We start from the raw sequence: 72,089 nt of genomic DNA on the forward strand, positions 1-72,089 counted from the left end.
ATTGTCTTGGGGCATAAAATTTCTGAAAGAGGTATTGAAGTTGACAAAGCTAAAGTTGACGCTATTGAAAAGATGTCGTGTCCCAAGGACATTAAAGGTATAAGAAGCTTCCTCGGTCATGCCGGTTTTTATAGGAGGCTCATTAAGGACTTCTCAAAAATTTCTCGGCCTCTGACTAATCTATTACAAAAAGATATTCCTTTTGTCTTTGATGATGATTGCGTAGAAGCATTTGAAATACTTAAGAAAGCATTGATTTCTGCACCTATTGTTCAGGCACCTGATTGGAATTTACCATTTGAAATTATGTGTGATGCTAGTGATTATGCTGTAGGTGCTGTTCTAGGGAAAAGAGTTGATAATAAATTAAATGTAATTCAATATGCTAGTAAAACTCTAGACAATGCCCAGAGAAATTATGCTACTACTGAAAAGGAATTCTTAGCAGGTGTATTTGCTTGTGATAAGTTTGGACCTTATATAGTTGATTCTAAAGTAACTATTCACATTGATCATGCATGATTGGGGGTAGGTGGGTTGTTAACGTTTTGTCATTGTTCCAGATTGCAACTTCTCCTAACCAGTTTTTTCTTTTTGACAAAGATGGTCCATCTGAAATTGTTTCTTCACTTGATCTAATCTTGCTAATGGAGTTTTTCGACCCGATCTAAAAATTAAAAATATTTTGCAATACTTGCCTCCGATGTTCATCTCAGCATGTTTTTTATTTTTTGAATCCACCTCAGCATGTTCTTGAGAAACAATTGGCACCTCTATTTTCCCGATTGAAGCTCTACTTAACTTATTTTTATTTCTTGCTGATCCGAGCTGCACACTGGTGTTGTGAAAAATATAAATCTTCAGTAATATATGCATACTTAGCTCCGATTTCCACTCGCTTGACCATATACATGAATAAAATTTTATTTGTTCAACATATACCTTCTTATTTAAAAGAACACTCTCTGGATTTCTCATCTAAAAGAAAGAGGACTACTGTGAGTAGCTCACTGAAGTTAGTCAATTCCACATGAGAAATTAAGAACATAATTCCTTGTTAGTTCACCATACTCATGATCATGAATCATGCTGCTGTTGATGGTATTAGGGGACATGATCATCATGCTGCTTTATTTACCATAACAAATAAATGGTGTTTTTTTCCATCAAAATAACATAAATAGATGGTGCTTTGCTGCATGCTTTTGCATCTGTTACCAAGTTCAAGAAGCATATGTATATAATTGATTTGAAGTTAAAGAAGCATATGTTCGGATGGAGTAGTTTGTTTCTGCTCTATAGATTGTTTTTGCTATTTCCCTCGTCATCTCTATTTCTTTGTGACGGCCTTAGGTATTAGAGTAGTTCAGCTAGCATATGCATTACAATTTTCTTATTGTACTATCTATTAATCTTATGTCCTGTATTGCAGACTTGCATCATGAAGGCTGCACAGTTTGGACCTTGGTCAGATCTTCCTACCGAACTCCTGGGCCTTGTCCTAAAGCGCCTCGATTCCCTAGCTGACCGTGTTCGTCTGAGAGCAGTCTGTCAACCATGGCGCTCTAATAGTATGTTGCAGAATCTCCCCCTCCCATTCCCTTGGCTCACCCTCACCGATGGAACCTTCCTCGGCATCCCTGGCAGTGAGGTTCACCGCATGCCTCTACCAGATGGTGCTCGTTGGCACGGCTCCATTGATAACAGGCTATTCCTCATGAGCTGTGATGGTGCGTGTTCATTGCTGAACCCTTTTTCCAAGAGCACACTGGAGCTTCCTAATCTTGCCAGTGTTTGGCAGCGCGAGATAGATAACCATGCTGAATATACTGATGATGCAGTTTCCTATAAGTTACTGGCGCCCTCGCCGCTGGAATCATCACCCAAGTCCCTTGCTGCTGCGTTGATCATCGGCAATTGTTATTCTGTTGATCTTTGTGTCGTTCAACCACCTGCCACCACTTACTCATTCAGAGGTATACGTACTGCACTGGGGGAGCCACCAACATTAGTGGACCTTGCATTCTTGGATGGAAGGCTGTACGTGGTATCTGGATTTTTCAAGCTTTTCGTCGTTGATTTTGGTGAGAACCTTGGTACTTATCCAAAGATGAAATGCGTAATTGACTCTGGTGGTGATTGTGGAACGCCTCAATACCTGTCTAAGAAGGTGCTTTATGGACTCAGCCAGTATTTAGTGGAATGTGGTGGTAGGCTGCTGATGGTGCAAAGATTTACACACTCACAGGGTTTTAGGAATTCTCACACTGTTGGATTTAATGTCCTTGAGGCAGACTTGCGCACTAACCCGGGTCAGTGGAGAACGGTGAGTGATTTGGGTGGCCATGCCCTCTTTCTTGGTAAGCAAAGCTCGAAGTCCCTGCCTGCTGGAGAATGCAGTGGATCCCAGGAGGACTGCATCTACTTCATCTGCGATTATCCTTGTCCAGAGCTTCTGCAGAACCTCTTCGCGACGCTGGCATATACAACGTGAGAAGTGGGATGATAATGCCATTGCATTCAAGGAATCCTGCAGTACCGCAACGCCAAGCTGGTCAGTGGGGCCTGACCTGGTTTTTTCCTTCTGAAGCTATATGATCAACCCAGAAGGATTGTTTTAGTCTTTTGTGGTCAACCAACATGCCTGGGTTCTGCTTATCTTTATCTTACTAATATGTTATTGTGTGGACATAATTAGTATATGATGGTGTGCACTTTTAAGTCACTTGGTGACAATAGTGGGTTCATGTAATCGAATGCTTAATCGTTGTGGAAACTTGATGTTTTATCTGTGTGGCTATGCTTTTAACAGACTTGGGAGTTAATGATAGCTCTGCACGTATATGTTTCTGCCATGTAGATAATTGCTACTTCCTACAGGTGGTGATTTTTTTCTCCAAAAAGTGGATAGGCCCGGCCTCTCCATTATCATGATGCACACAGCTGTAATTTATTGACGCGTACAAGTTTTACAAAGAAGCCTCAGTAGCAATAAAAAATAAAAAGACAGGTGGTTAGTTATGGACTGCCTGTTTAGAGAATTTCAAAAGCAGAGTGGTGTAGCGTAGCATAAAGGTACATGAGCATTTCATCAGTTTTCAGCGAGTGTAATTGTTCCTTTTCAGCAAGGTCGTGTAAGGAATTCCTATATGCCCTTTTGGTTATCTACTTCCCCCTTTTCATTTGTCCAAATGTGTACTTTATGCTACATAAAATTTATGCACTGGATTGTATTAACTGATTGTGATCTTGTAGAATTTTAACCAAATATATGTCACATCAAAATTATGGCCATAAACTGTCCCACCTCAGTTTTAACAGAGGTGAGGCTGAACTCTGACCACTTCTCAACTCCTGGTCTTACCTAACAGAATCATGCGCTGCGTGTTAAGTATATAATTTCATGTATATGTACACTTGTGTTTTCTGTTGTAACAACCATTGTAACAACCCTAGTCTCTAGGATCGCTAGCCCATGACCTGGCCTGCGTGCCACCCTTCACGGGAGCTCGTTGGGGCTAGACTATATGTAACTGTAATTCCTCTTGATGATAATACAACAGCGAGTACAGTGAGGCAATCATCTTCTATCTCTGCGAAGAGGTGGTCTCACAACAGTGCCGCTGTTTGCAAATCACCAGCGATGCTGCGACTGGTGTTGTGGAGTGTCGTTGTGTGCTGCAGTCGCGACGTGCTATGAGAGTGTCCCATAAAATCACGACTGAAGCCTCTAAGTCACCTACTGCTGCAAGGGATTAGGACCCGTGCTTGCTGAGAGGTGACCGGATGCACCAGGAAGTGTCACTGGTGCAGGGCCGGTGCCACAAGAAGAGGCGGGCTCGCAGCAGTGCCGCTGTTTACAAATATGTGGTCTCACAGCAGTGCCACTACGACCTGTGTTGTGGAACATCACCGGGTGTTGCGGTCATGTCGTGTGCAGTGGTGACCTATAGTGCTGCCATGGCACCGACTGCAATGCCAACAAAGTTGTGTGGCCTCGGCTTCAACACTGCCGATGCTGCAATGTCATCGACTGGCACCATTGGCAAATAGATGATGCTGGTTATGGTGTATGATATGGGTTAACAACCAACGATGCAGCGTGGCGCTGCTGCTACGGTCCAGCGACATCGTTGGGTTGCTGCTACATAGAGAACTACAACTAACATCGAGACTTGGGCAGGTCTTTTCTGGCATGATACGTGGTCCGAAGGTGAGGCACATCCCATAGCACATCATGACCCGAGATATGGTGGGCCGGGCTAAGAAATCTATAATACTTAAATAGTTCATCCCCACTATCCCATTTCTTTTGACATGCAGCCTATCCACCTCATTACCCATGTCCCACCACATGCCTCACATGACATGGCAAGCCACATCATCCACTTACATCTTTTTTTAAAAGAAAAATCCAGTCCTCGGACTATGGCGTTGCAAGCCTGTAAACTATCGTCTTCTGCAATTACTCGCCCAACAATTGATTTATGTTGCTTGCTTCATCTTCTACACAAAGTCTCCTGCCTCTTTATCTTCTCCACATAGTCCGATGGATTTATGTTCCCCTTCATATTCTCCCCAAGCATGGTTTTTTTAGTGCTTGATGGCCTACGGGCGGTGATTGTCACCGACCACTGCACCAGAACTTGAACCTCATCGCCCTCTTTGCCTCCAAGACGTTTCCCGAGGCGCCGCGGCCCGCATCATGCGCTGATCCGCCTCCCCAAGGATCTCTTCTCAGAACCCACCCGGCTCATCTTCACAGACACCTCCTTCGTGTCCTGATTTCCCAAACTCGCTGGCCTTGGCCTTTCTTCAGTTTTATTGTGTTTTGATGTATGGATTTCGTTACATCTTCGCATCTGTATTTTGCAGGCCCGGGCGCATGATAGAGGTGATTACAGGGTGCCCGGCCACGGCGGCGGACGCAGTCGTGCTAACGTATGCCTGCGACAGGGTTAGGACGATGGAACAGATTAGCTCCTTCTGGCTTTCCCAAGCTCCGGTGATCCGGTTGATGCTGCCTGACAGCCTTCCACGTTCAAGTTGGTGACGCTAGATAGACTGAATTTGTAATCATTGATGATTTTGTTTGTGTCTTGAACAGGTGAGCAGGTGAAGGCGCTGATGGAGTGATGGTCATGGTAGGGACGTAGGCTGCAAGTTTGACACAAGGACGAACGGATGCCTCCATGTCAGATGAACTCTGTGGCCAATTTGTGTCACCTTTTTTGGCGTCTCCAGAACCCCACGTCTCCTGCCCGCCGTGTCATGAAAAAGTCCCTAATACTTAAACAGTGCCAAGGACTTCGCATGTGAGCAGGTAGCTACCGTCTTAATCCACCCAATTAACCTCACCGTGTCATTTGGTTTCACTTCCTGCATGGTTAGTATCTGTACATACAAGTGGTGCTGGACCGGACGAATTTGGAGTCCCCTTCTCCTACTGTACCTACCTCAAACATTGCGTTGACATGTTGGGATTTATCCTCTAGCCATATTAGGTTATTCCTTATTGGCTCATTTCTAAATCCTCCTCTACCATTTTGCTACTTCACCCCGAGGTAATCATACAACTAAAACAACTACACTTATTTTGGATTAGAGGGAGTACCTTCTACCATACCATATGTAACTTTTTCATTGGATATTTGTATTATTTGCATATGTGACAATGCATGTTTGTTCGTTGGTCTTCTGGGATGAGGTCAAATTGTGTTAATTATCTGTATTCCTACAGGAGAACAACCAAGCGTAGATGCTTATGTTACATGGACGGCTGGACTTGCATGCTTAAATTTGACTAGAATTAGAAGGAATCTTCGGACAATGAAAAACTCAAGACGTCAGTTAGCTGCTCACTTGCATCTTTCTTTAATAACTGTTCACTTCTAAGCGAAAGAATAAATTTTGGCAGAAACTCATATGCCTCCCATGATGACCATATCTCCATATTTTCTTTCCAGTGGTTACGACTTGGTTACATAAATGTTAACATTTTCATATAGTTGAATAAATGCCTTTTTAAAGTCCATGTCAACCAACCAAGTGTATTATAATTATTTCAATGGTTTTACAAGCTAACCTGAATAGATAGTGCTAAACCTTTGTAAGTTTTTACCAAAAAATTATCTTTTCAACATAAATATCAAAAAATCACTTAAATGTAGAAGACAAAAAGTTCCGCAGCAACGCGCGGGGCATCATCTAGTTAAGTAAACGGACGGTATGACCCGATAAGAGATAGTGCGCTGGCCTGCATCACAGGCCACAACCCACAACACACAGACCCACATATCTCCCCCCCCCCCTCTCTCCCTCTCCCCCTTGGGACTGTCTATGTTTCGCTTGCTGCGAGATGCCGGGAGCTCGCTTCTGATGATCTTGTACTGGCCGGCCCATTAGTTGTTACGAAACCTTAATTAGTTCGTCCATTTTTATTCTTTCTTTTGTTTCTATTTTTTTAAGTTTTTCAAAAAGCGCTGAGCGAGCATTCAAAACTGAGAGAAGAGTTTTATTTACTAAAGATTCACCCCATTATGATGGAATTCTCTCATCATAAGTATGACAGGTTGATCTTTATCTTAACGTGCTCTGGGGGGCTTGGTATGCCAAGATGTTGTTCTATAGAACATCTTTAGAGAACACACATATATAAGTTAGAATGTTAAATATGAGAGTTGGGTGCTCTGTAGTAAACTGATGAAGAGGCACTGGAATATGTCATATAAGCTCCTACCCATGGAAAAGTCATTAGACAGACTAGTATCGATCAAGGCTTTACATGGAACTTGTTTGCACAAAACTTGCAGTTCAAAGCATAGTCCACTATTCAAGTTGTTAATGAGTGTTGTTTGGAGTTCTAGTCAAAAGTTAAAATTAACAGTCTTCACCTAAATACCAGTATAGAAGCAATGTTTTGAAACCACAGGTAAACTCTATATGCCTCTAATTAAGATCTGGCGGGGAATTGTTGGAATTATTTGGCTTTTAGCCCATTTACTATGTCCAATCATTCCTAAAAATCCCATAGGCCTGTATACCGATTCTTGCATGACAATGGGAGTGAGGAAAATTTAGTCCCTTCCCAATTGTAGAGGGTGTATTGGACCAGCATATAAAGTTGCCACCTTCACACACCACTAAGAGATTGAGAAGAGGACATATACATACACACTCCTACCCACCTCGCCATGCAGCGCCTCGCACGCGCGCCGTGTTTCTTGATTGAGATGAGCCAGTCTAGGACCTGTGCCACTTGTGTGTCCTGTCTTCTTTTTGTCACATAGGACAGAAACTCACATAAGAAAGAAACTGAAACACTTTTGCACTCGTGAAAAATGAAACCAAACTGTTGTGGACTGTTCCCCTTGGTATCCCCATTACTATTTCAGTTTCACTTCATCTAGTCTATTAGAAGTCACTCTTATTCCATAGACAAAGTCACTTCCTCTTCTTTGTCCATGCCTCTTGGTTCCCAAGCATTGCGCCGCCTACGGTTTTCCCACCTAGCTCCTCAGCGTACATCGTGAAGTGAGACAGTAGGCCTCCGAAACCCCGTCTCTTGTCCTCCTGTATGGCCGAGGGCGATCAGGTTTTTGGCGAGCGTTCTCATGTGACTGCTGGATTCTACTCCATAATGCGTGCGCACAATGACCTCGACGTCCATGACCTCCTCGGGGACATGGAGACCGGCGCGCCTATCTTCCATGACACTTTATGTGTTCTTATCCTTTCATTTGAGATCGCATGAGCAATTCTCATACTAGATATTGATCTGTTGATGTTACTTTTATCATATACTAGCCAGGTGGCCATCGCAAATGCAAGGGCATGATATTTAGCACGTTCTGAAATGTGAAGTATTTCCTTTTATATTAAGAAAATACTGCCACTATTAGATAAATGTTTGTATTTGTTAAGACATATATTCTGTTAATGATTGAAGGGAAGCTGTCTCAATATTCTGTCAAGACATATATTCTTTAAAGAATATATATGCAAATTTATAATGATTAAAGGGAGGCTGTCTCGGTATTATGTTAATCCATGGAAATCAAATATTCAAACTTGCATGATCATAGATTGGAGATCTCCATGTTCATCTTTCTACCACCGTTGACCTCTATCGGAGGCGGCCTTCCTCATGACTGTGCCTGACACAATTTTTTAACCCTTGTTTTGTAAACCACATGTCATAGTCTGTCTGTTACATGATTGGTTAGCAGTGGTTGTGGCTTCGATGATAGTTCAAATGTGAGACAATATTTACAAACATTAAATAACAACAAATAGAACATGTTGAACTGTCACATAACTATATGCAGACAACGATTATTCTTCCTTCTATGTTCCAACACAATACACTGTATGTTCTCAATTATATAAATCTACCGGGAAATATATGAACATAAGTTAATGTTTAATTATAAACTTATTCTCACTATTGAAAGCAATTGGCATCGTTATAAACACTAAAGTGCGCTATAACTACTTGGTATGACCACTATATTATTTGCTTAATTTAGAACTTTATTAGTTCATAGAATGCAGCCAAACAACTTTAAAGCATACTATTTTGCATATTAGTTCACGGGGCGATGTGAAAAAGAAAAGAGGAAAATATGGAATGGCACGCTGAATTAGGATCAACCATATTAGTTGTATTTTAAGAATTATATAGAAGATCTATATTAAATACATGAATTACCTAGCTGCAGTGGATTTCCTCATCAGTTGCTTTATCCCACTAATTTTGCCAAAAAGGTAACAAAGATGGCAAGTAAGTCACACCTGTACGTTGTAATTTTTAAGTTCTAATCCATTGAACTTCACGACTTTGAAATTCATACCTGTCACGCGTCTAAACTTCCTTGTATCATCCTGGTTGGCGTGGATTGATTCTAGCCACTATACAATGTTTCTAGCATAGCTCATAGGTAAAAAACACTGCAGAAAAATGCTACAATAGTCAATCAGAGCTGTAGAGAATTAGGCAACTCAGGATATATTCATCGGGTGCAATATGCACGTATATATAGGTACATAGGAGAGCCACGTCCTCAACTATACAAGGAAGGAGGAGGGCTTGTTGTACAAGAAATACACCCCCCCCCCCCCCCCCCCCCCGCAGTCGAAGCGGCACCATAGTCGACGCAAATATTGGAGCGAAACTCCTCAAACGACGTAGTAGGGCAAACCCTTGGTCATGATGTCAGCAAATTGTTGGGAAGTCAGAACGTGTAGCACGCGTACGTGACCAAGAGCCTCCTGCTCCCGAACAAAGTGGATATCAATCTCAATGCGCTTGGTGCATCGATGATGAACCTGGTTGGCGGAGAGATAGACCGCAGAGACGTTGCCACAGTAGACAATCATAGCCTTGTCAACCGGAGACAAGAGCTCGTGGAGAAGCTGCCGGAGCCAAGAACACTCTGCAACAACGTTGGCGACGGCACGGTACTCCGCTTCAGCACTGGAGCGGGAAACAATGGGTTGTCTCTTGGACGACCAGGAGATGAGGGATGGACCAAGGAAAACGCAATAGCCAGACGTCGAACGACGTGTGTCGGGGCAGCCGGCCCAGTCAGCAATAGAATAAGCAGTCAAGTCCAGAGAGGTCGAAGCCTGCAAGGACAACCCGAGATCCAGAGTGCCCCGGATATAGCAAAGCATGCATTTGACCGCGGTCCAGTGAGCATCTCGAGGAGCATGCATATGAAGGCACACCTACTGAACGACATACTGAAGCTCTGGGCGAGTGAGAGTGAGGTACCGGAGAGCACCAACAATAGACCGGTAGAACGGAGCATCGGAAGCTGGAGATCCATCAGTGGCAGAGAGCTTAGCCTTCGTATCGACAGGGGTGGCAGCCGTTTTGCAGTTGAGCATCCCGGCACGGTCCAAAAGCTCGTGGGCGTACTTCCGCTGATGAAGAAAGAAGCCATGTTCTCGGCGAATCACCTCGATTCCGAGAAAATAGTGTAGAGGACCCAAGTCCTTAATGGCAAACTCAGCACGAAGACGGTCAGTGAGCTGTCGAAGAAGAGCAGTCGAGCATGCTGTCAAGATGATGTCGTCGACATAGAGCAGTAGGAAAGCAGTAGCATCACCCTGGTGGTAGACAAACATCGACACATCGGAGCGAGTGGAGCGGAAGCCAAGCTGATGAAGAAACATCGCGATGCGCTGGTACCAAGCGCGAGGGGCCTGCTTGAGCCCGTACAAAGACCGAGAGAGCAAGCACACATGATCCGGAGAAGACTCATCAACGAACCCCGTCGGCTGCTGACAGAACACTTGTTCCTCGAGATGACCATGAAGGAAAGCATTCAAAACATCCATCTGGTGCACAGGCCAGGAGCGGGATACCGCTAGCTGAAGAACAGTCCGAATCGTCCCGGGTTTGACAACCGGGGCGAAGGTGTCGGTGAAGTCAACACCTGCTCGTTGACGAAAACCCCGAACGACCCAAAGAGCCTTGTGTTGGTCAAGTGCACCATCTGGATGAAACTTGTGCTTGAATACCCACTTCCCGGTGATGATGTTGGTCCGAGGAGGACGCGGGACAAGCTGCCAAGTATGATTGTGTTGCAATGCGTCAAATTCCTCCTTCATCGCGGCGAACCACATGGGGTCGCGAAGCGCGGCACGAGTGAAGGTTGGCAAGGGTGACGGTGACGAAGAAGTTGTCGAAGCCACGCAGGTGTAGACATCCGTCGGGTAGTGGTTGCTTGGCCGATGGACACCCCGGCGCGTCCGAGTGACGGGGCCAGCGGGTGGGGGCAATACAGAAACCACCGGAGGTGGAACAGCCGGTGATGGAGGAGCCGGCGCCGAGGCCGTCTATGGAGAAACCGGCGACACGCCCGGTGAAGAGGCCGGGGCAAAAGCGGGCGATCCCGGCAAACGAGCCGGCGTGGTAGCCAGCGAGGCCGGCGAGCCCATTGAGACCGGCATGGCCGGCGCATGGACAGGCGAGGCCGGGGCTAAACCCGGCGATGAAGGGGCCGAGGAGGCCGGCTCGGGGGCCGGCGCAGAGCCCGGCGGTGAAGAAGCCGGGGAGGCCGGCTCAGAGGCCGGCGGTGAAGAAGCCGAGCAGGCCGGATCGGAAGCCAGTGAGTCCAGTGAAGCAGTAGGCAGGAGCTGAAGCGCCGCGCGTCCACGGGGCGCCCTACGCCGTGAGGCGAAGCCAGGGCGGACAGGGCCGGCCAGAGAGGGGACGGGTGCCGATGGAGAAGCCTCATGCTGTTCATGTTTAAAAGGAAAACACAACTTGTCGAAATAAACATGCCGAGATGTGATGACACGGTGGGAAACCGGATCATAGCATCTATAGCCTTTGGTGTTAGCCGGGTAACTGAGGAAGACACACAGAAGGGATCGAGGAGCAAGTTTATGAGGGGAAGTGGCAGTAATACTACGATAACAAAGACAACCGAAGATACGAAGACCATCGTCTGAAGGAGGAGACACAAAGAGGAGGTGGTGAGGTGTAAAGTTCCACCGGGTGCGACATGGATGAAGGTTGATGAGGAGGGTGACGGTAGCGAGAGTGTCGGGCCAAAAACGAGGTGGCATGTATGCGTGGAACAGGAGGGTACGGACGCAATCGTTAAAAGTGCGGAGAATGAATTCAGCCCGACCGTTTTGTTGTGAAGTATATGGACATGCAGTAAGACGAAAAATAGTGCCATGTGTAGAGAGAAGATTGCAGATGGTGGTGTTGTCGAACTCTTTCCGGTTGTCAGTTTGCAAAGCTAGAATGGGACGACCGAATTGCGTAGACACGTAAGAGTAGAAGGCGGTAAGGGTGGCAGCAACTTCAGATTTCTTACGTAATGGAAAGGTCCACACAAAGTGAGAGTAGTCATCCAAAATTACAAGATAATAAGAAAAACAAGTGTTACTAGCAACAGGAGAGGTCCAGACATCACTATGGATTAACTCAAAAGGTAACGACGCAACTGTGGATGAAGCACTAAAGGGAAGGCGAACATGTTTGCCCAGACGGCATGCGTGACAAGAGTGCGCATCCGTTTTATTACATGTAAAAGCAAAATCCCTAATAATTTGACGAAGAGCGGTGGAGCTAGGATGACCAAGACGTGCGTGCCAAAGATCAACGCCGGCAGAAAGAGCCACTGGTCCAGCTGGTGTGGATGATGGAGGCTGGACGGAGTATGTATCGCCGAGACTGTCACAGTGGTGACGAACCATCCGGGTGAGGGCGTCCTTAACAGAAAAACCAACTTTGTCAAATTCCATAGTTACAGAGTTATCATGAGAAAGTTTACGGACACAGACTAAGTTTCGAATAAGTTGAGGAGACACAAGAACATTATTGAGATAAAGTGGTCTAGAGTTCGAGGGGAAACTTGTGGAACCAATATGAGTGATAGGAAGACCAGCACCATTACCGACAATGATATGGGAGGAAGTGTAAATAGGAGACGCGGAATAGAGGTTACCCGGGTAAGCGGCCATGTGCGAAGAGGCACCGGTGTTCATAAACCAATCGCCACCGCCGGAATAAGCCCCAGTCGGAGGCTATTGGTGAAGTGCAGCAAGCAGGGCCGGATCATAAGAGACCGCCGCAGGGTAGCCCGAGTGGCCGGTCATGCCACCGCTAGCGGTTGGCCCACCATAGCCAACTGGAGCGGGGGCGTAGTAGGTCGGTGGAGCGACCGGACCAGGCTGCTGGCCGGCGAAGAAAGCCTGATGGTCGGAAGGACTGGGCCTGAGAAAACTTGGAGCGGGGGGGGGGGGGGGGCATGGTGTAGGCGTGCACAAACCCTGTCCAGGGGTTGTGGCCACCCACCCAAGGCGGCATCGGCTGCTGCTGGACAGGCCCGGCGAGCGGCTGTTGTTGCTGTTGCTGTCCTTTGCCACGACCTCGGTGCCTCTGGCATAGCTATTGCTGATGCTGCTGTGGCAAGTGTTGAGGAAGAGCCTCAGGAGCTGCAGGGGCCGAAGTCTGCTGCTGGTAGGGGGCGCCATAGGTGCCATGCGGCGCAGGAGGAGCTGGGGGCCGAGGCGCTTGGAACGGTGCTGGAAAGCTGGGGGCGCGCTCGAAGACGCGGGACCACCGCGTGAGTATCTGGCGGCAAAGGCGGTGTGAACGTCACAGGAGCGAAGATGCTTCAACCGGCGTTCCTCGAGACGAAGATAAGCCACTGCCCGCTCGTATGTAGGGTTCTCCATGAGGGTGAGGTTGGAGGCGGCGTTGCCGAGATCCTCATTGAGGCCGGCGGTGAGGGTGGAATGGAGCAACTCGTCGCCCACCTTGAAGCCTATGTCATTGAGCTCGTTGGAGAGGGTCTTGAGGTGCATGCAGTAGTCGTCGACGGCGTCGCCGTCATCGTCGTCCGCGCCCTCACCGTCGCCTATGCCCCTCGCCCAACGCTGTCGCCGCTCGCCGCCCCGGCCCTACCCCGACGCGCGCCGCCCCGGCCCACCCCCGTCCTCGCCGTCGCCCTGCCCCGCCCCCCTTCGTCGCCGTCACCCCCTGCCCCGAGCGTGCGCCCCCTGCCCTGTCGACGTCATCGCCGTCGCCGTCCTCGCCGTCGACCCCGCGCCCCTCCTCACCTTGGTCCGGCCGGCGCCTTCTTTGTCATTTTTTTTCATATGTATGATGATATATATGCCTTTTTTTTCATATATATGCTTGTTTTTCATATATATGATGATATATATGCTTGTTATCATAATTGTTTTTGTTCATATATATGATGATTTTTTATAGAATATGATGTTTTTTGTTCATAGATGATCATATATATGATGTATGCATGGATGTGGATGAAATATGATGTTTTTTTGTTCATAGAATATGATGTTTTTTTATTCATAGATTTTTTTTTGTTCATGAGGGAGGCGGGGACATCGAGGAAGTTGTACTCTTTAGGGTTAGGGTCGTCGGGGAAGAAGGAAAATAAGGAAAAAGAATAAAATTGGAAGAAGGAAGAAGGAGAACAAGAGGAGAAAAAAATAAGAAGAGGAAGTAGAAGAAAAAAAAGGAGAAGAAGAAGGAATAGAAATTTTTCTATTTTTTCTTCTTCTCCTCTTTTTTTCTTCTATTTTTGCTGCTTCTTCTCCTCTCTTTTTTCTTCTCCTTTTCTTCTTCTTCTTCTTCTTTTTATCGGGAACGAGGGTGTCGACGATCGCCGAGGGGTCGAGGGTCAGTAACTAGCTAGGGTAGAGGGTCGAGGGTTGCCGAGGGTTGGAGGGTCGTCGATGGGACGAGGGTTCGAGAGTCGAGGGTCGTCGAGGGGTTGAGTGGTTGCGTAGTGTTAAAGTATTGAAGAAATCCATGCCTTCATCATTTGCCAGAAGTAACCGGGGCATGTTGGTACGAAGTTCTGCAAAGTTGTTTTGGAATGGAGTCTGGGATAGGATAATCCGCCTTTTGGTATGATAAAGCGAATTATCCTATCTGGGTCTCCATTCCAGAATAACATTGAAGAGCTTCGTACAATCATGCGCCTGTTACTTTCGCCTAATGATGAAGACATGGTTTTGTTGAATACTTTGACACTAGACAAACGTGACATGAGGGGGTCCAGGGTCGGGAACTAGGGTAGACGGTCATGGATCGCCGAGCGGTCGAGGGTTCGAGGGTCGAGGAACGCTGAAGGGTCGAGGGTTCGAGGGTCGACGAACACCGATGGGTCAAGAGTTTGAGAGTTGTCAGGGGCCTAGGGTTCGAGGGTCGAGGAACGCCGAGGCTTCGAGGGTCGAGGGTCGAGGATCGCCGAGGGGTCGAGGATCGAGGAAGGGTCGAGAGGTTGCGTAGCTAGTGTCAAGGTATTGAAGAAATCCATGGCTTCATCATTAGCCAGAAGTAACCGGGGCATGATGGTACGAAGTTTTCCAAAGTTATTTTGGAAGGGAGTCCCGGATAGGATAATTCGTCTTTTTGTACGAATTTCAGCAAAGGCCTTCCAAATAGTGATAGTCGGAAGGCTCTTGCTGAACTTTGTACCAAAAAGCGAATTATCCTATCTAGGACTCCGTTCCAAAATAACTTTAGAGAGCTTCATACCATCATGCGCTTATTACTTTCGCCTAATGATGAAGACATGGTTTTGTTGAATCCTTTGACACTAGAAAAATGTGACATGAGGGGGTCGAGGGTCAGGAAATAGGGTATGTAGAGGGTCGTGGATCGCCGAGCGGTCGAGGGTCGAGGGTGTGGCAATGTGCACAAGTTGAGCCAAACCCTAGAAGCGCTGCTGAGGCCACCCAAATTTACCAAGTTAAAAGAGCATTGTTGTCGAGGCCACCCCGAACCCTTGAAACGTTGCCGAGGCCACCCAAACCCTAGAGAATCATCGAGGCCACTAATATGATTCCTTGTTGTGATTAGCTAGCTTGGTCTACGTTTGCCACTCATATATCCATCTGTCATGTTTGTATAATAATTGCCATGTTGTAATATTTACAGAAACTATGGAGCACGGCCAAGACAAGGCCGCAGAACAGGTGTTGGGGGACATAATCGCAGCTGGAGGTGATGTCACGTGATATCTCAACGAAATCGGTGGTCTGGAAGGAGAGGGTGAAGCAGGCTACGATTATCAAACAATGCAGGAAGAAGGACATGATTATGATGGCTCCAGTTTCCGAATGTCGGCTCAAGAAGGAGACCGTGTTGACAGCTCCAGTGACCGAACAGAGTCCGGCCAGGTATATATATTAATTAAGCCTGTGCTGACTAGCTAATTGATGCATTCATTGTTTTGGTATGTACACATATTAACTCTCGTCTTTCTTATTTTTTCTAGCCCTCCGGATCGAGCACAACTTCGGTAAAAGAAACAAGGCCCGAAGAAAAAGTTGCGCTCGGATGAAAGGTTCACGATCACAGCAATCGCGCGCGATGGCCAACCGATTGAACCCATCTGTACCGAGGAATCATTTGCTACTCAATGCGGGGTTATTGTTAGGGACAAGATCCCGATCAGCATCCTCCAATTGTATAAGCCTAAGAAGGAGGAGCCTGAGGTGTCTTATGTCAACGCTATGCAGAAAGAGATCTTTGGACCGCGCTGAAGGCAAATTTCACCCTACCTCTAGAGGAGGATCCGGAGAAGCCAGTTAAAGAGCCATTGATCAAGTCTGATGCTCTTAAGAAGATGGCAGATCTATTTAGGAGATGGAAGAATGAGCTAAAAACAAGGTTGGTCGACGAAGAAAAGACACCCGAATTCATCGGCCGGTATGAGAAGATCAGAGATCACTGGGACGCATTTCTGGCCCATAAGACATCAGACAAGAGTAAGAAGATGTCAGCGACAAACAAGATAAATGCTGCGAAGATGGAGCATCACCATCGCACGGGGTCAGGTGGCTACCTCAAAGCCCGGCCATTGTGGGCCAAGGCTGAGAATGACCTGCTTGATAAAGGGGTCGAACCAGAGACATTGAACTGGCCAGACCGTTGCTGGACTCGGTTCTTCGGGGTTGGCGGAACCTTGGACCCTGTATCAGGGAAGTGTGTTTGGACGAACGAGCAACTTGGAATACCCGTCATGAAGCTTCAGGACTATATCGCCGCAGCGCAGCAAGGGACGTTCGTTCCAGACAGAGAGAACGACGAGGCCCTCGGGAATCCTGAGCACACTAGACGGACACGAGGCACGCCAGGCTTCGTTCCGTGGAAGGATGGGTTTTCTAACGCAGGCGGTTACAAATGCCAGGAGAGGAGGAGGAAAGTGGAGCATACCCAAATGCAGAAGCTCCACGCAAGGGTACAAGCGCTAGTGGAACGAGAAGCAGTTCACAGCAAGCGACCTGCCAAAGCTACCCCGCCATCTCAGTGGAGAAGCAGCGTGGCTGCCACCGAGCTGCTTCAGCTGGAGCCTGTGTTCATGGCTCCTGCTAGCTACCCCGTCGATGCTACCACGGAGTCTCAACATTGCCACCTTATGACGCAATGGTAGAACTTCAAAGTCAAGGCGGCTGTGAGCTGTATTCGACCTCGTGAACCCGGCGCAACTTTTCACTGCCATCCAATTCCAGAAGGATATGCTAGGGTGACGGCGGACGAAATAACGGAGGGATTTGAGGAGCTCCAGCTTGGCCACCCTACCAGTGAAGGGGAGACTCGGCTGGGTTCTACTCTGAAGACTCCATGCCTATGGTGGAAGGAGCTCATCATCCTTCTGAACTGGACGCCTCCACCTCCTCCTCCTCCTACGGCTTGTCATGGCACTCCTTCTCCTCCTCCGCCTCCTCCTCCGGTGAGTGATCAGGGCACTCTGCCTCCTTCTCCGGCGCATGGCGGCACTCTGCCTCCTTCTCCGCCTATGCCGGCACACCCGAGCAGCCAGCCTCCTCCTTCTCCGTCTCGTCAGCAAGGGCGGAAGAGACCCGCCGCCACTCCGGCTGCTCCGGCTCCGGCAAGGAAAGAAGACAGACGCAGCCCCTCCTCACCTTGGTCCGGCCGGCGCCTTCTTTGTCCTTTTTTTTCATATGTATGATGATATATATGCCTGTTTTTTCATATATATATGCTTGTTTTTTCATATATATGATGATATATATGCTTGTTATCATAATTGTTTTTGTTCATATAGATGATGATTTTTTATAGAATATGATGTTTTTTGTTCATAGATGATCATATATATGATGTATGCATGGATGTGGATGAAATATGATGTTTTTTTTGTTCATAGAATATGATGTTTTTTTATTCAAGATTTTTTTTGTTCATGAGAGAGGCGGGGACATCGAGGAAGTTGTACTCTTTAGGGTTAGGGTCGTCGGGGAAGAAGGAAAATAAGGAAAAAGAATAAAAGTGGAAGAAGGAAGAAGGAGAACAAGAGGAGAAAAAAATAAGAAGAGGAAGTAGAAGAAGAAAAAGGAGAAGAAGAAGGAATAGAAATTTTTCTATTTTTTCGTCTTCTCCTCTTTTTTTCTTCTATTTTTGCTGCTTCTTCTCCTCTCTTTTTTCTTCTCCTTTTCTTCTTCTTCTTCTTCTTTTTATCGGGAACGAGGGTGTCGATGATCGCCGAGGGGTCGAGGGTCAGTAACTAGCTAGGGTAGAGGGTCGAGGGTTGCCGAGGGTTGGAGGGTCGTCGATGGGACGAGGGTTCGAGAGTCGAGGGTCGTCGAGGGGTCGAGCGGTTGCCTAGTGTTAAAGTATTGAAGAAATCCATGCCTTCATCATTTGCCGGAAGTAACCGGGGCATGTTGGTACGAAGTTCTGGAAAGTTGTTTTGGAATGGAGTCTGGGATAGGATAATCCGCCTTTTGGTATGATAAAGCGAATTATCCTATCTGGGTCTCCATTCCAGAATAACATTGAAGAGCTTCGTACAATCCTGCGCTTGTTACTTTCGCCTAATGATGAAGACATGGTTTTGTTGAATACTTTGACACTAGACAAACGTGACATGAGGGGGTCCAGGGTCGGGAACTAGGGTAGATGGTCATGGATCGCCGAGCGGTCGAGGGTTCGAGGGTCGAGGAACGCTGAAGGGTCGAGGGTTCGAGGGTCGAGGAACACCGATGGGTCAAGAGTTTGAGAGTCGTCAGGGGCCTAGGGTTCGAGGGTCGAGGAACGCCGAGGCTTCGAGGGTCGAGGGTCGAGGATCGCCGAGGGGTCGAGGATCGAGGAAGGGTCGAGAGGTTGCGTAGCTAGTGTCAAGGTATTGAAGAAATCCATGGCTTCATCATTAGCCAGAAGTAACCGGGGCATGATGGTACGAAGTTTTCCAAAGTTATTTTGGAAGGGAGTCCCGGATAGGATAATTCGTCTTTTTGTACGAATTTCAGCAAAGGCCTTCCAAATAGTGATAGTCGGAAGGCTCTTGCTGAACTTTGTACCAAAAAGCGAATTATCCTATCTAGGACTCCGTTCCAAAATAACTTTAGAGAGCTTCATACCATCATGCGCTTATTACTTTCGCCTAATGATGAAGACATGGTTTTGTTGAATCCTTTGACACTAGAAAAATGTGACATGAGGGGGTCGAGGGTCGGGAAATAGGGTATGTAGAGGGTCGTGGATCGCCGAGCGGTCGAGGGTCGAGGGTGTGGCAATGTGCACAAGTTGACCCAAACCCTAGAAGCGCTGCTGAGGCCACCCAAATTTACCAAGTTAAAAGAGCATTGTCGTCGAGGCCACCCCGAACCCTTGAAACATTGCCGAGGCCACCCAAACCCTAGAGAATCATCGAGGCCACTAATATGATTCCTTGTTGTGATTAGCTAGCTTGGTCTACGTTTGCCACTAATATATCCATCTGTCATGTTTGTATAATAATTGCCATGTTGTAATATTTACAGAAACTATGGAGCACGGCCAAGACAAGGCCGCAGAACAGGTGTTGGGGGACATAATCGCAGCTGGAGGTGATGTCACGTGATATCTCAACGAAATCGGTGGTCTGGAAGGAGAGGGTGAAGCAGGCTACGATTATCAAACAATGCAAGATGAAGGACATGATTATGATGGCTCCAGTTTCCGAATGCCGGCTCAAGAAGGAGACCGTGTTGACAGCTCCGGTGACCGAATAGAGTCCGGCCAGGTATATATATTAATTAAGCCTGTGCTGACTAGCTAATTGATGCATTCATTGTTTTGGTATGTACACATATTAACTCTCGTCTTTCTTATTTTTTCTAGCCCTCTGGATCGAGAAAAACTTCGGTAAAAGAAACAAGGCCCGAAGAAAAAGTTGCGCTCGGATGAAAGGTTCACGATCACAGCAATCGCGCGCGATGGCCAACCGATTGAACCCATCTGTACCGAGGAATCATTTGCTACTCAATGCGGGGTTATTGTTAGGGACAAGATCCCGATCAGCATCCTCCAATTGTATAAGCCTAAGAAGGAGGAGCCTGTGGTGTCTTATGTCAACGCTATGCAGAAAGAGATCTTTGGACCGCGCTGAAGGCAAATTTCACCCTACCTCTAGAGGAGGATCCGGAGAAGCCAGTTAAAGAGCCATTGATAAAGTCTGATGCTCTTAAGAAGATGGCAGATCTATTCAGGAGATGGAAGAATGAGCTAAAAACAAGGTTTGTCGACGAAGAAAAGACACCCGAATTCATCGGCCGGTATGAGAAGATCAGAGATCACTGGGATGCATTTCTGGCCCATAAGACATTAGACAAGAGTAAGAAGATGTCAGCGACAAACAAGATAAATGCTGCGAAGATGGAGCATCACCATCGCACGGGGTCAGGTGGCTACCTCAAAGCCCGGCCATTGTGGGCCAAGGCTGAGAATGACCTGCTTGATAAAGGGGTCGAACCAGAGACATTGAACTGGCCAAACCGTTGCTGGACTTGGTTCTTCGGGGTTGGCGGAACCTTGGACCCTGTATCAGGGAAGTGTGTTTGGACGAACGAGCAACTTGGAATACCCGTCATGAAGCTTCAGGACTATATCGCCGCAGCACAGCAAGGGACGTTCGTTCCAGACAGAGAGAACGACGAGGCCCTTGGGAATCCTAAGCACACTGGACGGACACGAGGCACGCCAGGCTCCGTTCCGTGGAAGGATGGGTTTTCTGACGCAGGCGGTTACAAATGCCAGGAGAGGAGGAGGAAAGTGGAGCATACCCAAATGCAGAAGCTCCACGCAAGGGTACAAGCACTAGTGGCACGAGAAGCAGTTCACAGCAAGCGACCTGCCAAAGCTACCCCGCCATCTCAGTGGAGAAGCAGTGTGGCTACCACCAAGCTGTTTCAGCTGGAGCCTGTCTTCACGGCTCCTGCTAGCTACCCCGTCGATGCTACCACGGAGTCTCAACATTGCCACCTTATGACGCAATGGTAGAACTTCCAAGTCAAGGCGGCTGTGAGCTCTATTCGACCTCCTGAACCCGGCGCAACTTTTCACTACCGTCCAATTCCAGAAGGATATGCTAGGGTGACGGTGGACGAAATAATGGAGGGATTTGAGGAGCTCCAGCTTGGCCACCCTACCAGTGAAGGGGAGACTCGGCTGGGTTCTACTCTGAAGACTCCATGCCTATGGTGGAAGGAGCTCATCATCCTTCTGAACTGGACGCCTCCACCTCCTCCTCCCACGGCTTGTCATGGCACTCCTTCTCCTCCTCCGCCTCCTCCTCCGGTGGGTGATCAGGGCACTCTGCCTCCTTCTCCGGCGCATGGCGGCACTCTGCCTCCTTCTCCGCCTGCGCCGGCACGCCCGAGCAGCCAGCCTCCTCCTTCTCCATCTCGTCAGCAAGGGCGGAAGAGACCCGCCACCACTCCGGCTGCTCCGGCTCCGGCAAGGAAAGAAGACAGACGCAGCCGCTCCGTCTACTCCGGTGTCTAGCAGTATAGCCAGAGGCGGGAGGAAAACGCGAAGTTACCATACGAGAGGACCGTGGAGGGAAACACAAAGATCGTGGAAGCCGATGTGAGGGACTTCTTTGAAGCGGTGAAAGCAAAGAAACATCCACCTTCGGAGGAGAAGATAGATCTGGTGAAAGCAAAGCGCACTATCGCTGCCCTGAAGAAACCACCATTGTCTCCGCCGAAAAACAACTATGAGCGCATTACTGAAAAGTCATATATCGAAGCGAAGCCATCGGGAAGTACTATCAGTGATCGAAGGCTAGGAGAACGACGAGCTTGGAAAAAAATTGCCCAGCTCGGCGAATAAGCGAACCAATCGTACCCCCCGGTTATACCAATCATGGTGAATACCTGCCCGACGATGCACATTATGATATAATGGAGGTGGACGAACACAAATACCAGTACGGGCAGCCTCTCATCAAAGATGGAAGTCCTCCTCTAACAACGATGATGCGAAGAGTCTGGGGGGAAGGATACTTTGACACTGATAGTTAAAAAGGAGCATGACCTCGTTGGAATTGAACTGTTGACTGTTCCATTTGAGGAGTTCTTCCAGTGGTTTAATCAAAAGGCCCTCGATAAATTAACGGTCACTTGCTACTGTCTGTAAGTACTACTTCTGTCATTAAGTCTCTATATATAGCTCAGCTCTTTCATTGCATGTATATATGATTATCCTCACTATATTATGCAGATTGAAGATCATCAAATGCAGAAAAGCAGAAATCTATGATATTGGGTTCATTAACACAAAACTCATAGATGAATTTACAGTTAAATTTCAAGCCAAAGAAACCGAGGCCAACTTGCTTAAATCGTTGCTAATAAATCAAAACACAGATAAAATACTCTTTCCTTACAACTTCAAGTGAGTGTTACTGTCTTGTGCATATTCGGTTTCCCTAATTAATCGAGGTTATAGTAATGTAATTGATGAGTTATGCATGCATGCACAGCTTCCACTACATTTTCCTGGAGATTAAGCTTGAGCAGGGACTAGTAACCGTCTTAGACTCAAGACGAAAAGATCGCGAGACCTATGCGGACATGACTAACATGCTCAAGAAGTAAGTTCAATCGATCATTATCGCACAATATCGGAACAGTTTGTTCATTTCCTAATATCAAGTAATTGTTTTCTTTGTCTCGCGGGGTTTGGAAACTATTCACCACAGAAGCTCCACGACTGCCGAGGGAGCTACGATTTACATACCCGAAAGTAAGTACCACTAGCTAGCTAGTTTCGTGCATCTCCCGTTGATTCTAGCTACTTTCATCAATGCCATTTATAGTGCTTCATTATCAGTTTGATTGACCTCTATTTCTTGTAAAGTGCTTGTGGCAGGAACAAAGGAATGATTTCTGTGGATACTACGTCTGCGAGTACATCTACAACGTGACTTGCAAAAATAAGCGGGGCTACTCTAAAAGACAATTTGATGTGCGTAAGCAATAATATTCACAATTACATTTTATTACACCATCATTTCTGTTGAGTTTCATTCATATATATGTAGTAACCCCCTTCTTCAAATTAGACATGGCAGATGCGGGATGAACTCCTACCACAAGATCGCATGAACACAATTCAAGAGGAACTGTGGGATTCTTTCTTGACCACGTCATCAATAAAGCCGGAGAATACCATGTGGAAGCTGAGTTCATATATAATTAGGGGATTATATTGTAACAGATCTTAATATTGTATATATGTAGACAGTAGCGTCGGATAGATATACGAAAACTTGTTGTTAGACCAATCTCTCGGAGAAGGAGAGGTCGATCACTTCTCTCTGTATAAGTATGTTCATGATGATCTTCTGTACTTAATGGTTCCCTTCATTTGCTTACTAGCTAGCATGTCGAGTCCCCTCTATACGTATAGTATGTAGCATCGACCAAGCACAGAGATAAGAGAGGACACTTCTCTCTATTAGCTAGCTAACACAATATATGAAACCCCTAAATTAACCCTACAAAACCCCCAAAACCCCCCAACCCCCCCCCCTTCAGAAAAAAAAACAAAAACCCTAGCCTCTGAACTGCTGACGCGTGGAAGCTTATTGGTCCTGGTTGGTGCTACCAACTGGGACAAAAGGCTCCCTTGCCTGGGCAAGCCGCAACGGCCACGTGGAGGCCCATCTGTCCCGGTTGGTGTAAGAACCGGGACTAAATGTGTTGGGCTTTAGTACCGACCCTTTAGTCTCGGTTCCCCAACTGGGACAAATTGGCCTTACAAACCGGGACAAATGGCCCTTTCTCTACTTGTGTTAAGACATCTTCTCCTTTTTGATTCCTGATGCCATAGCCAAAGCCCCCATGCACCCCTTCAAAACCTGTGATAGATGTACTCACGTGGCCATTGAGTTCTCCCTCCTATGAAGAGCTTCTCACCAATCGGTACACTCCTAACCATGTCCTTCAGGCCTTCCCAAAACTCCCTCTTGGTGTTCTCATTGTGGCCTACTTGCAGGGCATACATGTTGATTACATTGAGAACTAAGTCCTGAACTACCAGCTTGACTAGGATAATTCGGTCCCCATGTCTCTTGACGTCTACCACTCCATACTTAAGACTCTTATTGATCAAGATGCCTACGCCATTTCTGTTTGCATCCATCCCCATGTACCACAGCTTGAAGCCGATATCCTCCACCTCCTTCGCCTTCTGTCCCCTCCATTTGAATTCTTGGACGCAAATGATACCAACACCTCTCCTCACCGCTGCATCAACTAGCTCCCGAAGCTTTCCTGTCAGAGAACCTACGTTCCAGCTACCTAAGAGAATCCTCCTAGGCTCAGCTACCTTCCTTACCCTTCACACTCGTCGATTCAAATGCGAAGACCCTTGTTCCTTTTCCACTACATCCAGGCGCCATTGTAGCGCGCCACTAAGGATGCGATGACCCGATCCTCGCTCACTTGCCACCGTATCCAGATCAAGATACGACGCACCACCAGGTGGTGAAGGCCCGACCCTTGCCCATTTGACACCACATCCGTGTTCCGATGTGGCGCACCCCTGAGAGGGTTATACCCCAACAAAAATCTTTTAGGTTTTATCTCCATAAGAGTGGCTGAGTTTTTACATTGGCTCGCCAAGCCTATCACAACCCTCCTTCTTTACTCGGGCTTGAGACTGGCTATGTTGAGACAACATAGGCGAAGTTAATAAGGTTCGCTTGTATACAAAAAAAAATAATAGTTCTATTTGTAGCAGATAATGTCCTAGTCTATTTGGCCAGAGGTGCAATCAGTTGTCTTAATTCTTGTGGCTTGAGTTCAAATATTTGGCTTTATCATGCTGTTATCTGAGCTCTTAAGTCTTCAGTTCACTGACTTTAACTTTTATTTGTCCTAAAAAACTGCATGGAGACCCACCATCACATATGAAAACTTCATTGATGCAAAAAGGAAACAAATTATGGTCAACGCCTACCTCTTCATGTCTGCCATGCAAATCGTGATTCATTAAGCTCCCACAAATGATGATCCATCATGCATGGAAATGGCACCCCACAAAAAAGTAAGAAATAAATAGTCGTCAATGCCCACATATCGTTCGACGCACAAATCATGATTCATTAAAGCCCCCATGGTTCCCGCAATATTATGATCCTATTAAAGCGTCAATGGTCCCACAAACACTCATTGTTTTCTCATATATTGCAATCGCGTCATGGACATTCAATGCGTCCAGATGTGTCCCAATATTTGAAACTATTGCCAATTAAAATTGGCGCTAATCTAATAGTGTCACACTATCTACTGAACAACAAGAGAGGGAAGGAAGGCATTGCAGTAGTGAAAGCGGATATGAGCAAAGCATATGATAGGGTCGAATGAGACTTCCTGAAAGCAATGTTGAGCAAGCTGGGCTTCAGGACTCGGTGAATTGATCTGGTCATGACTTGCGTTTCCATGGTAACGGTACCAGATCAAGGTGAATGGCGTGCTAACCCAACAATTCACTCCCTCCCGGGGACTTAGGCAAGGGGATCCAGCCTCGCCTTACCTCTTTGTCATCTGTGCGGAGGGACTTTCGGCCTTGCTTCATGATGCGGAGGCGACGGGGAAGATAAGTGGGGTCGGGATCTGTCAAGGTGCGCTGGTGCTGTCGCACCTGCTCTTTGCGGACGATTCGGTCTTACTGTTAAAAGCCAAGCAGGAAGAGGCCCAAGATCTGCGCCAAGTTCTAGATCTGTATGAGGATTGCTCAGGGCAGTGCATTAACCTTGAGAAGTCAGCGATCATGTTTAGCCCTAACACTGGAGATGAGGTAAAAACTGCTGTGAAGGAGGCCCTGTAAATTTGAAGCAAGTCCTGGAATGAAAAGTATCTGGGTCTACCAGTTCATATTGGGAAATCAAGGAGAAAAGCTTTTGCATTTGTAAAGGGTGCTATGGCAGGTCGAGTGTATGGTTGGAAGGAAAGACTCATCGCCAAGTCGGGGAAGGAGACGTTGGTCACGTCCATTGCTCAGGCTATCCCCACTTTCGCTATGTCATGCTTCTACTTGAAAAAAAATCCTTTTGTGAGGAGCTTAGTTTGCTGGTAGGGAACTACTGGTGGAGCCAGCAAGATAAGGAACACACTACCCATTGGATCGGTTGGAAAACACTTACCAAGCCGAAAGCTCAGGGGGGGGCTAGGTTTTCGTGATATGCATGGCTTCAATATAGCAATGTTGTCGAGGCAAATTTAGAGGCTCATCCAACACCCAGAATCCCTTTGTGCAAAGGTACTGCAAGCTCGTTACTACCCGAGTGGCCAAATTCTAGAGGCTGTTCCTAGGGAGGGAATCTCTTACTCATGGCGCAACTTACTCCATGGACTACACCTTTTCCGTGAAGGGTACATCTGGAGGATTGGCGATGGTACGCAGGTCAATTTTTTTTCAGACCCATGGATACCGCGATTTTGGTCACGGCGAGTCTTGACTCCAAGAGGGAAAAATCTCCTTGAGCGGGTTTGCAACCTTATTGATCCGACCACGGGGAATTGGGATGTACAGTTAGTGAGGGACACCTTTTGGGCTGATGGTGTCAAACATATTCTCTAGACACCGTTGAGAGAAGGGGTCCAAGACTTCATAGCATGGCAATATGATAACAAAGGTGTTCATTCCGTCAAGAGTGCTTATGAACTCCATGGCCAACTAGAACAGACCAACAGGGATGGAGGTGTGGGAGGAAGTGATTCGAACCCTGGCGCTCTAGATAGAGCTAAGGATGACTCATGGAAGCGTCTTTGGAGGTTGCCATGTCCAAAAAATTCCAAATGTTTATTTGGAGGCTCAAGCATGAATCCCTCGCACTCCGCACAAATGTAGCACGTAAAGGAATCCCTATCACTGAGACAAAGTGCTTGTTCTGTGGCAAGGCTGATGAGGACGGGGCACACCTGTTTATCAACTGTAAATCAGCAAAGGAGGTGTGGAGGGATCTAGCCATGAAGAAGGAACACATTGAATTAGAAAGAATTACGTCTGTCCATGCGATGCTTTATTTTCTCTAGGGGCTAGACATAAAGAAGCGGCTTCATGTGCTCACTTTTGGTGCTTGTGGTGGTCCAATAGAAACAAACGGAGGGAAGGGGAGATGCCTCTTACGGCTGAAGAAGTGGCTCGGCGGACGAGCAGCAATGATCTTGAGTACATGCAGATCTTTGGTAAAACAACAGACAAACTACCTCTGGACAGATGGCAGCCCCCGGCGGAGTCTGGATATAAAATAAATGTCGATGGCTCTTTCGTGCCTGGGCAGCAGCACGCTGGTTGGGGTGTCGCATTGAGATCAATGGAAGGCAGTCTCCTATGTGCTCGGGCAGGGAGAATTGAGAATATCAATGATGCATTTGCTGCTGAAGTTGTAGCTATGTCCCAGGCAATCAGTACCACTGCAGAACTAGGCCTGGTTCGGGTGGAGTTTGAAATAGATTCGCAACTTCTGGCTGAGGCTCTGGACTTGCGCAAGGTGGATTCCTCGGTGTATACGGCTGTTATTGAGGACATGGAATACCAACTGAAGCTTTGGTTCTCTAAATTCGTTATCTCTGTATGTAGCTAGGCGTAGTGCAAACTCTGTTGCTCACGAGCTGGCCAGTCTTGGCCGTATGTGTGTACCTGACCACTATATGGGGTGGGAGTCAGATGTACCTGCTCATGTGGGCGAATGTGTCTTGGGCGATCTGCCCAAACACCGTTAAATAATAAAGCTACGTTGCTTTCATAAAAATAAAATAAAATAGTATTACCTCCATTTTGATCTTGCAACAAAATGGGAATATGTAAACAAGGAAGTGTTAAAATGAGACATACAAATGGTGCATTATGCCCATAATATTTCCGTAAATTGTGATTCAATTAAAACGTCAACGGTCCCCTAAACATTCATTGTTTTCTCATATACGAGGTAAATGTCCGTGAGTTGCCACATACTAATGAAAAATGCTTATACACACTGACATGAGAGGCCAGTGGCAACCTGAATATATCCCTAGTCACTAATAAGCTCCATCTGCAGCCCACACACCATTCACCACTAGAAGGGACACTTGTCATTCTTCTCTTCCTCATCCTCCCCTACAGATTACCTATTCCTAGGCTCTTCGCCAACCCATTTTGTTGGGACCAACCAACACCACATCAACATCAATGTGTTCATCAGCAACGCATCTTCTTCCTCATTCCTCGCCAGCTTTAGTTCTGTTCCTACTTATTTTCTAGAATACTCTCCCTGTTTTTCCTATTCTCCAATATCATGGACCACTTGGACGCTTTAGTTTTTTTCCATCTTATTTCTTGGAACACTCTTCCCTTCTTCAACACCATGAACCACCTGGCCATTTTAGTGTTGTGTTGATATGTTTCCTTCCCCAAGTGCTCCACCTGCTACTCTTCCTCAAACAATTGCTGCTCTTCCTTCTCTTCTCTAGATTTCAAGAATCTATCGGAAAATATGCTAAAGCAACGGGATACATTGAGACGGAAAACGTCGTGCAGGCCCAAGATATTCAAATTACAGTACAAATTGTAGTAATTTAGCATGCAATTGCCCATCCATCATTTGTATATTATTACCCCTTTGCCCTGCTGAGAACATATGAAACTAAATTTCCATTTCCCCTAACTATGATTGAAGCTGTCATCCCTCATAAATCAAAGTGGGGGAACATGTGGGGCAACACTACTCGACAAATACGCCCCAGGAAACAAATCATGTTAAAAAAACTGCAAGTATTACATTCATGTCTCTAGCATATTAAAAAACCAAGTTCTGAAGCAATTCATATAGAGTAGTATACATACATCATGCAGATGACAAGATAAGTATTTTTAAATTTACGACGGTGTTGATTGGAGAGAGGCTGCTAAAGGAATTGAGGGTGGGGTCAATATGCGTGTGTGGGTTCCCAATATTGGGGTTTTAAATCCTTTTATTTGCACACGGGTGAGATTGAACGAGAGGGTGTTTTTAAACCCTTAGGTGGTGTTACGAAGCGAAGCGGAAACGAACACGACATATTGACTATCGTTTAATAGTAGGGATAACAAAGATTTATTAATAGAGGCATCCACCATATTTTATATTTTGTTGAGACTTAATTTGATTTGAGTATGGATAGAAGAAAGCAAGGATATTTTTTATTAATAGTTCATGTTTTGGTAAGATTTGATTTGATTTGGGTATGAGGAGTGGAGGGCCACGAAAGTTTGGATTTCGTTGAGATTTTATCAAGGCTTGATTTGATTGTGTTAATGCATGGCGTTGTTTTGGGAAAGTGCCGATTTGATTGAGTTAATGCATGGCGTTGTTTTGGGAAAGTGCCGATTTGGTTGGATTTTGTTTGGGGAAAGTGTCGATTATGATAGTATTCCAAGCAAAAAATAATAGTTTGGTCATAGAAAAATGAAAGAAAAAAAACAAAAATAACAAAACATAGGGAAAAAAAAGAATGCGCACATGCGTCAAATAGGCCGGCCCAACTTTGATTATAGTTGATGTTTTGGTATGGTTTGATTTGATTGGGTACGAGTAGCGGAATGTAAGAAAAGTTTGGATTTAGTTGAGATTTTGTTAAGATTTGATTTTATCGAGTTAATGCATGCTGTTGTTTTGAGAAAGTGCTGATTTAGTTTGATTTTTTCTAGAGTGCTGATTCTGTAAGTATGCCGACCATAAAATAATCGGCTGATCATAGAAAAAATGAAACCGAAAAAAGGAAACCAAAAATAAAACATAATAAAATGCGCGCACACGCCAAATGGGCCCCGGCCAAATTGGTTGAAGTTTCAGCGGAAGGTGAACTGTATGACGCTCGCAAGCGTCATATCAGATTTGCCGAGTGGTTGGTGGGAGATGAGGCGGCGCTACCAACTCTCCTTCAGGAGTAGAGATGGGCTGACCCAACTTTGATTATAGTTGATGCTTTGGTACGATTTGATTTGATTGAGTATGTGTAGTGTAATGCAAGGAAAGTTTAGATTTAGTTGAGATTTTCTTAAGATTTGATTTGATTGAGTATGGCGTTGTTTTGGGGAAGTGTTGATTTGATATGATTTTTTTGGGGAAAGTGCCGATTCTGATATTATGCTGAGCTGAAAATAATAGGTTGGCATGGAAAAAATAAAACAGAAAGATAGGAAGCTAAAAATGAAACATAGAAAGAAAGGAAATGTAAAAATAGGCGTCAAATGTGTTGGGCTAACATAGCTGGAGCTTCAACGAAAGGTCACCTGTATGACGCTCGCAGGCGTCATATCGGGTTTGCCGAGGGGTTGGTGGGAGGTGAGGAGACTCTACCAACTCTCTCTTTAGGATTAGAGAAAAATAGGCCAGGCCAACTTGGCTGAAGCTACAACGAAAGGTCGCATGTATAACGCCCGCGGGTATCATATCGTGTTTGCCGAGGGGTTGGTGGGAGGTGAGGCGACGCTACCAACTCCCACTTTAGGAGTATAGATTAATGCATGACGTTGTTTTGGAAAGTGCCGATTTGGTTGGATTTTTTAGGAAAGTTTGAATAATATACCGAGTATAAAATAATAGTTTAATCATAGAAAAAGTGAAACGAAAAAGAAGAAACAAAAAAACAAAAAAAAGAAACAAAGAAAACTGAGAAATAAAAACGTGCACACGCGTCAAATGGGATGGGCCAACTTGGCTGGAGCTTCAGTGAAAGGTCACCTGGATGGCTCTCACGCGTCATATCGGGTTTTCCGAGAGGTTGGTGGGAGGTGAAGCGACAGTATCAACTCCCCCTTTAGGAGTAGAGATTGCAATCGCGATATGAACATTCGATGCGTCCAGATCTGTCCCAATATTTGAAACATTAGCCAATTAATATTTGCAGTAATATAATATTCTTACCGTCATTTTAGTTCGCGCCATTTAATCTTGCAATAAAATGATAATACCTAAATAAAGGTGTGTTAAAATGAGACATATACATGGTGCATTAAGCCCACACTATTCCCATAAATCGTGATCCTATTAAAGCGCTAACGGTCCCATAATCACTCATTGCTCCCTCAGATTGCAATCGTGGGATGGTGATTGGACGGCATCCGAGGAGTTTGGATTTGTCCCCATATTTGGAACGTTCATCAATTCACATTGGCGGTAAAATAATAGTATTACTTCATTTTTGGTCTCGCAAGAATTTGGTAACATGTAAATAATAAAGTGTTAATTATTTTATTTTATTTAGAAGTCTTTAAATTGGTCCCTCAAACGTGGCACAATACGAGTAACGGCTTAATAAAGTCGCTCCAGCTGTTGACAATGAATATATAGGGAGCCCGTCCTTTCGTTCCCAAAACAAAACCCCTGCTCACAGAGGACTCTCCATGGCTTCTCCCTTCCCACGCACGGCCAGGGTCCAATCCAAGGCGATACACAAGCCTCTGCTGGCGGCTTCCACTCCTCCCCGTCTCTCGCCGACCAGGGCACTAAGTTCTCAAAGGTACATCTCACTATCTCGAGTTAGGGCTTTTGGTAGATCTGTATTGTCCGACTCTGGTCTAAAAACTGCAAACATGTATGGATACTTGGATCCGATGCGCACTTCTTTGCTGCATGCTTTTGCATCTGTTTACGGGGGCATGATTGGGGGTAGGTGGGTTGTTAACGTTTTGTCATTGTTCCAGATTGCAACTTCGCCTAACCAGTTTTTTCTTTTTGACAAAGATGGTCCATCTGAAATTGTTTCTTCACTTGATCTAATCTTGCTAATGGAGTTTTTCGACCCGATCTAAAAATTAAAAATGTTTTGCAATACTTGCCTCCGATGTTCATCTCAGCATGTTTTTTATTTTTTGAATCCACCTCAGCATGTTCTTGAGAAACAATTGGCACCTCTATTTTCCCGATTGAAACTCTACTTAACTTATTTTTATTTCTTGCTGATCCGAGCTGCATACTGGTGTTGTGAAAAATATAAATCTTCAGTAATATATGCATACTTAGCTCCGATTTCCACTCGCTTGACCATATACATGAATAAAATTTTATTTTTTCAACATATACCTTCTTGTTTAAAAGAACACTCTCTGGATTTCTCATCTAAAAGAAAGAGGACTACTGTGAGTAGCTCACTGAAGTTAGTCAATTCCACATGAGAAATTAAGAACATAATTCCTTGTTAGTTCACCATACTCATGATCATGAATCATGCTGCTGTTGATGGTATTAGGGGACATGATCATCATGCTGCTTTATTTACCATAACAAATAAATGGTGTTTTTTTCCATCAAAATAACATAAATAGATGGTGCTTTGCTGCATGCTTTGGCATCTGTTACCAAGTTCAAGAAGTATATGTATATAATTGATTTGAAGTTAAAGAAGCATATGTTCGGATGGAGTAGTTTGTTTCTGCTCTATAGATTGTTTTTGCTATTTTCCTCGTCATCTCTATTTCTTTGTGACGGCCTTAGGTATTAGAGTAGTTCAGCTAGCATATGCATTACAATTTTCTTATTGTACTATCTATTAATCTTATGTCCTGTATTGCAGACTTGCATCATGAAGGCTGCACAGTTTGGACCTTGGTCAGATCTTCCTACCGAACTCCTGGGCCTTGTCCTAAAGCGCCTCGATTCCCTAGCTGACCGTGTTCGTCTGAGAGCAGTCTGTCAACCATGGCGCTCTAATAGTATGTTGCAGAATCTCCCCCTCCCATTCCCTTGGCTCACCCTCACCGATGGAACCTTCCTCAGCATCCCTGGCAGTGAGGTTCACCGCATGCCTCTACCAGATGGTGCTCGTTGGCACGGCTCCATTGATAACAGGCTATTCCTCATGAGCTGTGATGGTGCGTGTTCATTGCTGAACCCTTTTTCCAAGAGCACACTGGAGCTTCCTAATCTTGCCAGTGTTTGGCAGGGCGAGATAGATAACCATGCTGAATATACTGATGATCCAGTTTCCTATAAGTTACTGGCGCCCTCGCCGCTGGAATCATCACCCAAGTCCCTTGCTGCTGCGATGATCATCGGCAATTGTTATTCTGTTGATCTTTGTGTCGTTCAACCACCTGCCACCACTTACTCATTCAGAGGTATACGTACTGCACTGGGGGAGCCACCAACATTAGTGGACCTTGCTTTCTTGGATGGAAGGCTGTACGTGGTATCTGGATTTTTCAAGCTTTTCGTCGTTGATTTTGGTGAGAACCTTGGTACTTATCCAAAGATGAAATGCGTAATTGACTCTGGTGGTGATTGTGGAACGCCTCAATACCTGTCTAAGAAGGTGCTTTATGGACTCAGCCAGTATTTAGTGGAATGTGGTGGTAGGCTGCTGATGGTGCAAAGATTTACACACTCACAGGGTTTTAGGAATTCTCACACTGTTGGATTTAATGTCCTTGAGGCAGACTTGCGCACTAACCCTGGTCAGTGGAGAACGGTGAGTGATTTGGGTGGCCATGCCCTCTTTCTTGGTAAGCAAAGCTCGAAGTCCCTGCCTGCTGGAGAATGCAGTGGATCCCAGGAGGACTGCATCTACTTCATCTGCGATTATCCTTGTCCAGAGTCTTCTGCAGAACCTCTTCGCGACGCTGGCATATATAACGTGAGAAGTGGGATGATAATGCCATTGCATTCAAGGAATCCTGCAGTACCGCAACGCCAAGCTGGTCAGTGGGGCCTGACCTGGTTTTTTCCTTCTGAAGCTATATGATCAACCCAGAAGGATTTTTTTAGTCTTTTGTGGTCAACCAACATGCCTGGGTTCTGCTCATCTTTATCTTACTAATATGTTATTGTGTGGACTTAATTAGTATATGATGGTGTGCACTTTTAAGTCACTTGGTGACAATAATGGGTTCATGTAATCGAATGCTCAAACCTTTCGTTGTGGAAACTTGATGTTTTATCTGTGTGGCTATGCTTTTAACAGACTTGGGAGTTAATGATAGCTCTGCACGTATATGTTTCTGCCATGTAGATAATTGCTACTTCCTACAGGTGGTGATTTTTTTCTCCAAAAAGTGGATAGGCCCGGCCTCTCCATTATCATGATGCACACAGCTGTAATTTATTGACGCGTACAAGTTTTACAAAGAAGCCTCAGTAGCAATAAAAAATAAAAAGACAGGTGGTTAGTTATGGACTGCCTGTTTAGAGAATTTCAAAAGCAGAGTGGTGTAGCGTAGCATAAAGGTACATGAGCATTTCATCAGTTTTCAGCGAGTGTAATTGTTCCTTTTCAGCAAGGTCGTGTAGGGAATTCCTATATGCCCTTTTGGTTATCTACTTCCCCCTTTTCATTTGTCCAAATGTGTACTTTATGCTACTTAAAATTTATGCACTGGATTGTATTAACTGATTGTGATCTTGTAGAATTTTAACCAAATATATGTCACATCAAAATTATGGCCATAAATTGTCCCACCTCAGTTTAACAGAGGTGAGGCTGAACTCTGACCAATTCTCAACTCCTGGTCTCACCTAACAGAATCATGCGCTGCGTGTTAAGTATATAATTTCATGTATATGTACACTTGTGCATTCTGTTGTAACAACCATTGTAACAACCCTAGTCTCTAGGATCGCTAGCCCATGACCTGGCCTGCGTGCCACCCTTCACGGGAGCTCGTTGGGGCTAGCCTATATGTAACTGTAATTCCTCTTGATGATAATACAACAGCGAGTACAGTGAGGCAATCATCTTCTATCTCTGCGAAGAGGCAGTCTCACAACAGTGCCGCTGTTTGCAAATCACCAGCGATGCTGCGACTGGTGTTGTGGAGTGTCGTTGTGTGCTGCAGTCGCGACGTGCAATGAGAGTGTCCCATAAAATCGCGACTGAAGCCTCTAAGTCAGCTACTGCTGCAAGGGATGAGGACCCGTGCTTGCTGAGAGGTCACCGGATGCACCGGGAAGTGTCACTAGTGCGAGGCCCGTGCCACAAGAAGAGGCGGGCTCGCAGCAGTGCTGCTGTTTACAAAGAGGTGGTCTCACAGCAGTGCCACTACGACCTGTCTTGTGGAACATCACCGGGTGTTGCGGTCATCTCATGTGCAGTGGTGACCTATAGTGCTGCCATGGCACCGACTGCAATGGCAACAAAGTTGTGTGGCCTCGGCTTCAACACTGCCGATGCTGCAATGTCATCGACTTGCACCATTGGCAAATAGATGATGCTGGTTATGGTGTACGATATGGGTTAACGACCAACGATGCAGCGTGGCGCTGCTGCTACGGTCCAGCGACATCGTTGGGTTGCTGCTGTTGGAAATATGCCCTAGAGGCAATAATAAATTAGTTATTATTATATTTCCTTGTTCATGATAATTGTTTATTATCCATGCTAGAATTGTATTGATAGGAAACTCAGATACATGTGTGGATACATAGACAACACCATGTCCCTAGTAAGCCTCTAGTTGACTAGCTCGTTGATCAATAGATGGTTACGGTTTCCTGACCATGGACATTGGATGTCATTGATAACGGGATCACATCATTAGAAGAATGATGTGATGGACAAGACCCAATCCTAAGCCTAGCACAAGATCATGTAGTTCGTATGCTAAAGCTTTTGTAATGTCAAGTATCATTTCCTTAGACCATGAGATTGTGCAACTCCCGGATACCGTAGGAGTGCTTTGGGTGTGCCAAACGTCACAACGTAACTGGGTGGCTATAAAGGTACACTACAGGTATCTCCGAAAGTGTCTGTTGGGTTGGCACGAATCGAGACTGGGATTTGTCACTCCGTGTAAACGGAGAGGTATCTCTGGGCCCACTCGGTAGGACATCATCATAATGTGCACAATGTGATCAAGGAGTTGATCACGGGATGATGTGTTACGGAACGAGTAAAGAGACTTGCCGGTAACGAGGTTGAACAAGGTATCGGGATACCGACGATCGAATCTCGGGCAAGTATCGTACCGATAGACAAAGGGAATTGTATACGGGATTGATTAAGTCCTTGACATCGTGGTTCATCCGATGAGATCATCGTGGAAAATGTGGGAGCCAACATGGGTATCCAGATCCCGCTGTTGGTTATTGACCAGAGAGTTATCTCGGTTATGTCTGCATGGTTCCCGAACCCGTAGGGTCTACACACTTAAGGTTCGATGACGCTAGGGTTATAGGGAATAGATATACGTGGTTACCGAATGTTGTTCGGAGTCCCGGATGAGATCCCGGACATCACGAGGAGTTCCGGAATGGTCCAGAGGTAAAGATTTATATATGGGAAGTCCTGTTTTGGTCACCGAAAAGTTTCGGATTTTATCGGTAACGTACCGGGACCACCAGGAGGATCCCGGTGGTCCACCAAGTGGGGCCACCGGCCCCGGAGGGCTGCATGGGCCAAGTGTGGGAGGGGACCATCCCCAGGTGGGCTGGTGCGCCCCCTCACAAGGGCCCAAGGCGCCTAAGGGGAGGAGGGGGGCAAACCCTAAGGGCAAATGGGCCTTAGGGCCCATGCCTGGTGCGCCTCCCTCTCCGCCTCCACCTGGCCACCACCCAGATGGGATCTGGGGGCTGCCGCCACCCCTAGGGAGGGAACCCTAGGTGGGGGCACAGCCCCTCCCCTTCCCTTATATATACTTGAGGTATTGGAGGCTGCAAGACAGATGGGTTCCTCTTCTTCTTGGCGCAGCCCTACCCCTCTCCCTCCTCATCTCTTGCGGTGCTTGGCGAAGCCCTGCTGGAGTACCACGCTCCTCCACCACCACCACGCCGTCGTGCTGCTGCTGGATGGAGTCTTCCCCAACCTCTCCTTCTCCCCTTGCTGGATCAAGGTGTAGGAGACGTCACCGGGCTGTACGTGTGTTGAACGCGGAGGTGCCGTCCGTTCGGCACTAGGATCATCGGTGATTTGGATCACGACGAGTACGACTCCTTCAACCCCGTTCTCTTGAACGCTTCCGCTTAGCGATCTACAAGGGTATGTAGATGCACTCTCCTTCCCCTCGTTGCTGGTTTCTCCATAGATAGATCTTGGTGACACATAGGAAAATTTTGAATTTCTGCTACGTTCCCCAACAGTGGCATCATGAGCTAGGTCTATGCGTAGTTTCTATGCACGAGTGGAACACAAAGTAGTTGTGGGCGTTGATTTTGTTCAATATGCTTACCGTTACTAGTCCAATCTTGATTCGGCGGCATTGTGGGATGAAGCGGCCTGGACCGACCTTACACGTACTGTTACGTGAGACTGGTTCCACCGACTGACATGCACTAGTTGCATAAGGTGGCTAGCGGGTGTCTATCTCTCCCACTTTAGTCGGATCGGATTCGATGAAAAGGGTTCTTATGAAGGGTAAATAGCAATTGGCATATCACGTTGTGGTTTTTGCGTAGGTAAGAAACGTTCTTGCTAGAAACCCATAGCAGCCACGTAAAACATGCAAACAACAATTAGAGGACGTCTAACTTGTTTTTGCAGGGTATGCTATGTGATGTGATATGGCCAAGAAGAATGTGATGAATGATATGTGATGTATGAGATTGATCATGTTCTTGTAATAGGAATCACGACTTGCATGTCGATGAGTATGACAACCGGCAGGAGCCATAGGAGTTGTCTTTATTTATTGTATGACCTGCGTGTCATTGAACAACGCCATGTAATTACTTTACTTTATTGCTAACCGGTAGCCATAGTAGTAGAAGTAATAAGTTGGCGAGACAACTTCATGGAGACACAATGATGGAGATCATGATGATGGAGATCATGGTGTCATGCCGGTGACGATGATGATCATGGAGCCCCGAAGATGGAGATCAAAAGGAGCAATATGATATTGGCCATATCATGTCACTATTTGATTGCATGTGATGTTTATCATGTTTATACATCTTATTTGCTTAGAACGACGGTAGCTTAAATAAGATGATCCCTCACTAAAATTTCAAGAGAAGTGTTCTCTCTAACTATGCACCGTTGTGAAAGTTCGTCGTTTCGAAGCACCACATGATGATCGGGTGTGATAGATTCTTACGTTCGAATACAACGGGTGTTGACGAGCCTAGCATGTATAGACATGGCCTCGAAACACATGCGAAACACTTAGATTAACTTGACGAGCCTAGCATGTACAGACATGGCCTCGGAACACAAGAGACCGAAAGGTCGAGCATGAGTCGTATGGTAGACACGATCAACATGAAGATGTTCACCGATGATGACTAGTCCGTCTCACGTGATGATCGGACACGGCTTAGTTGACTCAGATCATGTAATCACTTAGATGACTAGAGGGATGTCTATCTGAGTGGGAGTTCATAAGATGAACTTGTTTATCCTGAACATAGTCAAAAGGATTTTGCAAATTATGTCATAGCTCGTGCTTCAGTTCTACTATTTAGATATATTCTTAGAGAAAAATTAGTTGAAAGTTGATAGTAGCAATTATGCAGAAAGTAGAAGGCTTATGTCCTTAATGCACCGCTCAGTGTGCTGAACCTCGAACGTCGTCTGTGGATGTTGCGAACATCTGACATACACGTTTTGATGACTACATGATAGTTCAGTGCGTAATGCTAAATGGTTTAGAATTGAGGCACCAAAGACGTTTTTGAAACATCGCAGAACATACGAGATGTTCCAAGGACTGAAATTGGGATTTCAGGCTCGTGCTCACGTCAAGAGGTATAAGACCTTCGACGATTTTCTTAGCCTGCATAATAAGGGAGAAAAGCTCAATCTTGAGCTTGTGCTCAGATTGTCTGAGTACAACAATCGCTTGAATCGAGTGGGAGTTGATCTTCCAGATGAAATAGTGATGGTTCTCCAAAGACACTGCCACCAAGCTACTAGAGCTTCGTGATGAACTATAACATATCAGGGATGGATATGATCCTTGAGCTATTCGCGACACCACGAGAGTAGACATCAAAAGGGAGCATCAATCGTTGATGGTTAGTAAAACCACTAGTTTCAAGAAGGGCAAGGGCAAGAAAGGGATACTTCATGGAACAAAAAATCAGTTGTTGTTCTAGTGAAGAAACCCAAAGTTGAACCCAAGCCCGAGACTAAGTGCTTCTATAATAAGGGGAACGGTCACTGAAGCAGAACTACCCTAGATACTTGGTAGATGAGAAGGCTGGCAAGGTCGATAGAAGTATATTGGATATGCATTATAATGTGTACTTTACTAGTACTCGTAGTAGCACCAGGGTATTAGATACCGGTTCGATTGCTAAGTGTTAGTAACTCGAAACAAAAGGCTACGGAATAAACGGAGACTAGCCAAAAGGTGAGATGACGATATGTGTTGTAAGTATTTCCAAGGTTGATCAAATATCGTATGCTCCCTCTACCATCGAGATTGGTATTAAAACCTAAATAATTGTTATTTGATGTTTGCGTTGAGCATAGACATGATTGGATTATGTCTATCGCGATACGGTTATTCATTTAAGGAGAATAATGGTTACTCTGTTTATTTGAATAATACCATCCCGATCGTAGTGATACACATTTTCATGCCAAAGGTATAAGATAGTAATGATAGTACCACACAAATGTGGCACTGCAATTTGAGTCATATTGGTATAAAATGCATGAAGAAGCTCCATGTTGATGGATCTTTGGACTCACTCATTTTTTGAAAGGATTGAGACATGCGAACCATGTTTGTTGGTAGGTATGCATGAAGAAACTCTATACAGATGGATCATTTGGACTCACTTGATTTTGAATCACTTGAGACATGCAAATCATACCACATGGGCAAGATGACTGAAAGCCTCGTTTTCAGTAAAATGGAACTAGAAAGCAACTTGTTGGAAGTAATACATTTTGATGTGTGCAGTCCAATGAGTGCTGAGGCGTGTAGTGGATATCGTTATGTTCTTACTTCATAGATGATTTGAGCAGATGTTGAGTACATTTACTTGATGAATCACGAGTCTGAATTATTGAGAGGTTCAAGTAATTTCAGGGTGAAGGTGAGAGATCGTCGTGACAAGAGGATAAAATATCTATGATATGATCATAGAGATGAATATCTGAATTACGAGTTTGGCACAGTATTAAGACATTGTGGAAATTGTTTCACAACTAATACAGCCTGGAACACCATAGTGTGATGGTGTGTTCGGACATCATAACTGCACCCTATTGGATATTATGCATACCATGATGTCTCTTATCGAATTACCACGATAGTTTATGGCTTAGGCATTAGAGACAACCACATTCACTTTAAATGGGGCACCACGTAATTCCGATGAGATGACACCGTATGAACTATGGTTTAGAGAAACCTAAGCTGTCATTTCTTAAAAGTTTGGGGCTGCGACGCTTATGTGAAAAAGTTTCAGGCTGATAAGCTTGAACCCAAAGCGGATAAATGCATCTTCATAGGACACTCAAAACAGTTGGGTATACCTCCTGTCTCAGATCCGAAAGCAATAAGGGATTGTTTCTAGAATCGGGTCCTTTCTCGAGGAAAAGTTTCTCTCGAAAGAATTGAGTAGGAGGATGGTGGAGACTTGATGAGGTTATTGAACCGTCTCTTCAACTAGTGTGTGGCAGGGCACAGGGAGTTGTTCCTGTGGCACCTACACCAATTGAAGTGGAAGCTTATGATAGTGATCATGAAACTTCAGATCAAGGCACTACCAAACCTCGTGGGATGACAAGGATGCGTACTACTTCAGAATGGTACGTAATCCTGTCTTGGAAGTCATGTTGCCAGACAACAATGAACCTACGAGCTATGGAGAAGCGATGGTGGGCCTGGATTCCAAAATGGCTCGAGGCCATATAATCCGAGAGAGGATCCATATATGAAAACAAAGTGTAGACTTTGGAAGAACTACTTGATGGTCGTAAGGCTGTTAGGTACATATGGATTTTAAAAGGAAGACGGACAATGATGGTAAGTATCACCATTAAGAAAGCTCGACTTGTCGTTAAGATGTTTTCCGACAAGTTCAAAGAGTTGACTACAATGAGACTTTCTCACTCGTAGCGATGCTAAGAGTTTGTTGGAATTATATTAGCGATTACTGCATTATTTATGAAATCTTGCAGACAGGATGCCAAAACATTGTTTCCTCGACGATTTTCTTGAGGAAAGGTTGTATGTGATACAACCGGAAGGTTTTGTCAATCCTGAAAGATGCTAACAAGTATGCAAAGCTCCAGCAATCCTTCTAAGGACTGGAGTAAGCATCTCGGAGTTGGAATGTATGCTTTGATGAGATGATCAAAGTTTTGGGTGTATACAAAGTTTATGAGAAACTTGTGTTTCCAAAGAAGTGAGTGGGAGCGATGAATATATTTTGTTGACATATCGTTGATCAGAAATGACGTAGAATTTCTGGAAAGCATATAGGGTTATTTGGAAAGTGTTTTTCAATGGAAAGCCTGGATTAAGCTACTTGAACATTGAGCATCAAGATCTATAAGGATAGATCAAAACGCTTAATGGTACTTTCAAATGAGCACATACCTTGACATGATCTTGAAGGTGTTCAAGATGGATCAGTCAAAGAAGGAGTTCTTGCCTGAGTTGTAAGGTATGAAGTTAAGACTTAAAGCTCGACCATGGTAGAAGAAAGAGGAAGGACGAAGGTCGTCCCCTATGCTTTTGTCATAGGCTCTATATGGTATGCCATGCTGAGTACTGCACCTGATGTGTGCCTTGCCACATATCTGGCAAGAGGGTACAAAGGTAATCTAGGAGTAGATCACCAGATAGCGGTCTAAATTATCCTTAGAGGAATAAGGATATGTTTCTCGGTTATGGAGGTGATAAAGAGTTCGAGTAAGAGTTACGTCGATGCAAGCTGAACACCTATTCGGATAGCTCTGAGTAGAGATACCGGATACGTATAATGGAGCAACAATTTATAGTAGCTCCAAGTAGAACAGTTATTTGAAATGGCTCCAAATGTAGCGTAGTAGTTGCATCTAGAAGATGACATAGAAATTTGCGAAGTACATACGGATCTGAATGTTGCAGACCAGTTGACTGAAACCTCTCTCACAAGCATAACATGATCAAACCAAGAACTCTTTGGGTGTTAGTCACATGGGGATGTGACCTTGAGTGTTAATCACATATCGATGTGAACTGGATTATTGACTCTAGTGCAAGTGGGAGACTGTTGGAAATATGCCCTAGAGGCAATAATAAATTAGTTATTATTATATTTCCTTGTTCATGATAATCGTTTATTATCCATGCTAGAATTTTATTGATAGGAAACTCAGATACATGTGTGGATACATAGACAACACCATGTCCCTAGTAAGCCTCTAGTTGACTAGCTCGTTGATCAATAGATGGTTACGGTTTCCTGACCATGGACATTGGATGTCATAGATAACGGGATCACATCATTAGAAGAATGATGTGATGGACAAGACCCAATCCTAAGCCTAGCACAAGATCATGTAGTTCGTATGCTAAAGCTTTTCTAATGTCAAGTATCATTTCCTTAGACCATGAGATTGTGCAACTCCCGGATACCGTAGGAGTGCTTTGGGTGTGCCAAATGTCACAACGTAACTGGGTGGCTATAAAGGTACACTACAGGTATCTCCGAAAGTGTCTGTTGGGTTGGCACGAATCGAGACTGGGATTTGTCACTCCGTGTAAATGGAGAGGTATCTCTGGGCCCACTCGGTAGGACATCATCATAATGTGCACAATGTGATCAAGGAGTTGATCACGGGATGATGTGTTACGGAACGAGTAAAGAGACTTGCCGGTAACGAGATTGAACAAGGTATCGGGATACCGACGATCGAATCTCGGGCAAGTATCGTACCGATAGACAAAGGGAATTGTATACAGGATTGATTAAGTCCTTGACATCGTGGTTCATCCGATGAGATCATCGTGGAACATGTGGGAGCCAACATGGGTATCCAGATCCCGCTGTTGGTTATTGACCAGAGAGTTATCTCGGTCATGTCTACATGGTTCCCGAACCCGTAGGGTCTACACACTTAAGGTTCGATGACGCTAGGGTTATAGGGAATAGATATACGTGGTTACCGAATGTTGTTCAGAGTCCCGGATGAAATCCCGGACGTCACGAGGAGTTCCGGAATGGTCCGGAGGTAAAGATTTATATATGGGAAGTCCTGTTTTGGTCACCGGAAAATTTTCGGGTTTTATCGGTAATGTACCAGGACCACCAGGAAGATCCCGGGGGTCCACCAAGTGGGGCCACCGGCCCCGGAGGGCTGCATGGGCCATTTGTGGGAGGGGACCAGCCCCAGGTGGGCTGGTGCGCTTCCCCACAAGGGCCCAAGGGGCCTAAGGGGAGGAGGGGGGCAAACCCTAAGGGCATATGGGCCTTAGGGCTCATGCCTGGTGCGCCTCCCTCTCCCCCTCCACCTGGCCGCCACCCAGATGGGATCTGGGGGCTGCCGCCACCCCTAGGGAGGGAGCCCTAGGTGGGGGTGCAGCCCCTCCCCTTCCCTTATATATACTTGAGGTATTGGATGCTACAAGAAAGATGAGTTCCTCTTCTTCTTGGCGCAGCCCTACCCCTCTCCCTCCTCATCTCTTGTGGTGCTTGGCGAAGCCCTGCTGGAGTACCACGCTCCTCCACCACCACCACGCCATTGTGCTGCTGCTGGATGGAGTCTTCCCCAACCTCTCCTTCTCCCCTTGCTGGATCAAGGCGTAGGAGACGTCACCGGGCTGTACGTGTGTTGAACGCGGAGGTGCCGTCCGTTCGGCACTAGGATCATCGGTGATTTGGATCACGACGAGTACAACTCCTTCAACCCCGTTCTCTTGAACGCTTCCGCTTAGCGATCTACAAGGGTATGTAGATGCACTCTCCTTCCCCTCGTTGCTGGTTTCTCCATAGATAGATCTTGGTGACACGTACGAAAATTTTGAATTTCTGCTACGTTCCCCAACAGCTGCTACATAGAGAACTACAACTAAGGTCGAGACTTGGGCAGGTCTTTTCTGGCATGATACATGGTCTGAAGGCGAGGCACAACCCATAGCACATCATGACCCGAGATATGGTTGGTCGGGCTAAGAAATTAAGTAAACGGACAGTATGACCTGATATGAGATAGTGCGCTGGCCTGCATCACAGGCCACAACCCACAACACACAGAACCACATATTCCCCCCCTCTCTCCCTCTCTCCCTTGGGACTGTCTATGTTTCGCTTGCTGCGAGACGTCGGGAGCTCGCTTCTGATGATCTTGTACTGGCCGGCCCATTAGTTGTTACAAAACCTTAATTAGTTCGTCCATTTTTATTCTTTCTTTTGTTTCTATTTTTTTAAGTTTTTCAAAAAGCACTGAGCGAGCATTCAAAACTGAGAGAAGAGTTTTATTTACTAAAGTTTCACCCCATTATGATGAAATTCTCTCATCATAAGTATGACAGGTTGATCTTTATCTTAACGTGCTCTGGGGCGCTTGGTATGCCAAGATGTTGTTCTATAGAACATCTTTAGAGAACACACATATATAAGTTAGAATGTTAAATATGAGAGTTGGGTGCTCTATAGTAAACTGATGAAGAGGCACTAGAATATGTCATACAAGCTCCTACCCATGGAAAAGTCATTTGACAGACTAGTATCGATCAAGGCTTTACATGGAACTTGTTTGCACAAAACTTGCAGTTCAAAGCATAGTCCACTATTCAAGTTGTTAACGAGTGTTGTTTGGAGTTCTAGTCAAAAGTTAAAATTAACAGTCTTCACCTAAATACCAGTATAGAAGCATTGTTTTGAAACCACAGGCAAACTCTATGTGCCTCTAATTAAGATCTGGCGGGGAATTGTTGGAATTATTGGGCTTTTAACCCGTTTACTATGTCCAATCATTCCTAAAAATCCCATAGGCCTGTATGGACGATTCTTGCATGACAATGGGAGTGAGGAAAATTAAGTCCCTTCCCAATTGTAGAGGGTGTATTGGACCAGCATATAAAGTTTCCACCTTCACACACCACTAAGAGATTGAGAAGAGGACATATACATATGCACTCCTACCCACCTCGCCATGCAGCGCCTCGCACGCGCGCCGTGTTTCGTGATTGAGATGAGCCAGTCTAGGACCTGTGCCACTTGTGTGTCCTGTCTTCTTTTTGTCACATAGGACAGAAACTCACATAAGAAAGAAACTGAAACACTTTTGCACTCGTGAAAAATGAAACCAAACTGTTGTGGACTGTTCCCCTTGGTATACCCATTACTATTTCAGTTTCACTTCATCTAGTCTATGAGAAGTCACTCTTATTCCATAGACAAAGTCACTTCCTCTCCTTTGTCCATGCCTCTTGGTTCCCAAGCATTGTGCTGCCTACGGTTTTCCCACCTCGCTCCTCAGCGTACATCGCGAAGTGAGACAGTAGGCCTCCGAAAGCCCATCTCTTGTCATCCTGTACGGCCGAGGGCGATCAGGTTTTTGGCGAGCGTTCTCATGTTACTGTTGGATTCTACTCCATAGTGCGTGCGCACAATGACCTCGACGTCCATGACCTCCTCGGGGACATGGAGACCGGCGCGCCTATCTTCCACGACACTTTATGTGTTCTTATCCTTTCGTTTGAGATCGCATGAGCAATTCTCATACTAGATATTGATCTGTTGATGTTACTTTTATCATATACTAGCCAGGTGGCCCTCGCAAATGCAAGAGCATGATCTTTAGCACATTCTGAAATGTGCAGTATTTCCTTTTATCTTAAAAAAATACTGCCACTATTAGACACTAGTAGAAAAAGGGCCTGTTGTCCCGGTTCGTAAGGGCCTTTTGTCTCGGTTCCTGAACCGGGACTAAAGGGTCGGTACTAATGCCTTGTCCCTTTAGTCCCGGTTCAATCCAGAACCGGGACAGATGGGCCTCCACGTGGCCTATGCGCGGAGCCCAGGCAGGAGGGCCTTTGGTCCCGGTTGGTGGCACCAACCGGGACCAATAGGCATCCACGCGTCAACATTTCTGTGGCTGGGGTTTTTGTTTTTTTTTGAAAGGGGGGGGGTTTGGCGGTTTTGGGGGGTTAATTTAGGTGTTTCATATATTGTGTTAGCTAGCTATAATTAATAGAGAGAAGTGTCCTCTCTTATGTCCGTGCTTGGTCGACGCTACATACTACACATACGTATAGAGAGGACTAGACACGCTAGCTAGCTAGCTAGTAAGCAAACGAAGGAAACAGAAGATCATCATGAACATATATGCATACAGAGAGAAGTGATATCGACCACCTCTCCTTTCCGAGAGATTGGTCGAACAACAAGTTCTCGTATATCTATCCAACACTACCGGCTACATATATACAATAATTATCTCTGACAAATATAATCTCCTAACATACGGACTCATGGTCCACATAGTATTCTCCGTCTTCAGCGATCACGTGGTCAAGAAAGAATGCTGCCAATTCCTCTTGAATTGCTCGCATGCGAGCTGATGCTAGGAGTTCATCCCGCTTCCGAAACATCTAATTTGAAGAAGGGGGTCAATACATACATACATATATATATATATATATATATATATATATATATATATATATATATATATATGAGGCGATTTCCTATGCATGGTGGTAGCTACGCACGCATGGTGGCAGCTACATATCCTTTGGCATAAGTGCCTTTTTTATATATGAGGTGTTGGGTTTCTTATGGCATCGGCACAAGTGCATTTTTTTGTACAAAAATAACTTTTTCTCACTTGTCTTTGTCTTTTTTATTTCCTTTCGAAACAAGTGCCTTTTTGTTGTGTAAAAATGGCCTTTCCTCACTTCTCTCACTCTTTTTGCTTGACTTTTTGGTATAATTGTGTGTTTGCTTGCCTGGCTGGTCCAAAGTAATGATATTTTTATTATAGAGTTATTTTTCATAGTCGAAAATAATTTAAAAAAGTAATTAGAGATAAAAATTGGGGCCGTGCGTAGCTACCACCATGGGTAGCAAATTATTTCTGATATATATATATATGAATGAATGAAACTCAACACAAATGATGGTAATAAAATAAAATTGTGAATGTTGTTATTTACGCACTTCATATTGTTCGTCAGAGTAGCCCCGCTCACAGGTCGTGCGGCGGATGGACTTGCAAACGTAGTATCCACAGAAATCATTCCCTTGTTCCTGCCACAACGACTTTACAAGAAATAGAGGTCAATCAAACTGATAAGCAAGAATGTCAAATGGTATTGATGAAACTAGCGCTTGAATCAATAGGAGATGCGCGGAACATGCTACTATAGTACTTACTTTCGGGTGTCTAAATTGCACCTTCTTCGGGAGTCCCGGAACTTTTTTGGTGAATTTTTTCCAAACCCTGCCAGACAAAGAAAACAATTACTTGATATATCAGGAAATGAACAAAGTTGCTGATATGGTGGATAATGATTGATTTAACTTACTTCTCGAGCATTTGAGTCATGTCCGCATAGTCCTGGGGATCTTTTCGTCTTGAGTCTAAGACGGTTACTAGTCCCTGCTCAAGCTTAATCTCTAGGAGAATATAGTGGAAACTGCACACACATGCATAACTCATCAATTACATTAGTATAACCTTGACTATTATATAAGGGAAACCGAATACGCACAAGACAGTAACACTCACTTGAAGTTGTAAGGAAAGAATATTATATCTTTGTTTTCATTTATTACCAATGATCGTAGCAAGTTGGCCTCGGTATCTGCGGCATGAAATTTAACCTGAGTTGCATCTATGATATTTGTGTTAATGAACCCAATATCACCGATTTGTCGTTTCTTCAATTCGACGATCTTCAATCTGCATAATATAGTGAGGATAATTATAAATACATGAAATGAAAGAGCTAAGCTATATAGAGAGACTTAATGACAGAAGTATTACTACTTACAGACAGTAGCAGGTGACCGTTGCTTTATCGAGGGCCAATTGATTGAAAAACTGAAAGAACTCCTCAAATGGAACAGGCAACATATCAATTCCAACGAGGTCATGCTCCTTTTTAACTCTCACATACAAAGTACTCCTCCCCCCAGACTCTCTGCAGATTTTCAAGTACCAATCATGCAATCTTTGCATCATCGTTGATAGAGATCATTCATCTCTGACGAGAGGCTTCCCCTACTCGTATCTTTGTATCTGCACCTCCATGAAATCATAATGTACATCGTCGGGCAGGTAATCTCCAAGATTGCTATAACTGGGCACCATCCTCGGATCATTTGCGACAATGTCGCTAGGCACCTTGAGCGGGGGGCACGATTGCTTTGCTTGTTCGCCGAGCTGTGCAATTTGTTTCCCATCTCGTCGTTCTTTCAGCCTTGATCACTGACAGTACTTCCCGACCGCTCCGCTTCGGCAAATTCCTTTGCAATAATGCGCTCATAGTTTCCTTTCGACAGAGACTTAATTGGGTGATTTTGTCAGGGCAGCCAGAGTGCGCTTCGCTTTCACCGGATCTACCTTCTCCTTCGGAGGTGGATGTTTCTTTGCTTTCACCCCTTCAAAGAAGTTCCTCACTTCTTCTCGCGTGATCTCGGCGTTCTCCTCCGGGATCCTCTCGTATGGTAACTTCTCTGGAGTCTTCAGAGAAGGACCGAATCTGTATGTCCTCCTGCCTCTGGTTGTACGGCTAGATGCCAGCCAAGCAGACGAAGTTGTTGTCTTCTTTACTTGCTTACGAGGCGGAGGAGAAGGACTACGACGCGCCGGAGTAGCTGCTGGAGCGGCGGCGAGTCTCTTCCACCCTTGCTGACGAGGCGGAGAAGGAGGAGGCTGGCTGCTCGGGCACGCCGGCGCAGGCAAAGCAGGAGGCGGAGTGCCGCCAGGTGCCGGAGAAGGAGCCAGCCGAGTGCCCTCATCGTCACTCGCCGGAGGAGGAGGCCGTGGAGGAGGCGGAGTGCCCTGATTCGTCATCGGAGGAGGAGGCGGAGGCATCCAGTTCGGAAGGTTGATGAGCTCCTTCTGCCATAGGCATGGAGTCTTCAGAGCAGAACCCAGCCGAGTCTCCCCTTCACCGGTAGGGTGGTCAAGTTGGAGGTCCTCAAATCCCTCTGTTATTTCATCCACCATCACCCTATCATATCCTTCTGGAATCGGCCGGCAGTGAAAAGTTGCGCCGGGTTCAGTAGGAAAAACAGAGCCAACAGCCGCCTGAACCTTCATATTAATCCATTGCGTCATAAGGTGGCAATTTTGAGACACCGTGATAGCATCCACGGGATAGCTGGCAGGAGCCATCAAGGCATGCTCTGGCTGAAGAAGCTCGATGGAAGCCACGCTGCTTCTCCGCTGAGATGGCGGGGTAGCTTCGGGGGAAGCTTCGGCAGTTCGTTTGCTGCAATTTGCTTCTCGTTCCTCTATCGCTTGTACCCTTGCTTGCAGCGCCTGCATTTGGGTCTGCTGCACTTTTTTCCTCCTCTCCTGGCATTTGTAACCGCCTGTGTCCGGAAACCCAACCTTCCACGGAATGGAGCCTGGCGTGCCTCGTGCCCGTCCAGGGTGCTCAGGATTCCCGAGGGCCATTGTGAGCTCGTCGTTCTCTCTGTCTGGAACGAACGTCCCTTGCTGCGCTGCTTCGATATACTGCTGAAGCTTCTTGACTGGTATGTCCATTTGATCGTTCGTCCAAATGCACTTCCCTGATACAGGGTCCAAGGTTCCGCCAGCCCCGAAGAACCAAGTCCAGCAACGATCTAGCCAGTTAATTGTCTCTGGTTCGATCCCTTTATCAGCCAGATCATTCTCAGTCTTGGCCCACTTAGGCCGGGCTACGAGGTAGCCACCTGACCCCGTGCGATGGTGATGCTTCTTCTTCGCAGCATTTTGCTTGTTTGTCGCCGACATCTTCTTACTCTTTTCCGATGTCTTGTGGGCCACAAATGCGGGCGAGTGATCTATGATCTTCTCATATCTGCCCTTGAATTCTGGTGTCTCTTTATTTTCGACAAACTTATTCAGCTCTTTCTTCCACCTCCTGAATAGTTCTGCCATCCTCTTAAGAGCAAAATACTTGATTAATTGCTCTTTAACTGGCTTCTCCGGATCATCCTCTTGCAGTAGGGTGAAATTTGACTTCAGCTCAGTCCAAAGATCATTTTTCTGCATATCATTGACACAAGACACCTCAGGGTCTTCTGTAGCCGGCTTTAACCATTGCTGGATGCTGATCGGGATCTTGTCCCTAACCAAAACCCCACACTGAGCAACAAATGCGCTCTTTGTCCGGAGGGGTTCAATCGGTTGGCCGTCGTGCGCGATTGCTATGATCTCAAACTTTTCATCCGAGCTCAACTTTTTCTTCGGGCCTCGTCTCTTTACCGAAGTTGTGCTCGATCCAGAGGGCTAGAAAAAAGAACAAAGACTTAATTAATATGTGTACATACCAAAACAATGAATGCATCAATTAGCTAGTCAGCAGAAGCTTAACTAATATATATACCTGGCCGGACTCGGTTCGGTCACCGGAGACGTCATCACGGTCTCCTTCTTGCACCGGCATTGGGTCACCGGAGTCGTCATCACGGTCTCCTTCTTGCACCGGCATTAGGTCACCGGAGCCATCATAATCATAGCCAGCTGCTTCCAGACCATCGGTGTCGTTGAGAAACAACGAGCAGACGGCATCACTTCCTCATGCGATTATGTCCCCCAACAACTCTTCTTGTACTTCGTCTCGGGCGGTGTCCATAGTTTCTACAAATATTTACAACATGGCAATTATTATTCAAACATGACAGATGGATATATTAGTGGCAAACGTAGAACTAATATTAATTAGTGGCCTCGACGCTGCTTCTCTAGGGTTTGGGGTGGCCTCGACGCTGCTTTTCTAGGGTTTGGGGTTGCCTCGACAACACTTCAAGGATAAAAAAAGAAGAGGAAGAAGAAAAAAGAGGAGAAGAAAGAATAGAGGAGTAAGCTTCTCCTCTTTTTTTCTTCTTCTTCCTCTTTTTTTATCGGGAACGAGGGTCGTCGAGGGTCACCGAGTGGTAGAGGAAACCCTAAATAGCAAGTATCGTGGGTGTGAGATACATGTGGCCGTCGGTGTCGGACACTACATCCACGTCCCACAAGTGACGTGGGCGTCGAAGCCCGCGTCACTTGTGGGACGTGGATGTAGTGTCCGACACCGATGGCCACATGTATCTCACATCGACGATACTTGCTATTTAAGGTTTCCTCTACCGCTCGGCGACCCTAACCCTCGACGACCCTCGTTCCCGATAAAATAAAGAGGAAGAAGAAAAAAAGAGAAGAAGAAATCTTTCTTCTCCTCTTTTTTTCTTCTTCTTCCTCTTTTTTTATCGTGAACGAGGGTCGTCGAGGGTCACTGAACGGTAGAGGAAACCCTAAATAGCAAGTATCATGGGTGTGAGATACATGTGGCCGTCGGTGTCAGACATTACACCCGTGTCACTTGTGGGACGTGGATGTACTGTCCGACACCGACGGCCACATGTATCTCACACCCACGATACTTGCTATTTAGGGTTTCCTCTACCGCTTGGCGACCCTCGACGATCCTCGTTCTTGATAAAAAAAAGAGGAAGAAGAAGAAAAAAAAAGAGGAGAAGAAATGATAGAGGAGAACTCTTTTTTTCTTCTTCCTCTTCTTTTTTTATCCTCTTCTTCCTCTCATGTTCGACGACTCTCGACCCCTCGGCGACCCTAGACCCCCTCTCGACCCTCGACTCCTCGGCGACCGTCGACCCCCTCTCGACCCTTGACCCCTCGGCGACCCTCGACGACCCTCGTTCCCGATAAAAAAAAGAGGAAGAAGAAGAAAAAAAAGAGGAGAAGAAAGAATAGAGGAGAAGAACTCCTCTATTCTTTCTTCTCCTCTTTTTTTTCTTTTTACTCTTCTTTTTCTATCCTCTTCTTCCTCTCATGTTCGGCGACCCTCGACGACCCTCGTTCCTGATAAAAAAAAGAGGAAGAAGAAGAAAAAAAGAGAGGAGAAGAAAGAATAGAGGTCTCCTCTATTCTTTCTTCTCCTTTTTTTCTTCTTCCTCATCTTTTTTTATCCTTTTCTTCCTCTCATGTTCGACGACCCCCTCTCGACCCCCTCTCGACTGTCGACCCCCTCTCGACCCTCATATATAAAACATTTTCTTCCTTCTTCTTCCTTCTATTCCTTCTTCCTAAATATATAGAACTTTTTTTAAATGAAACTGACCTAAAATGTACTAAATCAGAGAACATATATAGATAAAACTTTTCTAATAAAAAAATCTAATTGTTGCATATATGTATTTTTAAAACATCATTACAATTGAAAAAATACATACATAAAAAAACATATATGAACATACATACAAAAACATCTATCTAAAAGATACATACATACATATATATATATGAAAATCTAAAAACATGTAAAAAACATTTGTAATTAAAAAAATGCACGGCGGCGGCGGGGGCAGCAGACGCGCGGTGCTCACAGAGGCGGCGACGCGTAGGGGCAGGGGACGGCCGGCGAGGGCGCGGGCGACGGCGACGACGGGCACAGGCGATGAGGGCGCGGGCGACGGCGACGACGGGCGCGGGCGACGGCCGGCGAGGGTGCGGGCGACGGCGACGATGGGCGCGGGCGACGGCCGGCGAGGGTGCGGGCGACGGCCGGCGAGGGTGCGGGCGACGGCGACGACGGGCGCGGGCGACGGTGACGGCGGGGGCGGCGTGCGGCGTCGGGGCAGCCTGACGGCGTCAAGGAGGTCGGCGTCGTCGGGGGCAACTGGCGAGGGAAATCTGAAAATTTCACAAGTCCTGGTTATATACCAAAGGCATTGGTCACGGTTCGTGGCACAAATCGTGACCAATGCCTCCATTTAGTCCCGGTTGGTGCCACCAACCGGGGCCAAAGGCCGCCGCTTCCCGCCCTTTGGGCTGCTGAAAAGAGGCCTTTGGTCCCGGTTGGTGGTACCAACCGGGACTAAAGGGGGGCATTGGTCACGGTTTATGCCACGAACCGTGACCAATGCCCCCTTTAGTCCCGGTTGCGGGCACCAACCGGGACCAAAGGCCTTGTGCTGCCCCGCGCCAAAACTTTAGTCCCACCTCGCTAGCTGAGAGAGCTCGAGAGTGGTTTATAAGCGCTACTGCGCCTTCCCTCTCGAGCTCCTCTCAAATGCAGGCTTTCGGGCATAACCCTGCGCTGTGTGCCTGTGGGCCTACTGGGCCTCCTGCGGGCCTGAATCCTGGCCCATGGTAGGGTTTCTAGTCGTATTCAGGCCGTGGGGGCCCAATAGGTGGCACTTTTTTTCTTTATTGCTTTATTTATTTTATTTTGTTTCTACTTACAACAAAATACTTATTGTTGCTATTTTTTCCATTTTTTTGTTTTGTTTTCTGCATTATTTATTTTCTTTTGTTTTTTGCTTTATATTTTAATTCTTTTTTGCTTTTTGTTTTAGAAAAATTATGAACTTTCTGTTAGTGCCATTAGTTTTCAAATTTGAAAACACTTTTTTAGTTTTTTTGTTTTCTTTGTTGCTTTATTTATTTTATTTTGTTTCTACTTACAACAAAATACTTATTGTTGCTATTTTTTTCAAGTTTTTTTTGTTTTGTTTTCTGCATTACTTATTTTCTTTTGTTTTTTGCTTTATTTTTTTATTCCTTTTGCTTTTAGTTTTAGAAAAATTATAAACTTTCTGTTAGTGCCATTAGTTTTCAAATTTGAAAACACTTTTTTAGTTTTTTTGCTTTCTTTGTTGCTTTATTTATTTTATTTTGTTTCTATTTACAAAAAAACTTATTGTTGCTATTTTTTTTGTTTTCCAGATTTTTTGTTTTGTTTTCTACATTATTTATTTTCTTTTGTTTTTTGCTTTATTTTTTATTTCTTTTTGCTTTTAGGTCAGCAAAATTATAAACTTTCTGTTAGTGCCATTAGTTTTAGAAAAATTATAAACTTTCTGTTAGTGCCATTAGTTTTCAAATTTGAATAGTTAAAATTTGAATTCTTTGAAATTTGTGTGAATCACAAGTTTGTGATTAACTTTACTAAAAAATGAACATAGATGCACCTATAGAGAAAATTTGACCTAAATTCATAGTTTTCAAATGAACTCTGAAAAAGTTGGCATAGCATACTCGTGTGTTACAAAGTTGGCATGGTATCATCATAATAGTTGCGGGAGAAAGTCTTCACTTTTTCTTCGCTTGTGTCATTTGCTTATTGCGCCGTAACCACGGATAATCTTCATCGTTTATCAGGATGCTTGGGTCAGCCTTGACATTGGATGGAGGAATTTCATGAAACTTCTCATAATCTTCATACATGCCTGTCTTGCCGTACACTCCCAGGATGTCCCTTTTTCCTGAAAGAACTATGTGGCGCTTTGGATCATCGTATGATGTATTCGCTTCCTTATCTTTTGTTTTTCTCGGTTTGGTAGACATGTCCTTCACATAGATAACCTGTGCCACATCATTGGCTAGGACGAACGGTTCGTCAGTGTACCCAAGATTTTTCAGATCCACTGTTGTCATTCCGTACTATGGGTCTACCTGTACCCCCCGCCTGACAGATTGACCCATTTGCACTTAAACAAAGGGACCTTAAAATCATGTCCGTAGTCAAGTTCCCATATGTCCACTATGTAACCATAATATGTATCCTTTCCGCTCTCGGTTGCTGCATCAAAGCGGACACCGCTGTTTTGGTTGGTGCTCTTTTGATCTTGGGCGATCGTGTAAAATGTATTCCCATTTATCTCGTATCCTTTGTAAGTCAATACAGTCAAAGATGGTCCCCTGGACAACAAGTACAACTCATCACAAACAGTGTTGTCACCTCTGAGACGTGTTTCCAACCAACTGCTGAAAGTCCTGATGTGTTCACATGTAATCCAGCCGTCGCACTGCTCCGGGTGTTTGGAGCGCAGACTGTTCTTGTGTTCATCGACATACGGGGTCACCAAGGTAGAGTTCTGTAGAACTGTGTAGTGTGCTTGAGACCAAGAATATCCGTCCCTGCATATTATTGAGTCACTTCCAAGAGTGCCTTTTCCAGTCAGTCTCCCCTCATACCGCGATTTAGGGAGACCTATCTTCTTAAGGCCAGGAATGAAGTCAACACAAAACCCGATAACATCCTATGTTTGATGGCCCATGGAGATGCTTCCTTCTGGCCTAGGGCGGTTACGGACATATTTCTTTAGGACTCCCATGAACCTCTCAAAATGGAACATATTGTGTAGAAATACGGGCCCCAGGATGACAATCTCGTCGACTAGATGAACTAGGACGTGCGTCATGACATTGAAGAAGGATGGTGGGAACACCAGCTCGAAACTGACAAGACATTGTGCCACATCACTCCTTAGCCTTGGTACGATTTCTGGATCAATCACCTTCTGAGAGATTGCATTGAGGAATGCACATAGCTTCACAATGGCTAATCGGACGTTTTCCGGTAGAAGCCCCTCAATGCAACCGGAAGCAGTTGCTTCATAATCACGTGGCAGTCATGAGACTTTAGGTTCTGAAACTTTTTCTCTGGCATATTTATTATTCCCTTTATATTCGACGAGAAGCCAGTCGTGACCTTCATACTGAGAAGGCATTCAAAGAAGATTTATTTCTCTTCTTTCGTAAGAGCGTAGCTGGCAGGACCTTTATACTGCTTCGGAGGCATGCCGTCTTTTTCGTGCAAACGTTGCAGGTCCTCCCGTGCCTCAGGTGTATCTTTTGTCTTCCCATACACGCCCAAGAAGCCTAGCAGGTTCACGCAAAGGTTCTTCGTCACGTGCATCACGTCGATTGAAGAGCGGACCTCTAGGTCTTTCCAGTAGGGTAGGTCCCAAAATATAGATTTCTTCTTCCACATGGGTGCGTGTCCCTCAGCGTCATTCAGAACAGCTAGTCCGCCGGGACCCTTTCCAAAGATTACGTGTAAATCATTAACCATAGCAAGTACGTGATCACTGGTACGCATGGCGGGCTTCTTCCCGTGATCTGCCCCGCCTTTGAAATGCTTGCCTTTCTTCCGACATTGATGGTTGGTCGGAAGAAATCGACGATGGCCCAGGTACACATTCTTCCTGCATTTGTCCAGGTATATACTTTCAGTATCATCTAAACAGTGCGTGCATGCGTGGTATCCTTTGTTTGTCTGTCCTAAAAGGTTACTGAGAGCGGGCCAATGGTTGATGGTCACGAACAGCAACGCCTTTAGGTTAAATTCCCCCTGTCTGTGCTCATCCCATGTACGTACACCGTTTCCATTCCACAGCTGTAAAAGTTCTTCAACTAATGGCCTTAGGTACACATCAATGTCGTTGTCGGGCTTCTTAGGGCCTTGGATGAGAACTGGCATCATAATGAACTTCCGCTTCATGCACATCCAAGGAGGAAGGTTATACATACATAGAGTCACGGGCCAGGTGCTATGATTGCTGCTCTGCTCCCCGAAAGGATTAATGCCATCCGCGCTTAAAGCAAACCATACATTCCTTGGGTCCTTTGAAAACTCATCCCAGTACTTTCTCTCGATTTTTCTCCACTGCGACCCATCAGCGGGTGCTCTCAACTTCCTATCTTTCTTCCGGTTCTCACTGTGCCATCGCATGAACTTGGCATGCTCTTCGTTTCTGAACAGACGTTTCAACCGTGGTATTATAGGAGCATACCACATCACCTTCGCAGGAACCCTCTTCCTGGGGGGCTCGCCGTCAACATCACCATGGTCATCTCGTCTGATCTTATACCGCAATGCACCGCATACCGGGCATGCGTTCAGATCCTTGTATGCACCCCGGTAGAGGATGCAGTCATTAGGGCATGCATGTATCTTCTCCACCTCCAATCCTAGAGGGCATACGACCTTCTTTGCTGCGCATGTACTGTCGGGCAATTCGTTATCCTTTGGAAGCTTCTTCTTTAATATTTTCAGTAGCTTCTCAAATCCTTTGTCAGCCACAACATTCTCTGCCTTCCACTTCAGCAATTGGGGTACAACCCCTTTTTGTGATCCTCTAACATGCGATCGAACTTCAGCTTCTCCTTTTGACTTTCGCATTGCGTCCTTGCATCGACAATGAGCCAACGGAGATCATCATCATCGGGCACATCGTCTGGTTCCTCTTAATCTTCACCAGCTTCACCAGTTGCAGCATCATTGGGCACATTGTCTGGTTCCTCTTGATCTTCACCAGCTCCCCCCCGTTGCAGCATCACCGTATTCAGGGGGCACATAGTTGTCATCGTCCTCTTCTTCTTCGTCGTCTTCCATCATAACCCCTATTTCTCCGTGCCTCGTCCAAACATTATAGTGTGGTTGTAAAGCAGGTGGGAGTGAAAGATTTTTCGGTTAGAGTAAGACCTCGTATTCCCACATTCAGTGCATGGACAACACATAAAACCATTCTGCTTGTTTGCCTCAGCCGCATCGAGAAACTGATGCACGCCCTTAATGTACTCGGAGGTGTGTCTGTCACCGTACATCCATTGCCAGTTCATCTGCGTGCATTATATATAATTAAGTGTCCAAATTAATAGAAGTTCATCATCACATTAAAACCAAAGTACATACATAGTTCTCATCTAACAACATATAGCTCTCCAGAGCATCTAATTAATTAAACCATACATTGAAACTATGTAAAACATTTTAATGCGAAAACAAATGCGATCATAATCGCAACCAAGGTAACAATTGATCCAACGGCATAATGATACCAAGCCTCGGTATGAATGGCATATTTTCTAATCTTTCTAATCTTCAAGCGCATTACATCCATCTTGATCTTGTGATCATCGACGACATCCGCAACATGCAACTCCAATATCATCTTCTCCTCCTCAATTTTTTTTATTTTTTCCTTCAAAAAATTGTTTTCTTCTTCAACTAAATTTAACCTCTCGACAATAGGGTCGGTTGGCATTTCCGATTCACATACATCCTACATAAATAAAGTCTATGTCACGTTGGTCGGCATAATTTTCATAAAAAATAAATGAACCAATAGTTATAAAGATAATGTATATACCACATCTGAATCATAGACAGGACGAGGGCCGACGGGGGCGGATACCAAAACCATCACACTATATAAGATGCAATAATAAAAGTAAGAAAATAATACAAGTATCTATGTAAACATACAAGTAAGAATATTTTTCCTTTCAGAAAGAAGATAAGAACAAGAGGCTCACCACGGTGGTGCCGGCGATGAGCTCGGCGCGGGTGATCGATGGCGGTGAAGACGGGGACGGGGCGTGACGGACCGCTAAATCTAGACAAATATTGAGGAAAATGGAGCTTGGAGGTCGAGCTTGTAGAGGAGAAAGCTTAAGTAGTGTGGCTCGGGCATTCCATCGAACACCTTGTGTGCGTAGGAGGTGAGCTAGAGCACCACCAAGCCCTCTCCCCCTCGGCTAGAAAAAAACAGAGCAGTGTGCTCTGCTCTTACGCGAGGGGGTATATATAGGCACCTCATTGGTCCCGGTTGGTGGCATGAAACGGGACTAAAGGGGAGCCTTTGGTCCCGGTTCAAGCCACCAACCAGGACCAATGGTGGTGGGCCAGGAGCGAGGCCCATTGGTCCCGGTTCGTCCCACCAACCGGGACCAAAAGGTCCAGATGAACCGGGACCAATGGCCCACGTGGCCCGGCTGGCCCCCTGGGCTCACGAACAGGGTCCAATGCCCCCATTGGTCCCGGTTCTGGACTGAACCGGGACTAATGGGCTGACCCAGCCTGGACCAAAGCCCTGTTTTCTACTAGTGAGATAAATGTTTGTATTTGTGAAGACATATATTCTGTTAATGATTGAAGGGAAGCTGTCTCAATATTTTGTGAAGACATATATTGTTTAAAAAATATATATGCAAATTTATAATGATTAAAGGGAGGCTGTCTCAGTATTATGATAATCCATGGAAATCAAATATTCAAACTTGCATGATCATAGATTGGAGATGTCCATGTTCATCTTTCTACCCCCGTTGACCTCTATCGGAGGCGGCCTTCCTCATGACTGTGCCTGACACAATTTTTTAACCCTTGTTTTGTAATCCACATGTCATAGTCTGTCTGTTACATGATTGGTTAGCAGTGGTTGTGGCTTCGATGATAGTTCAAATGTGAGACAATATTTACAAACATTACATACCAACAAATAGAACATGTTGAAATGTCACATAACTATATGCAGACAACGATTATTCTTCCTTCTATGTTCCAACATAATACACTGTATGTTCTCAATTATATAAATCTACCGGGAAATATATGAACATAAGTTAATGTTTAATTATAAACTTATTCTCACTATTGAAAGCATGGCATCGTTATGAACACTAAAGTGCACTATAACTACTTGGTATGACCACTATATTATTTGCTTAATTTAGAACTTTATTAGTTCATAGAATGCAGCCAAACAACTTTAAAGCATACTATTTTGCATATTAGTTCACGGGGCGCAGGTGAAAAAGAAAAGAGAAAAATATGGAATGGCACACTGAATTAGGATCAATCATATTAGTTGTATTTTAAGAATTATATAGAAGATCTATATTAAATACATGAATTACCTAGTTGTAGTGGATTTCCTCATCAGTTGCTTTATCCCACTAATTTTGCCAAAAAGGTAACAAAGATGGCAAGTAAGTCACACCTGTACATTGTAATTTTTAAGTTCTAATCCATTGTACTTCACGACTTTGAAATTCATACCTGTCACGCGTCTAAACTTCCTTGTATCATCCTGGTTGGCATGGATTGATTCTAGCCACTATCCAATGTTTCTAGCATAGCTCCTAGGTAAAAAACACTGCAGAAAAATGCTACAATAGTTAATCTAAGCTATAGAGAATTAGGCAACTCACGATATATTCATCGGGTGCAATATGCACGTATATATTGGTACATAGGAGAGCCACGTCCTCAACTATACAAGGAAGGAGGAGGGCTTGTTATACAACAAATACACATGCAATATCTATATCTCAACACCCCCCCCCCCCCCCCCGCACAGTCAAAGCAGCACCATAGTCGACGCAAATACTGGAGCAAAACTCCTCAAACGAAGCAGTAGGCAAACCCTTGGTCATGATGTCAGCAAATTGTTGGGAAGTCGGAACGTGTAGCACGCGTACGTGACCAAGAGCCACCTGCTCCCGAACAAAGTGGATATCAATCTCAATGTGCTTGGTGCGTTGATGATGAACCGGGTTGGCAGAGAGATAGACCGCAGAGACGTTGTCACAGTAGACAATCATAGCCTTGTCAACCGGAGACAAGAGCTCGTGGATAAGCTGCCGGAGCCAAGAACACTCTACAACGACGTTGGCGACGGCGCGGTACTCCACTTCAGCACTGGAGCGGGAAACAATGGGTTGTCTCTTGGACAACCAGGAGATGAGGGATGGACCAAGGAAAACACAATAGCCAGACGTCGAACGACGTGTGTCGGGGCAGCCGGCCCAGTCAGCAACAGAATAAGCAGTCAAGTCCACAGAGGTCGAAGCCTGCAGGGACAACCCGAGATCCAGAGTGCCCCGGATATAGCAAAGAATGCATTTGACCGTGGTCCAGTGAGCATCTCGAGGAGCATGCATATGAAGGCACACCTACTGAACGACATACTGAAGCTCTGGGCGAGTGAGAGTGAGGTACCGGAGAGCACCAACAATAGACCGGTAGAACGGAGCATCGAAAGCTGGAGATCCATCAGTGGCAGAGAGCTTAGCCTTCGTATCGACAGGGGTGGCAGCCGTTTTGCAGTTGAGCATCCCGGCACGGTCCAAAAGCTCGTGGGCGTACTTTCGCTGATGAAGAAAGAAGCCATATTCTCGGCGAATCACCTCGATGCCGAGAAAATAGTGTAGAGGACCCAAGTCCTTAATGGCAAACTCAGCACGAAGACGGTCAGTGAGCTGTCGAAGAAGAGCAGTCGAGCATGTTGTCAAGATGATGTCGTCAACATAGAGCAGTAGGAAAGCAGTAGCATCACCCTGGTGGTAGACAAACAATGACACATCAGAGCGAGTGGAGCGGAAGCCAAGCTGATGAAGAAACCTCGCGATGCGCTGGTACCAAGCGCGAGGGGCCTGCTTGAGCCCGTACAAAGACCGAGAGAGCAAGAACACATGATCCGGAGAAGACTCATCAACGAACCCCGTCGGCTGTTGACAGAATACTTGTTCCTCAAGATGACCATGAAGGAAAGCATTCGAAACATCTATCTGGTGCACTGGCTAGGAGGGGGATACCGCTAGCTGAATAACACCGAATCGTCCCGGGTTTGACAACCGGGGCGAAGGTGTCGGTGAAGTCAACACCTTCTCGTTGACGAAAACCCCGAACAACCCAAAGAGCCTTGTGTTGGTCAAGTGTACCATCTGTGTGAAACTTGTTCTTGAATACCCACTTCCCAGTGATCATGTTGTCCGAGGAGCACGTGGGAGAAGCTGCCAAGTATGATTGCGTTGCAATGCGTCAAATTCCTCCTTCGTCGCGGCGAACCACATGGGGTCGCGAAGCGCGGCACGAGCGAAGGTTGGCAATGGTGACGGTGATGAAGAAGCTGTCGAAGCCACGGAGGTGTACACATCCGTCGGGTAGTGGTTGCTTCGCCGATGGACACCCAGGCACGTCCGAGTGACGGGGCCAGCGGGTGGGGGCACCACAGCAACCACCGACGGTGGAACAGCCGGTGATGGAGGAGCCTGCGCCGAGGCCGGCTATGGAGAAATCGGCAACACGCCCGGTGAAGAGGCCGGGGCAAAAGCGGGCGATCCCGGCAAGCGAGCCGGCGTGGTAGCCAGCGAGGCCGGCGCATGGACAGGCGAGGCCGGGGCTAAACCCGGCGATGAAGGGGCCGGGGAGGCCGGCGCAGAGACCGGCGGTGAAGAAGCCGGGGAGGCCAGCTCGGAAGCCTGTGAGCCCGGTGAAGCAGCAGGCAGGAGCTGAAGCGCCGCGCGTCCAGGGGCGCCCTACGCCTTGAGGCAAAGCCAGGGCGGACAGGGTCGGCCAGAGAGGGGCCGGGTGCCGATGGAGAAGCCTCATGATATTCCTGTTTAAAAGGAAAGCACAGCTCGTCGAAAGATACATGCCGAGATGTGATGACACGGTGGGAAACCGGATCATAGCATCTATAGCCTTTGGTGTTAGCTGGGTAACTGAGGAAGACACACAAAAGGGATTGAGGAGCAAGTTTATGAGGGGAAGTGGCGGTAATACTAGGATAACAAAGACAACCGAAGATACCAAGGCCGTCGTCTGAAGGAAGAGACCCAAAGAGGAGGTGGTGAGGTGTAAAGTTCCACCGGGTGCGACATGGACGAAGGTTGATGAGGAGGGTGGCGGTAGCGAGAGCGTCGGGCAAAAACGAGGTGGCATGTATGCGTGGAACAGGAGGGTACGGACGCAATCGTTAAGAGTGCGAAGAATGCATTCGGCCCGACCATTCTGTTGTGAAGTATATGGACATGCAGTAAGACGAAAAATAGTGCCATGTGTAGAGAGAAGATTGCGGATGGTGGTGTTGTCGAACTCTTTCCCGTTGTCAGTTTGCAAAGCTAGAATGGGACGACCGGATTGCACACGTAAGAGTAGAAGGCGGTAAGGGTGGCATCAACTTCGGACTTCTTACGTAATGGAAAGGTCCACACACAGTGAGAGTAGTCATCCAAATAACAAGATAATAAGAAAAACCAGTGTTACTAGCAACAGGAGAGGTCCAGACATCACTATGGATTAACTCAAAAGGTAACGACGCAACTGTGTATGAAGCACTAAAAGGAAGGCGAACATGTTTGCCCAGACGGCATGCGTGACAAGAGTGCGCATCCGTTTTATTACATGTAAAAGCAAAATCCCTAATAATTTGACGAAGAGCGGTGGAGCTAGGATGACCAAGACGTGTGTGCCAAAGATCAACGCCGGCGGAAAGAGCCACTGGTCCAGCAGGTGCGGATGATGGAGGCTGGACGGAGTATGTATCGCCGGGACTGTCACAGCAGTGAAGAACCATCCGGGTGAGGGCGTCCTTAATAGAAAAACCAACTTCGTCAAATTCCATAGTTACAGAGTTGTCATGAGAAAGTTTACGAACACAGACTAAGTTTCAAATAAGTTCAGGAGACACAAGAACATTATTGAGATAAAGTGGTCTAGAGTTCGAGGGGAAACTTGTGGAACCAATATGAGTGATAGGAAGACCAACACCATTACCGACAATGATACGGGAGGAAGTTTAAATAGGAGACGGGGAAGAGAGGTTACCCGGGTAAGCGGCCATGTGCGAAGAGGCACCGGTGTCCATAAACCAATGGCCACCGTAGGAATAAGCCCCGGTCGGAGGATGTTGGTGAAGTGCAGCAAGCAGGGCCGGATCATAAGAGACCGACGCGGGGTAGCCCGAGTGGCCGGTCATGCCACCGCTAGCGGTTGGCCCGCCATAGCCAACCGGAGCGGGGGCGTAGTAGGTCGGTGGAGCGACCGGACCGGGCTGCTGACCCGTAAAGAAAGCCTGATGGCCGGAGGGACTGGGCCCGAGAAGACTTGGAGCAGGGGGGGCATGGTGTAGGCGTGCACAAACCCTGTCCAGGGGTTGTGGCCACCCGCCCAAGGCGGCATCGGCTGCTGCTGGACAGGCCCGGCGAGCGGCTGTTGCTGTTGCTGCTGTTCCTTGCCACGGCCTCGGCGCCTCTGGCGTGGCTGTTCCCGCTGCTGCTGCGGCAAGTGTTGAGGAAGAGCCACAGGAGCTGCAGGGGCCGGAGTCCGCTGCTGGTAGGGGGTGCCATAGGCGCCATGCGGCGCAGGAGGAGCCGGGGGCCGAGGCACCTGGAACGGTGCTAGAAAGCCGGGGGGCGCGCCCGAAGATGCAGGACCTCCGCGTGAGTAGCCAGCGGCGAAGACGGTGTAAACGGCACGGGAGCGAAGATGCTTCAACCGGCGTTCCTCGAGACGAAGATAAGCCACTGCCTGCTCGTACGTAGGGTTCGCCAAGAGGGTGAGGTTGGAGGCGGCGTTGCCGAGATCCTCATTGAGGCCGGCGGTGAGGGTGGAAAGGAGCAACTCGTTGCCCACCTTGAAGCCTATGTCATTGAGCTCGTCGGAGAGGGTCTTGAGGCGCATGCAGTAGTCGTCGACGGAGGAGTCATTTTGATGACACCCGAAGAACTCCTGCTGCAGAAAGACGATCCGTTGGAGCTTGTTGTCGGCGAAGAGACCGACGATCATGTTCCACACCATGCATGCATCATCCTTGTCGCGAACGACGTTGTGGAAGATGCCCTTGGACACGGTGAGGAAGAGCCATCGGATGATGGTGGCGTCGATCGCCAGCCAGTTGGCGACACGGTTCAGGACGAAGAGGTTGGCGGTGCCGTCGATGTGGTCCTGCAGGTTATACTCACGAAACAGGAGATTGAAGTATGTCTTCCAAGGATAACAATTCGCCTCTTTGTGGGAGAGGATGACCGGGACGCGACGTTCGATGGGAACATCGCGGATGTAGGCAGAATCTGGGAGGGTGGCGGCGGACGAGCCGGAGGAGGAGTCGAAGGGGTTTGGCGGCTTTACTACGGGAGGAGTGGAGGCAGCGGAACGGTCGGAGAGATCGAAACCTGACATAGTAGCGGCTAGGGTTAGGTGCGGCCGGGTCGGGTTTAGGGTTTCTGGTGGATGCGAGGCGACAAGGGTGGCTAGCAACGGGGTAGCGGCGAGATGGCTGGTGGCAGAGAGGATAGCAGCGCGGGTTAGGGCTCGGTAGGCGGGCGGCTAGCGACGAGTGGGGGGCGGCTAGCGACGGGCTTGGGAAGGGATCGCGAGAGGTGGCGGCGGCAGGGAGCCAGCGGCGCGTGGAAGAGGTACGGCGGCGGCGAGAACGCAGCGACGCGAGCATAGCGAGGGAAGTGACGGCGGCTGGAAGCAACGGCGACACGCTAGGGTAGGGAGGATCGGATTAAGGCTGATACCATGTAGAGAATTAGGCAACTCACCATATACTCATCGGGTGTAATATGCACGTATATATAGGTAATATGCACGTATATATAGGTACATAGAAGAGCCACGTCCTCAATTATACAAGGAAGGAGGAGGGCTTGTTATACAAAAAATACACATGCAATATCTATATCTCAACAAGAGCAACTGCAACGCAGCTACCCATTTTGTCCGTCTGAATTATCCGGACAAAAAACTTGGCCCAACCGGGCGACCCAAACGGACAAGCCATCCGCCCGCTGTCCATTTATTGTCCGTCCCAACCCAAACTTGGCCCAAATATGAGCCACAAATAGATACAAAATGGATAGAAGCGGACGCTCTCTTCGTCTGCTGTCGTCCGCTCATGTCCGCCCTGGACTCACATATCAGTGACTGAGCGAGGACCGAATCACCGACGAGGCCACCTGCGCAGGCCACCGCCGCGCTAACCGATGAGACCACTTGTGCAGGCCGCCGCCGCGCTCACCGGCGAGGCCACATGCGCTGGCGGCCGCCTCCTGTTCTGAGCCGAGCCGAGTAGCAGGGAGATCTCCGACAGCGGGGAGACCCGAGGAACTGGGGCGCTGGAGCACAACGGGGCCGGGAAACTGCAGGCGGGCGGCGCGGCGTCGGGGAGACCCGGGGAACTGCAGATCTCGTCGGCAGCGGCGCATGGTCGGGCCTCTCCCGCGTGCACCAGCTCGTACAGCAGATGGTTCTCGGAGCAGCTCCTCTGCGTCATATCCGGGCCATTTGTTTACGCAGCCACCTATCCCCTCCTCTCCTCCTTCACGGGATCATGGCGCCCACCCCAGCCGCCGCTCCAGCGCACCGCACACGCACATGACACAGAGGACGGGATCGTGGTGGCTGCGGTGGTGTTTTTGGTGAGGGAGAAGAAGGGACGAGGGGCCAGTGACGTCGTCGAGCCCGCGCCCTGGGGCCGCCGGCGGCGGCGGCGCGGGGCCGGTGTACTGCCCGTCGTGCGTGAGGCCGGCTTGCTTGGTAGTGGTGCAGCTGTGCGCTCGCCCTGTGTTGTCATTGTGCTTGTCCGCTTCATGTGTCACTGCATTGGGTGCATCGCTTGTCCACCGCATGTCTGCTAGGCGGACAGATGCCTAAACGGATAAAAAGCGGACAAAATCCATATTCATTTAGATCGCTATGTTGGAGTTGCTCTCAGTGCATCAATCTTTTCGGAATCATTGACTCCTCACTAAACACGGTTACATATTCTGGTAACCCTTTTTATTTCCGTCACACTGAGATGACCTACATCAAAAGGATAATTTGGTGATGGTGCCGAAAATAGTGTGGCAGGGTTGAGAGAAGGACCATAGGTGGTTCTAGAAGAGGATTCAACATGGAGATGACGGCGGAGGTGGAGTTTCTTATTCTACCATGTCCTTGCATGTTCTTTTCAAGAAAAATGTCCTTGAATGTTTGACAACAATCTTATCTCACGTTTTCTAGAAGTGAAAGGAATAGCAACTTTCTCTTTTCTAGTGAGAAGGGATTAATAAATTATATTAAAAAGAAACTATATACGATTATTCAGTATCTATAATGAATCATTAACTGAACATTGGCAGTGCCCAGGTATATAGTAAAATTTGTGCCAAAAATAATCGCGTACAGAAAGTTCACCCTATTCTAATTTTCTGACTTGTCCTTATTTCTGTTAAACTATTTTCGGCTTATTAATATCCCAAAATGTCATTTCTTTTGCATTTCAATCTTGTCTTGATAGGGAACGATAAAATGATTTTTGACGCAAAAACTAATAATCTAACTATCTATGTTTATAGTTTTGCTTTACACTAACACCCTAGACAGTTTTCAAGAGAAAACATTTTATTATAAAGGGTGACATTTCTTTTTTTGGGGCGAAGGAAACGATTTCTTAGTAGTGCAATGAGCTTTTTTGTCCGATCTTTATTAGAAGGAAAGAAAGGTAGTATTGCTTCGGTACAGTTAGGCGAGTTAGACTGGAACCCGCAGATTACATGCCACCCAGGGGCTTTCCCAGGGAGCAAAGCCCCTGTTACAACACACCCACAGTGAACACAGAGAAGTTAGACAGATAGCGGAACTAGTCCCATAAAGGGTCTTTTGGCGGATCTTTATTACCTAAAATCTAAAAAGCGGCCGGCCACATTTTTGATGAACCGAGCGGCCGGTTCCTAGTCACTCGCTTTCGTGCGTACGTAGTCCAGGTGTCACCTGGTGAATCATATAAAATTGTTTTGGACTGTTGCGCTCTCACATAATGGACCAAGAAATATAATTAGATGGAAAGATAGCCCGTCCATTCTCTCTCTCCGCATGTGACTGATTTAGCTACCTTTTACAACATTTTAAAAAGTCATAACTTTTTAACCGCGCGTCGGAATTTAGATCCGTTTTCAACGTTGGAACCCTGGCGACGAGATCTTCGAAACTAGATCCCGCATGAGTATGTTTCGATGAATTTTTTTTATGCCAACTTTTGATGCTATATGGTGCAATTTTAGTATTGCGTTGTGCAATTTTTGTACTACATGGTGCAACTTTTTTTCAAAACAAAATTTTGGAGCTACATGATTCAACTTCCTATGTGGTTGCAATCTAGTAACCATGACAACCTGATTTGCAATTAGTCTACTGCTCTGGTCAACTACCTAGTAGTAGATGTGCAACCACGACAACTTTTGATGTTTAGTTGCACACACATTGATGTTTAGTTGGCAGGACACTAGTTGCTCAGTTGGCTTGTAATTTAGTCTAGTTGCACACACATTGATGTCTAGTTGGCAGGACACTTGTTGCACACACATATGCTCAGTTGGCGCGGCAATATAGTCTAGTTGCACACACATGAGTGTTTCGTTGCGAGGACTATTTGGCACACATATATGTTCAGTTGGCGCGGCAATCTAGTCTAGTTGCACACACATTGATGTTTAGTTGACAGGACAATAGTTGCACACATATGCTCAGTTGGTGCGGCAATATAGTTTAGTTGCACACACATTGATGTTTAGTTGCAGGACTATTGGCACACACATATGCTTAGTTGGCGCGGGAATCTAGTCTAGTTGCACACATATTGATGTTTAGTTGACAGGAAGACTAGTTCGTTGAAACATCCCCATGCGAGATCTACTTTTGAAGAGCACGTCGCGAGAGTTTTAATGGTGAAAACGGATCTGAATTTCGACATGTGGTTTAAAAGATTTGTCTTTTATAATTTTGAAAACCAAAAAATAATGCACAAAGGGCGGACATGAGGAACATTAATACAAAGGCATGCAGGTATCCATCACGTGAGGAGAGACCACATATGATAGAGACTAGACGTGCTGCTTTTTTCTGGACCAGGCGACAGACGCTTACCTTTTTTTAGCCGTCCGCTCGCGAGCGCTAACGAGCCGCCGGCCGCCAGCTAGACGCACCCTCTTTATTAATAGTAATATATAATAGCCTCTCTCTCTCAACCTATTCCTTTGAATTGTGTGTGCGTACCGTTGTCTCTCTTGACTCTCTATGCATGGCCCGTTGTCCTATTATATCTAAACTCACAAATAAAGCTATGGAAAAACCTGCCAGAGTTGTCAATGAGAGTCTTAATAACTTTGATGAAGATGATTCCGGAATTTTTCGTTATTTACCTGATGAATCTTTGAAAGATGCTTCGGATAGGCTGTTAAGGATCCGGGCTAGCTATGTATCCCAATATCAAATTGAGGTTTACCTAAAAAGCTTTTATGTTGGGTTGCCCGCTTCGTTCAAACAAGTTTTAGATTCTATTTTTGAAGAGGGTTTTCTTGAAGGGGACCCCATAGATACCTATGAAAAGATGAAAACTATATTTGGGCACCCCATTAATGAGAAAGTTGAAACCACATCTCTTTTGCTCTCTTACCAGAACGAATCTATCAAAGAAATAAAAGCTAGCCTAGATGCCAATTTGCGCAACTTACTTAATCTTTCTTCTACCATAGATAGCTACGTGCTTTATCAAAATAGAAATATTAATTCTATAGATAACAAGTTTGCTCTTTTCTTCCCTAAAACCAAAGATGGCAACACCTAGATCTATCTTCGCTTTTATGCCTAGCTAGGGGCGTTAAACGATGGCGCTTGTTGGGAGGCAATCCAATTTTATTTTTATTCCTTACTTTTTGCTCCTTACTAAAAAGTAATTTATCTAGCCTCTGTTTTGGTTGTGTTTTTTGTGTTTAAATTAGTTTTTGTGCCAAGTAGAACCGTTGGGAAGACTTGGGGAAAGTCTTTTTAATCTTGCTGTAAAAAACAGAAACTTTTGCGCTCACGAGAATTGCTGCCGTTTTTATTTGGAAAGTTCTATTTATTTAATTCTTTTTGAAGATGATTAATAGATAAATTCCCCCCGTCCAGCTATTTATTTTATAATTTTTCGGGTTCCAGAAATTTGAGTTAGCTAAAGATTACTACAGGCTGTTCTGTTTTTGACAGATTCTGTTATTCGTGTGTTGTTTGCTTATTTTGATGAATCCATGGCTAATAAAATAGTTTATAAACCATATAGAAGTTGGAATACAGTAGGTTTAACACCAATATAAATAAAGAATGAGTTCAGTACAGTACAGTGGTGTTTTGTTTTCTTTCGCTAACGGAGCTCACGAGATTTTCTACTTTGAGTTTTGTGTTGTGAAGTTTTCTTGTTTTGGGTAAAAGATTTGATGGATTATGGAACAAGGAGTGGCAAGAGACTAAGATTGGGGATGCCCATGGCACCCTAATATAATCTAAGTACACCTAAAAGCCAAAGCTTGGGGATGCCCCGGAAGGCATCCCCTCTTTCGTGTACTTCCATCGGTAACTTTACTTGGAGCTATATTTTTATTCACCACATGATATGTGTTTTGCTTGGAGCGTCTTGTATTATTTGATTCTTTATTTGTTAGTTTACCACAATCATCCTTGCTGTACACACCTTTTGAGAGAATCACACATGATTTGAAAATTATTAGAATACTCTATGTGCTTCACTTATATCTTTTGAGTTATATAGGTTTTGCTCTAGTACTTCACTTATATCCTTTAGAGCACGGTGGTGGATTTGTTTTATAGAAACTATTATTCTCTCATGCTTCACTTATATTATTTTGAGAGTCTTAAACAGGGAAATTAATCCTAATATGCTAGGCATTCAAGACTAGTAATTTTTTTTATGAGTGTGTTGAATACTACGAGAAGTTTGATACTTGATAATTGTTTTGAGATATGGAGATGGTGATATTAGAGTCATGCTAATTGAGCAGTTTTGAATTTGAGAAATACTTGTGTTGAAGTTTGTGATTGCCGTAGCATGCACGTATGGTGAACCGTTATGTGATGAAGTCGAAGCATGATTTATTTATTGATTGTCTTCCTTACACTAGTAGAAAAAGGGTCAAACGTGAAGCACATTAGTGCCGGTTTGTAAAAAAAACCGGCACTAATGTGATCAATAGTGCCGGTTCAAATGGCTATGCATTAGTGCCGGTTCGTAATGAACCTTTAGTATCGGTTCGTGCCACGAACCGGTACTAAAGGGGTGGTGGCAGGCTGGCGTCAGGCCAGGGCCCCACGAGCCCCTTTAGTGACGGTTTGTGACACAAACCGGTACTAAAGGTCTAACCTATAGTACCGGTTTGTGTCACAAACCGGCACTAAAGAGTCTTAACCTATAGTTCCGGTTTGTGACACAAACCGGCACTATAGGGCAATTTTCAAACTCTACCCCCCCCCCCCCCCCCCCCGTGTGTCGCCATTTTAGTTCTGAAGAAATCAAAAGAAAATGATAAAAACTTCAAAAAATAAAATCCTTCGAGAGGTAGTTATATTACTACATCTACTAGTTAGGAAAATTTGAAAACTTAAATTTGGACATGTTTTGCAAAAAGTGTAGGGAAAATGTAAAATGGCTATAACTTTTGCATACGATGTCGGAAAAAACGTATAATATATCAAAAAATTCAGCATGAAAATCCGCATCCGATGAAGACCGCCTATGGCCTGTTTGCAATTTTTTAGAATCCTCAAATTTCAAAAGGAAAAAAAGATATGGTCAAATTTAAGTTTTTTTAAATTTTTTTGTTAAATCTGGTCAAACTACTTATTCAAGAAGTATTAATGTTACTACATAGTTATTCAAGAATATTAGTGTTACTAAATAATTATTTCAATTTTTTGAATTTTGGTCAAATCTGGTCAAACTATGGTCAAACTGTGGTCAAACTATGGCCAAACTATGGTCAAACTATGGTCAAACTTATTCAAGAAATATTAGTGGTACTAAATAATTACTATTTTTTAGAATAATAGTTTCAAACTCAAACAGTGAAATGTGTGACTTCATGCTCAAGCTAAACTCCTGAGGGTTAATAGGATTGACATCTTACTATTGTCATGAAAACAACAAGTGCAGACGTTAAGCGTGCTCGGGCTGGAGTAGTGAGAGGGATGGGTGACCGGTCGGGAAGTTAGATGATTTGGAATGAGTGATCCACACTTGAGCAGTTAAGAGAGGTGATTAGAGACTAAATCACCAAATAATTCAGAGAAATTAAAAATTGAAAAAAATAATCAATTTTTTTTCCAAAATGTTTAAAAAAATTCAAAAAAAACATTTAGTACCGGTTGGTAACACCAACCGGTACTAAAGGTCCCCCATACCAGGGCGCGAGCTCACGCCACGTGGTGGCACTTTAGCGTCGGTTCGTGCCGAACCGGTACTAAAGGGGGGGGGGGGGCTTTAGTGCCCACCAATTAGTCCCGGTTATGGAACCGGCACTAAAGGCCCTTACGAACCGGTTTTAAAGCTCCGTTTTCTACTAGTGTTATGAGTGGCGGTCGGGGACGATCGATGGTCTTTTCCTACCAATCTATCCCCCTAGGAGCATCCGCGTAATACTTTGCTTTGATAACTAATAGATTTTTGCAATAAGTATGTGAGTTATTTATGACTAATGTTGAGTCCATGGATTATACGCAGTCTCACCCTTCCACCATTGCTTGCCTCTCTAATACCGCGCACCTTTCGCCGGTATCATAAACCCACCATATACCTCCCTCAAAACAGCCACCATACCTACCTATCATGGCATTTCCATAGCCATTCCGAGATATATTGCCATGCAACTTTCCACCTTTCCGTTATTATGACACGCTTCATCATTGTCATATTGCTTGCATGATCATATAGTTGACATCGTATTTGTGGCAAAGCCACCGCTCATAATTCTTTCATACATGTCACTCATGCATCATTGTACATCCCGGTACACCGCCGGAGGCATTCACATAGAGTTCTATTTTGTTCTAAGTATCGAGTTGTAATTCTTGAGTTGTAAGTAAATAAAAGTGTGATGATCATCATTTT

At 45.8% G+C, this 72,089-nt stretch overlaps 1 protein-coding gene, 1 long non-coding RNA gene and 1 pseudogene across 2 annotated transcripts; 2 read left to right on the plus strand and 1 right to left on the minus strand.

Moving 5' to 3' along the window:
* The first annotated feature begins 1,436 nt into the window (after positions 1–1,436).
* Positions 1,437–2,598, plus strand: LOC125527580 (F-box protein At2g26160-like; annotated as a pseudogene).
* A 28,517-nt stretch (positions 2,599–31,115) lies between these two features.
* LOC125523019 (F-box protein At2g26160-like) lies at positions 31,116–33,705 on the plus strand. The gene is made up of 2 exons (XM_048688051.2): positions 31,116–31,290; positions 32,344–33,705. The coding sequence occupies exon 2, from the start codon at positions 32,353–32,355 to the stop codon at positions 33,508–33,510; it is 1,158 nt and encodes a 385-aa protein (XP_048544008.2). The 5' UTR covers positions 31,116–31,290; positions 32,344–32,352; the 3' UTR covers positions 33,511–33,705.
* A 23,358-nt stretch (positions 33,706–57,063) lies between these two features.
* LOC147957971 (uncharacterized) lies at positions 57,064–57,951 on the minus strand. The gene is made up of 3 exons (XR_015610169.1): positions 57,916–57,951; positions 57,750–57,807; positions 57,064–57,662 (listed from the first exon to the last, which is right to left on the minus strand). It is a non-coding gene; the product is annotated as an uncharacterized LOC147957971 (long non-coding RNA).
* Between the last annotated feature and the right edge of the window lie 14,138 nt (positions 57,952–72,089).

This window comes from Triticum urartu, chromosome 7A (genome assembly GCF_056163025.1).
Source record: "Triticum urartu cultivar PI428250 chromosome 7A, HENAU_Tu73, whole genome shotgun sequence".
NCBI lineage: Eukaryota > Viridiplantae > Streptophyta > Magnoliopsida > Poales > Poaceae > Triticum > Triticum urartu.

Bases quoted from the DNA above. Each gene is read 5' to 3' on its own strand.
- LOC125523019 (XM_048688051.2), top strand. From the start codon at position 32,353: ATGAAGGCTGCACAGTTTGGACCTTGGTCAGATCTTCCTACCGAACTC.